A 53,714-nucleotide genomic window follows, 5' to 3' on the forward strand; every position below is an offset into this window, starting at 1 on the left:
GTCCTAGTATAGTTATTGAGGAGGGAAGGGTATTTAAGGACCTTCCCGCATTGAAGAGGTGGTTGCAGGAGTTTGCGGTGATACGGAAGAGACCTTACAAAGTGTTGCATTCATATGCGGAGCGCCATTACACAGTTGTGTGTGACAAGGAACGGTGCCCATGGAGGGTTTGTGCAAGGAAGCAAAATATCACCGGGAAGTGGAAGATCACAAAAGCTGTCGGTTCACACAATTGTGCTGACCATGAGCTTACAGTGAGACATCCGCAGTTAACATCTACCCTAATTGCCAAGAGGTTGATGGGAATATTGAAGGAACAACCCAACATGAAAGTTAGAACATTATCAGAACCGTTGAGGAGATTTATGGAGGTTATGTGATAACTTATGGTAAAGCTTGGAGTGCTAAGCAGCGAGCGTGGAAGACGATATATCGGGATTGGGAGTCTGGGTAGGAGCAGCTGCCAGTGCTTTTTAATGCAATAAAAGCGGTGAATCCAGACATGCATTATGAGTACATCCTAAAACCAAATGCTTGGAAGGATGGGAGGTAGATATTCGGGCGTGCATTCTGATGCTTCCCTCAGTGTGTGGAAGCCTTCATGCACTGTCATCCTATTTTCTCTATTGATAGTACATTTTTGATTGGCAAATACAGGGGGACACTTCTTATAGCCATATCTTGTGACGCGAACAACATGTTGGTTCCTTTGGCATTTGCATTGGTTGAGAGGGAGAACAATGACAGTTGGGGATGGTTCTTAAGACTAGTCCGGATACATGTGGTTAGGCCTGGCAGGGAGGTTGGCATCATATCCGATAGGCGGGTCAGTACAGTTGGGGGTCAGCTGTGCTGTGTTACCTGTACCGGCAGCTGTGCGAGGCATGCCATTGGACCTTGGGCTCCGTGTCAATTGGTGTGTGTGTACCTATTGCAGTTATGGATGTGGGCTTGTTGGGGATACATCCCCAGTACCCGTAAGGAAGGAAGAAGTCAGACTCCTACTAGGATTCCCCTATAATCCTATTAGGACTCATCCCGTGTAATCCTACTAGGACTCCTTGTAATCCGACTAGTACTCTGCCCCCTGGAGTATATAAAGGAGGGTAGGGGTACCTAACTCGGCAGGTCACACCTCAACACCCAAGCGCAGGGCGCAATATACAAACATCCCTAAACAGGATGTAGGGTATTATGCTACTCTAGCAGCCCGAACCTATCTAAATCCGTGTCTCGTGTCCTCGCTTTTACCTTCAAGTTCCAAGTCCGGCAATCCCCCGCTACACATTCTGCTACCTCAGGTACCCCTTGGTAGACGGCCGGTATAAAACACCGACATTAATGCCCACCGTGGGGCAGATCGTCGATATCATCGGGCGAGCTTGAAGGACCTCATCTTCAAGCCGGCGTTCGCTTTCAAAGCGGGCGCAACCTTCGTCTTCAAGCCGACATTCGCTTTCAAAGTGGGCGCAACCTTCGTCTTCGACTCCTGACTTTGCATTACTGACGGCACTGGGTCCTTCCAATGCTACATCATCGATAACCAGGAGAATAAGCACCTCGACGGGAACTCTCTTCCACAAGAAGTGTCGTTGTCAAGATTCGCGGATCAAGACTCTAGACTAGTAAATTTCTTTTATGCGCGTAAGGCTTCGGATGGTGGCGTGGGAGACACGGGGTTAGACTGGTTCGGGCAAAGGAGGCCCTACGTCCAGTATCGAGGCAGCTCGTGTTGCCCACGCGGGGTTCTGTAGTAGGGGTTACAGATGGGCGAGAGAGGGAACTGATCCCAGGTCTCTTGAGGGTGCTTGTGCTCTAAGGGAGTGTAAGAGTGTGCTGTTGGCTTGAGGAAAAAGTCTCCCTGTCTCAGGACCCCCGGTCCTCCTTTTATAGCGCAAGAAGGAGCTCGGGGTTACAGTTGAGACAGGCGTCAGGAGGAGAGGAAGAAAGGATAAGCTAAGTAGGAAAATAATACAAGGGGAGGGTCCCAAGGCCGCCGCTCTTGCTCCGACCTCCGGTCCCTATCAGCACATCCGGCGAGGGAGGGGGATTCCTTCCAGATCTTGTCGATGATCTCCCTGGTCGCCGTTGCCATCGAGCGTGATGATGATCCTCAGCCTCGGCATCCGCGCCCATCGGGGAGGAGGTCCGATTCTGTTGCCCCACCGATTACCGTAAGACCCGGACGTTGCATCCCTGAAACTGCCGTTGGGAGCACGGGGCGCGAGAGTGAGTGACGCGCCCTCCTGTGCCGTTCGGCGCAGCTCATGAGTAACCCGTGGAGAATCAGAAGGAGTCGCGGCCACTGCAGCCCGCGCTGCACGGCCGCGCACCGGTATTCGTGACCGGTTATGTTGGGGACGCCGCTACCTTTTGGCTTGACAGGGCCGCGACGCATTTATGGCGAGGTCGATAGGGGGACCCACAAGATCGTTATCTTGATCCTCCAGTCCGCGCCCGAGACGAATATCCGTCTTGTGGACCCGAGTGAGTCCGACCCCCGCGCCCAGGGTCGGGCGGGGCGGAGTTTCTGTGGTGGGGTCAGGCGCTCCGGACCCCGGTTCCCTGGGTCGGGCGAGGGGGAACCTTGCGGCGAGGGGTCAGGCGCTCCCGACCCTGGGACCGTGGTCGGGCGAGGCGGAACCTTGCGGCGAGGGGTCGGGCGCTCCCGACCCTAGGACCGCGATCGGGCGAGGCGGAGTCCCGCCATCGAGGGGTCGGGATTGTCCGACCCCGGGGCCCTAGGTCGAGCGAGACAGAGTGGGATGTTCTCTGCCTCTACTGGGTCGGCGGTACTCGTAATTACCGCAGGTGGGCCTGGGCCTTCATGATTGTCGCTTTAAGCGGTACTAGGAGGTCGTTAATATTTCCCCCCAACAAGAAGCAGAAAATCTCATCGAGAAAATTGACAAATTAAACCTCGGATCAAGGTTCGACTACAAACTCGTACTCCGACGGTGACTTCGGGTTCGACCGCGATTCGAACTCGAACTCCGACGGTGACTCCGGGTCCGACTACAACACGGAGTTCGACGGCGACTCCGGGTCTGGCTACAACTCCGAGTCCGACGACCACTCCAGGTTCGACCGCAACGCAGAGTCCAACGACGACTCCAGCTTCAACTCCGACTCGAAGTCTGACAGCAACTCTGAGTTCGACTACAACTTGAAAGTCCGACTACATTGCGAGCCCGCTGACGACTACGGGCAACTCGCCAATGATTTCTTCGACTATGTCGCGGGCACGCCGACGACCACGGTCGGCTTGCCGACGATTCTGTCGACTACGGGCAGCTCGTTGACGACTTCAACTACATTGCGAGATCGCCGACGACTACAAGCGGCTCGGCAACGACTTCGACTACTCTCCTTGACTACTTCACTCGACAACACACTAACGACTACTTCGTCATGACGCACGCCGACGACTTCTCCGAGTACGTTGTAGCGCTCGCCGACTACTACGGGCGGCTCGCCGACGACTACTCCGACCACATTGCGACGCTCACTGACGACTACTTCCACTACTCGTCTCGACTACAAGGCTAGTCGAGGGCGGACTACTCCAACTCCTCATTTCAACTAAAAAATTAGTCAGGGCAAACTTCGCATCGTCGACAACTAGTCCGAATCGCCTCCGACTAGTCGACTTCGTCAACAACCGTTACGGCTTCATCAACGACCGTCATGGCTTCGTCAACAATCATCCACGAATCAAGCTAAGTCACTTTTCCAAATTATTTTTCGGCTTACTTTCCGCTTGCGCGCAACACGCGCTCTACTCGTCGGAAACTCTCGCGCACAACACACGCTCTGTTCGCCGAAGGGCAGCAAACTCTTGTGTAAAATCACACTCTTTTTTTATCACAACGACAACTGCTCACTTTTGTCTTCTCTTAAGGTTACTACTGTAACAACCCTGGGCAAATCTTTCGAGTAAATCTTAATTCGGGTCCCCCAAATTCGTCTGTCTCAGCTCCTCCCGAGCAGGAGTGCTCCACCTCCGGTCCTAAGTCCCGACCCCTGAGACCCCGACCCACCCCGTTGGCTCCTTCTGAGTTCCCCAAGGCAGTGTCCCTTCAGTCTTAAGCAGAGGAGAAACCGAGAATGACCGGTGGATGGACGGGTGGACCCGCAAATCTTTTTCCCAGATCTCCCGAGGCAGACGCACTCGAGCGGCCTGCATCGCTTCAGAGCTCTCCCGCTGCGTGGCTCAGCTTCTCCGACGCCCGCCGCTTCGCCCAATCACCGGCCGTGACCGAATGTTTTCCCGCGCCCTTCTCCCCAATCGCCACAGAAGCCCCTCTGCACCCCTTTCTGCAGCGCCTCGTCTCGCTCGCGCCCTCGCCAACCGCGCCTTGGTGCTCCGACGCCGCTATGGAACAGCTTTGCCGCCTGCTGCGTCCAAACTGCCTCGCAGCTCGCGCCCATCATCACCACGCCGGATCCCCTGCTGCAAGGCCCGATGCCTTCCGGCTTTTCCGCCGCCTCTCCACAGTCGCGCCGCCCCGAAGGCGCTACGCGATGATTCCTCCATCGCCAACCCTGACTCCGGCCGCGACAGTTTTTTTCTGCCTTGCCAGAACTGTGCCCGGCAAACCGCTGCTTCGCGCTCGCCTGCGCAACCGCAGCCGCCTATCTTGTCACCTGTGCAACCTCGCTTGCCGCGTCATTCCCCCTGTCACACCCATCAGATCCGCCGCACGATGACGCCCATCTCCGCCAAATCTCACCACCGGCAAAACCGCGCCTGCGTCGCCTTGTCTCCAGTGCCCAATAGCCGAGGATGCTATCTCCGAAGTCCTTTTCCGCCGCCCAGTCGCCGCCATGACAGCGCACTCCATCCTTTTCTTCCGATCTGCGTGCTACTACAACTCTCTCTCTCTCTCTCTCCGTCCAGCTATAAAAGGGAATGCCAGAGTCCTACTGGAGTCCCCTTCGTCATTGTTGCCTCGCCGCCTTGTTTCCCCTATTTCGTGCTTGAGCGCCGCCACCTAAGTTCTTGAGAAAACTCTCTTTCCCGCTCAACACCCGCACCTCCCCAATCCACCCAGCCGCCTGCTCCTCCGCGCTGTGCTAGAGCTTCCTTGTTGTTCACGAGAAGCTCCGCCGCCGCCGGAGCACCGCCGGATATCGCCGCCACCAAAGCCTTAGTGCTTACGACCTTCCGCCCACGTCTACTCCTTCCCGACCCCAAAAGGTTTCACCTATAAACCGAAGGTAAGCTACCGACCCCTTACCGGTTCGCCCGACCCTAGCTGTTCGCCCGACCCCTCTTTCCGTCTCGCCCGACCCTGTCTGTTCGCCCAACCCCTATCTGCCTCGCCCGAGGACTCGAATGTATCTTTTTCCTTGACTTGAGGGTATCTGTGTAAGATTTTGGGGACTCCTCTGTAATAGATCTGAGGACCCCAAACACAGTTATTCCTTAAGGTTTAAGTTTCAGATCATAAGTTTCTTACAATCTGACCCTTGGTCTTGTTCTCTCTCCACTGAAGCTTGAAACCCCACACTCTTTCCGTAGCTTTGCTACAAGTTTTTGGGCTAAGACTTGCAAGTGTTGTTGTTAAAATAACCGTCTAAACACTAATCCCTACATTGCATGCGTGTAGAGTTTCGTCTTGCTGACGGCGTCTACGAACTACACCCGGTGCCAGAAGACGAAGCTGTAGCTAAGCTACAAGTTCCAGAAGCCGAAGTCGCACCAGCCGAAGACCCGCTTCCCTCCCCTCCGCTTGAAGGCAAGTCCCGGAGCATGAATCCCAAAGTTTTCCCCAAACTTGCGCATGCCTTCTTTCTTGTGGTTGTGCATTTACGTATAGGAGTTGTTTGCAACCTTAGATGCGTGACATAGTTCCCTGATCTGAACACTAGATGTTGGACCGAGTAGTCGCTATGCTTAAATAGGAAAGCGGTAAAAGTCGAGTGATTTCCTGTCACTCGCGAGTTATGGAATTGGTTGTTTCCCTTCTGTTACAACTATAAGGACGATGGACGGGGCAGGGTTTTGGTTAACTCTTTGGTGGTCGGCTGATCGTCCCGTCTGTCTATGGAACTTGTTAAGGCCCGACAGTTGTGATGTTCGTGATCAAGTGTTTGAAAGTACTAATCTCATACCTATTATGGGATGGGGAAGCCTAGTACCTGATTCAACTAGGGCGTGGCTTATACCCCTGCTGTCCCTGGAACGCGGTTCCCATGGTACATCATGTGGGTGCAAGTGCGGTCACAGTACGGTAGAGGCTGGGACACGTGCCTGGGGATTTGTGGCGGAACCGTCCAACTTAAATTGGTTTAAATGCGCCTAATTGCTGCCAATGCAGCAATTATCCGAAACGCACTTAAAACAATATAAGTCCGGTCGTCCGTCGAGTGTCCCTAGGACTCCTCGAAAGATCCACGTTGTGTCTCATAGCCATACATCAGGATAGTATCCGCGATGGGATAGCATCAACAAATATTACATTTTTACATACATACAAGAGGTACGAGTTAATACAAGACTTAGTTTGAAGCAAACTTAATAGTGCAGTGTTAGACAGAGTTCTAGGACTTAAAACATAAACGGTTCAGGTGGAGATGAGCATTATAAAACTTCTTCTAAGGGTATTGTGAGACTCATAACAATACCCTAGAGTTTCGGGGCTTCCTCCTCGGTGGACTCCTGCGGTGCTTCTGAAAAGATAGCCACAAGGGATAACCCTGAGTACGGTGTACTCAGCAAGTCTTACCCAACTAACCAATATAATAAATTTTCTTGGAAGTACATGATAGCTTTTTGGTGTACTTGGCTGATACATTTTTGCCGAAAAGCTTACTACAGGTGATGCCTTAGTTTTATCTTTTATTTGAGTTAAGTGGTTACCTAACCATTCTAGTTGTTGAGAAAAGATTACTTGCGAACGACAAGGTATTAAGTCATACATCAATCATTAACAGAAAGATACAACATTCATGACTTTATGCTACGCTGCTCAACAGTGATCAAGTGCATTCATAACCAAGAATTGCGGCGATCCGGATCATATTACATCCTGCAGGAGAGTACCCTGATCACCAGTTATATACGACTGTCCAGGTCGTACGTAACGACTTTTCGATTAGCAAAACCAATGATTGGGAATAAGACAACCCGGATCCAGGGACGCACCCCCACATGGGACCCCACGTCTGGCCCGATCACCATGTGAGTTTCAGGCTACGCCCCTGCCAATCTCCAGCACGTCAAGCGTGGGTACGAAGTATTCCCGATCAGAGAGTTTACTAACCTACTGGGCTTTGCTGGTCCCATACCCAGTAAGTGATCAGATGATTATCACTTGATCAAAGGTTAAGACAACGAATCGGGCCTTAACCAAATTAATCTAGCAGACAGAACTACATCCCTAGCTTCTGCCCGCTTCTCAATTTCCAAGTCATCTTTCCATAAATAACATATATGACTCAAAAGTTTTCCTTAAGGTTGGTAAACCAAGCATTTAAGCAACTAAGCAATTCTAGACTTGGGTTATCTACTAAAGGTTTGAACAAGTGGCAAAGATGTCCTTAAAATAAGGTATGATCATGCACAAGAGTGGGTTTCAAGCAACTCCTAGACTTAGTGCATACATATAGCAAATAGCTAAATAATGGACACATGAAATATTGACTTCAAAATAATAGGTGTAATGCACCGGGGCTTGCCTTGTTCGCTTAAAAAGTTAGCACTGTCCGAATTGGCCTCGCAGGGGACCAATTCAAAGATTTCTTCACACTTCGAAGATCCTTCTGAAAATTCCAGGTAATCTCCTTCTGGTGCTTTGGGGTCTATAGCACAACATATGCAGGGGTTAGGAATGCAAATTTTTGAATAAAAGACTATACAACTTTCCTTCATGATAAAGTTGCAAGCCAACAAGGACTATATAATTTATCATGATAAAGTTGCAAGCCAACACACAAAAACAAAAACCCGAAAAGATTGGCCCCATGATTTTTATTTCCTTAACTAACCTGACTTAAGGCCTTTCTTTTATTTTAGAAAAGGTTATAATTATTTTCTAACTTGAAAACCTAATTTCCTATGAGTTAAGAATAATTTGTGATTATGAAAATGTTATTCCATATTTTATGCATTTTATAAAGATTAAGTATTTATTTAATTACCTTAAAAGAAAGGCATTAAATAAATATCCAAATTTTTATTATTTTCTAGGGTATAAAAATTTTAATGCGTAAAGGAAAATAAAACAAGCCTAACAAAATTGGTTTCACTAATTTTGGACACTTCTAGAAATTTCTGTGATTTAAATGGTGAGATTCGGATTTAAACTAATTATTCTATAAAGGAAATCTAAATTTTCCCGAAAAACTCCCCCGGCAACTTTTCTCACGCGGCTCGACTCTACCCCCTCTCTCTTACGCTGGGCCCGCGGCGCGGGCCCACTCCTTCTCCTATTCAATCTACCCGCTGGCCTATTTCTCCCCCGGGCGGGCCTTACTGGGCCGATTCTTCTCCTCTCTTCTTTTCTTTCCACCGGCGACGGCCCAACGGCCCACTTTTCTTTTTCCTTTCCTTCGCGAGCGCGGCCTGTCTTTCTCTTGGGCCTCCGGCCCTTTTCTCTCTACGGCCAACCGCGCGCGCTACTAGGCCTTCAAGACCGCGGCCCAACTGGCCTCCGCTGCGGCCGGCCTACTTCCTCTCCTCCTCTTTTCCACTGTCGTGCGGGCCCGCAGCTCCAGCATCTTCTTCTTCCTCCCGCCAAAACTGGCGCGACAGGGGGCGGCGCGGTTCGCCGGCCGGCGCCCTACCGACGACGGGGCTAGGTCGGAAAAGCACCTCTGTGCCCTCACACACCCGCGCGTGGCAACGGCTCCTCGGGAGATGGCCGGAGCCACTCCCTCCACGGCGGCGGGCGGCGGCACCTACGGCCGGTCGTGGCTACGCACGACGACGGCGCAACCTACCTCAACGACTACTACTACATCATCCTAGAATCCCAAGGACCTACCCACGACTACCCAAGAGGGAAGAAAGCAAGCGCAAGGAGGTGCTCACCGTGAGCAGGAGGTGCGGCGACGGCGGACGGAAACGGCGGCGGCGCAGGGCCTACCGGCAAGGATGTTGGACAACGACTCGGCTGGGGTGTAGCTGGGGTGTCTGTGGAGGAGTGGGTGAGAGGAATCGACGGGAGGTGAGGTGTGGCGGGAGAATTTTGCTGGGCGGCGGCGGCTTGGACAGAGGAGCGACGGCGGTAAAAGAACAGCGGTAAAAGCGGGCAGCACGGGAGTGGTAGATATTCAAGCTTTCACCGCGCGCATGGTTGCCACCGTGGTCTACTCGTAGGCTTGCGTGGTGAAGAGGTGGCATAGCTGCCGCGCTGGCGGGCGACTGAGAACGGCGGCGGCGACACGTCCTGCCTGCTCTGTCATCCTCCCCCTCCTTATCTCTAGCGCCCGAAACTTCAGAACTCAACCACGGCCGATTTCAAATCCGACGGTCCCCAAGTGTCTTAAACAAAGTTGTAGATAAGTTCGAGCTCTACACTTCATATTTAAACTCTTACCGGAGATATTCATCCATTTATTTGGAATTTTGAATTCCTTCTCTCCTTTGTCTAAGCTTCTCTGAACTTCAATGTTCAGTTCGTCAGTCACTCGGCCGACTCATTTACCCGACTTTGCAGATGGTTTTGGTGATCCAAATCCTTCCCTCACGGTCCAACTTCTTCCCATTTGTGTTCTACGACATCCAAGGATTCCATTTTTCCCATAATCACTCATACCCTTTGCACTAGATCTCTCTGAAATTGGCTCCAAACTCAGCTAGTTTTGCTGTTTCAGACTAAAGCAATTTCAGCAGGACAGTCAACCCGTGACAATGTGCTGACTTTGAGCTTAAATTCGAAATTGTTCCCCTCACTGTTCCTGGCCAACAACACCTAAAGATGCTTGTCCAAAGTCCATACTTTAATATGGTATAGTTGTTTGGATCCACTTATTTGAAAAAATTCAACAGAATTCAATTTCCAAAAATGAACTCTGTGCTGTTTTTCTGAAACAGCTATTGTCGGATGAGGAACAGTAAACTTGTTTTTCATTTTCTTTCTTTGATTTTCTTGAGGTATTCAGGACCAATTCTTTTCCAAATTTTGATCTTTAAGTTCTAATCACCCTCATACCTTCATTCCATATTTTGTCGAATTTTTCTGAATTTTGAATTTAAAATTGGAATTTCGGTCAAATTTGACCCGAATTTGAATTTTGGCCAATATCTTCTTCTTTTTTTCATGAATTGCTTCCATTTCTTTGGAGTTACTTGGGTGACTAAAAATGGTAGGTATTACAGGATTGATGGGGACGGCCGACACAGGAAGCGACCCTTGTGGTGCGCGGATGTCGTGAGGTTAGGTTCACCATGCATGGTTAAGAAACCCGAATCGATTCGTCTGCCTCTCACAGTTTGAGACTGCTTGATCGCTATGCTACGCTGAGTAATGAAGGAGTCTGATGATGACATGGTCTTGATGATGAGTTATATACAAAAGGTTGGATCCATGTTTGCTTAGAATAAGATGCCAACGTAGACTGGTTAATGAACGAAGAATTTGAGCTAAAATTTGAAAGCAAGGACCTAACGTAGTCGCTTTTGGCAAATAAACCCCACAACCAAAGAGCCTTGCATGTCTAGGCGTGGTGGAGTAGTTTTACCACCGGTCGGTTAAGTCTTGTTGAGCTTAGCAGCTCAGCCTTGTTGTGGCTTTCTTTTCAGGTGAAGTCGCCGATCCTGAGTTTGCTCCCGTTAGCACTTGGCCGCCCCAGCTCCCTCCGGGTTGGACGGTTGAGTGGGACCCTTCCTCGGACGGCGAGGAGAGGGATCTCTGATGTCCCGATCGGCCTCATCAGGGACATCCGACCCCGGCGCTAGCTTCCGCTACTTTACCTTTCCGCTGCTTTTGAATCTTGTAAAACTCTGATTTTCGTTGTGTTGTCGAACTAAATGGTCAAACTTGTTTAACTCAGTGGATCTGTTGCATTCTCTGGAACCACTCACCTTCGTGTGAGTTTGCTAAACTCTGTCCTGTTAAGTGGTTTAATCGGATGAAATCCGACGGCACTTCAAATTATCTTGACTAAGGCATGAGCGTCGCGTGTCAGGCAACCGAACTGTGCTTTAATCAAGGTAATCCGAAGTGGATCCGCCACGGCTACTCTTCTCGAGCAGAACACGCCTTAACTCGTGAAAGCCTCAGGCGCATCTGTCACGCCTAAGTCCATACGCGTATACAAGACAACGATCTCACACACGCAGTGGCAACGACTACCCAGAGATTGAGAGCCTAATCGTAACAGGATAACTACTCGGGAAGAATATGACCGAAATAAGAGCATGACACAACTTTCATATTGATCGTCCAGCCACGCGATAGTATTCGAGTACTTTGGTCATCCCGAGATTATGGGTCATCGATCGTGGTTCCCAGGTGAGCCGCCGAGACGGCAGCCGACATGGGCATATCTTTGGGATCAGGTTAAGGTTGGCCATACGAGGATGGAGCGCGCGTACCTGGATTACATCAACGAGCTAGACGCTCTCACGGTTCATATTGTAAGTCAAATTTTTTTTCACATGCTTTGTAGTCCTTTAGTATAACAACTAACATCTTGTTTTGACATGTTGCAGGTAAATTGGTAGCCTTACGAAGGAGAGGAGGCACTTCCTTTTGCCGTTAGCGTCATGTGTGCGGCCGACGATGATCTTTACAGGATGAAGTGCCCTCTCATATGTTTCTATGCTCCTGATCGAGTACCACGTCAGTTTGGGATCAGGCAGATTTGGTCAACACCTGCGACCTCGACTAGTGTGGAGTTACACAAGTAAGTGTTTTCCTATTTGAATTATTTCCATTACCATTAACTAAAATTTGCCTAGCAGTAACATTTAACGTGACGTGCAGCGTGGATCGTAAGAAGAAACGGAAGGTCTCTAAGTGGCACGCGTTCCACCAGGCCTACATTGAGGAATGGTAGCAGTTCCACGACAACATGGACGAGAACGACGAGCCGCACACAAACAGTGAGTACAGGCAATACCAGACTTGGTACAAAGGTGCGACGCGTCACAGGCTGAGGGTACAATGGACGCAAGATGACTACGCCGATATCCACTCGTCCGATGATTAAGACACGGTGTATGACCAAAGTACTCGTGCTGGAAGGTAGGTGGAGACAGGACCAATCCTGGATAGGATGGTAAGACAATTGCTTTATTTTTCTATAGAATCTATGTTAAGTTATTTAGTGATTTAGTTAGTTAGATAAGAACTTAGTGACTTACTGACTTAATCATTTAGTCATTCAGTGACTTAGTGTGTAAGAAAGTTAATGACTTAATCATTTATTGCTTTAGTGACTACTGACTTCTGAAAATTTGTTGCAGGGCCGTACGCTCCAAAGCTCGGTTAGAGATATTGAGCATTTCCATCCTAGAGTTACGGACCCCGAGACGCGAAGTTTTCTAGACGTAAGACTCAAATTGTTACATTCTTTCGTTTAAGTAGTTTTTTCACAACAGCGATTGTCTAGACGGCTTCACCGTGCGGCTGCTCGTTGTGGCTGCAGGACTGCCACGACGCGAGACGTGCACGTTCCATCCCCACGCGAAGCAGGCGTTGGTACGTCTGGGCAAGGCCCCTCTGGGTCGAAAGCAATTGCATCCGAGGATGAGGACGATGACGACGACGACGATGACCAGAGGCCCGAGGAGCTTGGCCCATCTCAGCTCCACGAGGCTCCCTTGACTCAGCCTATAGAGGTTGTAGGCACTAGACTACGTCGCCCACGTTCTCCTTACACTCCAGGCACCGACGCCCTTGGTCACAAGGGTAAGCGTAAGACTAGGAGGCACTGAGGATACTTATTGCGAACTATGTGGTATATGGCCTTTGTGTTATATGGACTATTTGTGTATATGGACTTTCATTCTGAACTATTGTGGATTTTATTATGAATGTGTTATATGCTTGTATATTTGTATTTATGTTCACTACTCATCTCGTAATTTTGTATGGATTGCATCAAAAAGTAGGGGAAATTCTGCCGAAATTTCACTAACAAGTACCCTTTTTATTTTCTGCAGAAATTTCACTAGAGTATAACTTCGAAGTGCATTACATCGCAAAATAAATATAGGTCATCTACCACTTGCATGTCCATACTTAAAGTGCATCATTACATAACAATATAATAAAAGTCTTGTAGTAGAAAATAAACCATATAACTAGAAACTAATTATGACTACTGAGTGCAACGAGACCCCTTTCCCTTCCTCAAGGCATCGGGATTCTCCTCAATCGCTGCTTTCGCTCGGCGTGCACGCTCAAGCTTCTTTTCCCTCTCCTTACTGTTCGTAGCAACACGCCTCCTTCCCTCCTCTTCCTTGTGCTCCTTTTCCGCAGCCTCCTCTCTGAGCCTCTTCTCCATCATCTCCTTCCTCTCTGCATCCCAGCGCAACATATACTCCAAAAACTCCTTATCTTCAGGATTGCTCTCAGTGTCGATCCACTGCTCAAAATCACATAGCGGTGGAGGGGTCTACAACAAATGCAATTGTTATAAAAAAATATGGTTGATAATTATAAGACAATATCAATTCCTTACCAACATGTTAATGCGGCGCTGACGAAGTGTAGGTTTAAACGCAAAGTTGGAACACATCCAATACCTCTGCCTATACATGGCATGTTCATCGGACTTGGCTACCTTGCAAGGATCGTCGCAAAAGGACATAGGCACTGGAACACCACTAGGCAAAGGCAATGGATCGAAGGCATTTCCGGTCAGCTTGGCACCGTAACTACAATTTAGTTTATTTCGTTGTAAGAACCAAACGCACTTAACAATAAACCTACAATTAAGATTTTTCATTTGATCCACAACAATGAGCACATAATATAACTATGTGCGCTGGGGTTACCTTAGTTTCTTAGCTTTTCCACGCCTCGGCATCCTACATTTGCATGAAACCCTAAGTTAAAAAATGTAACTAATATATAGCGAATCGATGTGAAAAAAAGCTACGAGGGAGAGAGGATACCTTGCTCTTCAAGATCCACGGATCAAATGAAAGTTTCCTAAGCTAAAATGTCGATTCGTAGTATAAGGCGAAGTAGGGAGAGTAAAAACTCGAGGGAGAGAAGAAGGATGAGGAGGAAATTTCGGAAGGGGTGGTGCCTTATGTACCAAGGCTTGGCGCCAGGATCTATGGCGCCATAGATCCTGGCGCCAAGCCTTGGCGCTACGTTAGATGCCCGGTCAGCGGTGACGGTGGAGATCTTGACGTCATAGAGGCTGGCACCAAGACGTTGTAGCATGGTTTCGCCAAGCTAAGGGTTTATTTTTGAAATTGGTTCCGGCGTGAACCTATTTGCGAAAAATTTTCGCGGGTCAAAAATAAAAAAATGTCGGATGCGCTGGTGTGCTCCTACAGGCGTGCTGTACAGTAATCGTCTGCTCGTTCTTCTGCATTGATGTCTCAAAATTACCCGCTCCGTTCTAACTCCTACGTTCTAGTCGTCGATTCGAGAGGCTGGGAAGGCGTGACGGGCAGCCAGCGCGAGTCATCAGTGCACGCGTGACACGACGCGCGTGGGGCGTGCTGGACGCCTGGCCGGAAGAATCGCTCGCTTTGTTGGCTCGCCCGGCGAAGCCGGACGCTGGCTCCCGACTCCCGAGCGAACCCTTTCGCTGTTGCTGCGTGCCACGTCCCGTGGCGCCTTTCAGCGACGAGACGGCCGAGGCAGGACGGGGTGGTCCCCCACCGCCACGTACATGCCCGGGCGCCCACGCATCTCCCCTGTCTCTGCCCCCTCTCTCGCCCGCGGCCGGCACAGGATGCTGTGCAGTGGGTCCTGTGTGCGCCTCGCGCCGTCGTTGTCGAGGCGGAAAAGATCAGGAAAGAAAGGCACGCGAGATTCACAGAAATGCGATATCGCATCTCCCGGTCCCGGCGTCGATCTGCTCCATCTCCATGGCTCCAAAGTCTCCAGCAACCGGCCTCAGGCGCCGCCGCGCCTGCCGTTCTTTGCTGGTAGTCTGTGTGCGCCATACTCGACGATCCTTTTCGGATTTATTTTTCAAAGTATTTTATTAGTTTATGTGCACAGTTGCACACGTCACTAGCTTAGCTCAAGGAGCGAAAAGGTTCGGTAAACAGTGTTCTCTGCGTGGCCTGTGGGCGACACATTCCGCAGCATCTCCATCTCATCTCAGTATGCCGACGTAACGTACGTGGGCCAAAACTTGCCTTTTTCTCGGCAACCACATATCACAAATCGGCTGGACATCGATTCGTTCGCTTGCAGTATGCGGCCAATACGCGTTTTGGCAGGCAGGCAGGGATTTTTAGATAAATGTATGTTATCCTTGTGCGGTGTGTCGTAACGGAGCCAGGTACACTGTGCCGCAATGCATCGCAAGTACGAGTAGCCAGAACAACCACCACCAGTTATGCCTTGGGCCACTAGGCCGTGCAGTGGGTGCACGACACAGCACACCTTTTACATTACCAGCAGCTGCATGCGCCGTTCAGATACCAGCGGCTACGATCCATGGACCATGGCTTGCCTTTTTCCGGCGGCGTGCCGTGAGAACCAGGGCGCGCTCGATGGCGTGCGTGACAGCTGACGGGACGCTGAACCTATCCTCGCCGCTCTGCTCGGCGCCCGATCGCACGGATCAGCTAAAGGCAACGCATACGTCCGCGCACTGAAAGCGACCAGCGGAGGCAGCGATACGGGAAAATTAGAAGAAAGAGACAGTGGAGAGGAAGTAACGCTGGCTGGCTCCTGATGCATGAATGTTACCTATGTACTTACGCGTGTACAGTGTCATCGATCGCCATCGCTGACGCTAATTACGCAACTTTCTGGGGGTTGAGGCTGCTGTCTGGTTACAGGTCAAATGCTACGTACACGTACGTGCGCCACCACTAGTCCACTACGTACACAACACAAGGGCAACTTTGCAATTTAGCTGTCCAGATGAGTATAGTCCTTGACATGCCCCATACCGTGCAGTACGCGCCACAGCATACCCCATTTGCACGTAGCGCAGCATATTATACCAATGCATTATTTGGTATTTTGTGGTTCATGACTACTTTACAATTATTTAATGTGTAACAGTCCATGGTTAAGTTGGACCAACAATTTAAATACCATGCATGAGATTATCTCTAGTATTAGTCCTAAATAGTAAGTGTCGAGTTGGATGAGCTAGCTCTAGGAGGCACTGCAAAATCGGGTAACCCTTTTATGCGAAACGATGACAAAATCGTAAACAGGTTGCAGTGTAGATGTTGTCCACGCAGCGTGTAGAATGGACATGCATCGGTTGTTTTCCTAAGGGTGCGTTTGGCAGAGCTCCCAGAGCTGATTTTTTGCTGATTCCAGCAGGAGCTCTACCAAATAGTTTTTCAGAGAGAAATGATTTTCTGCTTATTCTATGAAGTGATTCTCTAAAATGAATAAGAGACTGGGAGCTGGGAGCTGGAAAAAAGTAGCTTATCCTGATTTTGTGAAGTGATTCTCCATCCTAATTTTAAGAGTTTATGCTAGAGAATCACTTTCAGCCACAAAATCACTTTTCTCATAGAATCAGCTCACAAGCTGGGTCATTACATAATGCACACTATTACTACACCGTACCGCTCGCACGTTAATTGTGATGTAGCGTTGTTTTGTAAATTGGTATGCGTACATGTTCATCACAACGTACGCGTTCGTCTAGCTGCACAAGGCACTTGCGCACAGCGCGATGAACATAGGTAATTGCACAAAGCAACTTGGTTCCGTTAGCGACTTTTAAATTACGGAAGCATCATATCTCTGCACGTATATATGCTATTCTATTGCCCCTCGAGACCTTGCATGCCGACACGTCGGTACTTCCATCACGCACTGCTTATCGCCCCCGTATAGCTTGATACACGAAATGCGTACGTGGAGGAGCGAGCTAGCGGGAGACGGAATTATCAAATGGCTGGCATGCACCTTAACGACGAAGAAAGTAGTAGTGCTTCAGGCTAACTTGGCATGCATGGCGACATGAGTTGAGTTGAACTCGGAAAATGCAGCAGCAGTCCGTAGAACTGTGTGAGGAAAGGACGACGAACGCAGCATTGTCCTTCCATGTGACCCCCATGCGTGAGCATGAGCTTTTGAAGCGCAGGCAGGCATGCTGGCGCGCGGCGGCAGCATTTCAAAAAAACCGGCACCGACATGATCTCTGTGCACAGCGAGACCTCGCAAGAAAGTTCATGGTACCAGCCAGCCGTGGCAGCGGCTGGGCGCCTCGAGGCTCGTGCGAGCACAGAGTGCCCTGAGCACGACCGGACGCGTGGGGAGGGAGAGGGGACTAGGGGAGGCATCCGAGCATGGCGACAGACCGAGCGTAGGCCGAAGAGAGAGACGACGAGGACCGAGGAGGAGGAGGGAAGGTGAGCGAAGCAGGGGAAGGGGACACCATCCATCGCCTCCGCTATCTCGGCGTAGGCCCTCCACGTCGCCGCGTAGGCCGTGCACGGCCGGAACCGGCGCCCGAGGCTGCCGCGCCACGCCCCCCCGCGCGCGCGCCAGCGGCGCTCCCACTCAAACAGGAGTCGCGCGCGGGACTGCCGCCCTCGCCGAGGAAAGAAAGCCTGCGGCGGGGACCCGGCAGGCCCCGGGCACGCGGGCCGGCGGCCACGCGTCCTCCCGCGACGCTCCAAATATCCCGCCACCATCCGGCCGCTGAACCCTCGTTGTCGTCGCCAGCCGCCACGCACGCATCCACACCGTTCTCCGAGTGCGAGTGCAGCAGCGTTCAAACATACCTCCATGATGTGTCAGTGTGTCATTGCTGCTACTAGCTCAGTAGCTCCGTTAAGCTGGCAACGACCTCCAACTGCTTGACGACGAAATGCCACGATTGTCTTCGAGCCCGATCAAATGCTATTGCTTCATTGCTAGAGTGAAACGTTACGGCCCGTTCTTCGTCCGTTCGGTTTCATCAGAGGAGGACGCGACGGACGACGTAGGAACGTCCGAACGGAACGTTTCCTTGGGCCGTAGAATCTGCTTTCTTGCACGGAAAAGCCTGTGGCCTCTGGCCCCAACATTTGTCCCGGGGACGCACAGTCAAATCGCGCGACGTGCCCCACACCCTCTCCGACGGCCCCTGTGTCCTCCACGTAACCCCTCGCCGCCCCCACCACCGGGACCCACGCGTGACCCGGTGGTCCAACCGCTCTGGACCTCCCGTGCACCCGCCCCACCAACACCCCGGGTCGCTGCGGCCTCGGCCCCGCCCGTTCCCCTTCGCACCCGGGGGCCGTGGTCCATGGACCGGGCGCAGGATATTTTCTCCCCCCGCGCCGCAGTGCATCGGGCGCGCACACGCCACGCGCCCACCGGCGATCTCGCCCGTCCACGTCCTCGCGGGCCGCCCGCGGCGCTGGTGGGCATCCGGCCGCCCGTGCGGGATCCGACGGCGGTGGACGCTTCTCCTTCCTCGGCTCGGTGGCCGTATTAAACCCCACCTCTCGCCGGCCTACCGTTTCTTCTTTCTCCATTGCTTTTAGCGAGGCGGGACGGGGACGGACTCATGAGAGAGACCAGCGCCACCAGGGGTGAGGGCCCCGTGTGCAAGGCCGTGGCGGGCGGGGATGGGGACGGGGACGGGAAGGGCGCCGGCGCCGTGGCGGCCTCCGCGCGCCGCCGCCGCCGCCGCCTCGAGCTCCGGAGGCTCGGGCGGACCGCGGAGGCGGCGGAGGAGGGCGTGTCGGCGAAGAGGGTCCGTTCTGGGTCGGACAGGTCGTCGTCCGACTCGTCGGTGGAGGCGCACCACGGGGCGAGGTGGCCGGCGTGCCTGTCGCACGGCGCCGTGTCGGTGATCGGCCGCCGGAGGGAGATGGAGGACGCCTTCTCCGTCGCGCTCTCGTTCCTGGCCTCGGCGGGCGCGGGCGCCAAGGGCGGCGGCGGAGGCTCGGACGGGGAGGAGGACTTCTTCGCGGTGTACGACGGCCACGGCGGGGCACGGGTGGCGGAGGCGTGCCGGGAGCGGCTCCACGTGGTGCTCGCCGAGGAGGTTGGCCTGCGCCGCGGCGTCGGCAGCTACGCGCGCTGGAAGGAGGCGCTGGTGGCCAGCTTCGCCCGGGTGGACGGCGAGGTCACCGGCGGCCTCGCGCCCCCGCCCAAGCAGGCCGCCGCGGGCGCTGACCCCGACCTGCCCTACCACACCGTGGGGTCCACCGCCGTGGTGGCCGTCGTGGGGCAGCGCCGCATCGTCGTCGCCAACTGCGGCGACTCCCGCGCCGTGCTCTCCCGCGGGGGCGTCGCGGTGCCACTATCCACTGATCACAAGGTACGTTGTAGTACGGGTGCACACCTCACAAATGCTTAGATTAACACGGCTAATGACACTCCCTGATGGGCTGATGGTACTTAACGTCTCTAATACCTCGGATTTTTGTTTAATCGATAAGCTGATCTGCGCCCGGGAAGGATCAGATCTAATTTTCTAATCACTGGCGGTACTGGTACAGGTTTAGTTTAGCGAACTAATCTAGTCTCGAGAATGTTCCTGCACCGCACAAGCATCAGAAGACGACGATCTCGTGTCGTCTGCTCCTGGCTGAGTTGCGTGGTGCCAAAGCTGGCCGGCCGGTGTCGGTCAGTGTTACTAGCTTTGTGCAGAAACGGAATGGGCCGTGGCGAATTTTCCGGCCCGAGGTGGTTGCGGTTGGTGGGGCAAAGCGCGCAGCGGCATTCTGGTTGAGTGGTATCATTCCTTGCTCATGAGACGGGAGGCCACGTAGGTGATCTCCCTTGGGGAAGAAAGCGAGCTGGGGTAGCCTAGTGCTGCACTGCTGTTCCTCAATGAGCCGAGTGTTAGGTCCAAGCACCTTGCCCCCACACAAAAACGTTTTCTCTGTTTACGAAATGCTCTGTCTCCAAGGCCCGGTAGGATCTAACCCCGTGGTCGGTGCTGTTCTGGCAATCTGGCATATGCTTCATTTGAGCAGTGGGTGCCAACCAGTGGCTATTCCACCTGGTACCCCACGTATGCCGAAGGATGCAGCCTACATCACAGTAGGAGCGATACACTTTTGCAGTGTGAAGATACTTAAAATGTATGTTCTGCTAGCAATGGACGTGGCTAGATGGTTAGATGGAATGGGAGAAGAAAGTGCTCGATGTGTTGCCGAAAACAAAAATCATTTTTGTAGACAAGTTTTGGTTGCCGAACAGATGAGAGAGCTTATCGTGGAAGTTACTGGAAGTTACTCTTTTTAGTACGAGAATGACTTATCTGATTTGGATGTTTAAATTGCATCGTATCAAGGTTCAGTTCAAGGATTACTTTGTGTTGAGATCTGTAATAAACGGTTTCTCAGAAGAAGAAACTGCAAAATCTGCCCCGAAATTAGCATTAGGCATGGCTAAGCCATGAGCAGTGCTCAGCAGTCAGCATGAGTGATCTAATTAATGATGCTTTGTTCTGACTATGCAGCCAGATCGGCCAGACGAGTTGCAGAGGGTGGAAGCGGCTGGGGGCAGAGTCATCAACTGGAACGGGTACCGTGTCCTGGGAGTGCTTGCAACTTCTAGGTCGATTGGTAAGAACCTCCATCTCCTTCCATCTTTCTTAATACTAAGGAGGATAACTGTGCAGATGCTCCATGTAATCAGCAATCACCCTGAACGCATTTGTGCCTCGATACACATTTCAGGTGACTACTACCTGAAACCGTACGTGAGCGCCGAGCCGGAGGTGACGGTGGTGGACCGCACGGACCAGGACGAGTTCCTCATCCTGGCCAGCGACGGGCTGTGGGACGTGGTGTCCAACGAGGTGGCGTGCAAGATCGCCAGGAACTGCCTCAGCGGCCGGGCGGCCTCCAAGTTCCCCGAGTCCGTCGCCGGGCGCACCGCCGCCGATGCCGCGGCACTGCTGACGGAGCTGGCCATGTCCCGCGGCAGCAAGGACAACATCAGCGTCGTCGTGGTCGAGCTGCAGCGACTGAAGAGGAGCGGCGGCGGCGGCGGCGCCGGCGCGGCCTGATGATTTTAGTTTACTGAGGCTTTGAGCATGTAGCTGTAGCGGGTAGATGATGACAATTAAAAGCATTTGAGCATGCTGAGAAGCTGGGGATTAAAAAGGGTTCGAATTTGAACGGCATGGTGATGCAGGGTGTACATAGGGGAGCGGTGTTGGATGTTTGAGGCTCTCGGTGTCCTAATCATAGCTATATGCCAATTTATTATATTCTCTTGGTTCTTTCGCATCATATGTGGTGGTAATGTTTCTTTCTCCCTATTTTTCTTTTAAAAACATTCTTTCTCCCGGTTGGCTACCGAGCAGTTGATACAAGTCGGTTCGGCAGCACTCGATTTTCAGGCAGCTTGGGACCTTGACTCCACGAGTACAATTGTTCCAGGTTAACAAGTTTTCTTCAGGGTTAAGAAGACTGCTCGAAAGGGAGCGAGAGCCTTGTTTGAGCCAGGTGTTAAAAGAGTGGTTTCTTGCTTTATGTTGCTGTAGAGTATTGGTTCTTTTCTGATTCTGCAATCGTTTCTGTTTTGCTTCTTGACTGTTTGGCACTCGGTAGTCCACCTAACGTTGATTGGGACTGCTTTTGAAAAGGTTGTGTTGTGGTTCCACTGTTTGGCAGGTAATTGCCTTCCCTATATGGTTTCTGCTTGTACCTTGAAGAGGAAAAGTCACATTTTTATTGATAGCCGTGATCGCCTCTGATTTTGTCCGCAACGGCAGCTCTTGCATAGAAGCAATAACAAGTGGGACAATGGCAAGAGTGGGCCTTGGATTGGGCCGTGTTTGGTTATTTCTTACCTGGGTACCCTATTCCGGGGGTTCCTCCGGCGACCATTGGCGTGGGCCACGTCGCCCAGAATTTGCGGCCGTTCGATCGCGGAAATCCGGACGTCTATTACCAGCCAGGCAGGCACCTCGAAATTTTCAAAAAAGCCCTCCACTTTTCCTTCAATTGACTTCAGGTCCATGGAGATCCTCCGTCTTCACTGACTCTCGTTTATTTTGCTTTCGGACCCCTGGGGTCTGAAATATTTCAACAGAAAGAAGAGAAAATTCGGAAATCGCCGTCGTTTTTCTAAAAACACCCCCGCTGCCCACACCCGGCGACGCGCGTCCAGCCCTGACCCGCGCTCACCCCTCCCATTCATCTCCCTCTTCCTCTCTCTCCTCTCCTCCCCATCGCCCGTTTTCTGCGTCGCGCCGCCGTCGTCTCCCTCCTTCCCTCCTTTCCTCCCACCCGGCGATTGCTCGGACGCCGTCGTCACCGCCCAAATCACCCTCTGCCGCGAGTCACACCGCGAGCCTGGACGGGGAAGGCGGGGATTTGGAGGATGGGAGGCGGAGGCGACGCCAGAGGCTAAGGAGGCGGTAGACCGAGGGAAGGTATGTGCGGCAGCGGGAAGGAGGGGAGGGGAGGAGCGGGCGCCAGCGCCGCTGGGATGTCGCCACCCTGGCCGCCACCGCCTGCGTGCGGCGCCCTTGCAACTGCCAGCAGTGCCCCTACCATGTGCTTGCCAACGCTTGCGCGAGCTCGCCCTGTTCGCGGCCCCTCCCTGTGCCACAGGGACCCCACCGGAGCTCGTCGCCGTCGGACCGCGCTACCTGAAGCTCCTCCATGACGGATCTGGCGTAGAAGAGGGGGAAGAGGAGGGGCCGCGGCCACGCCCTCGAGCCCGTCGCAGCTGCCGCCACGCCATTCGACGCCCCAAGCCGCAGCCTCCCTCGTCCCCGCCCGCGCGTGGACGCCTGCTCGCGTCCTAGCCCTGCGTCGTGTGCCGCTGGCTGCACGGCACGCGGCCTTCCACCACGCGCTGCTCTCCACCCCCACCGCGGGCCTCGCCCGCCTGCGAGCGGCCCCGGCACCTGCGCGCTCGGCAGCACGGAGCTCCGCACGCGCGACCGCTGGCGCAGCGGCACCCGGACCTCGCCGTCGCGGTCGCTACTCTGTCCCTCAACTCCTCAGCCAGGACGAACCGCCGGCGATTCGACGTGGTGGGTTGCTCTAATCCCGTCTTCCATCTCCCCATTGGCCTTGGTTAGCGGCAAAATTCGTCATTTTGTTGGTTCTTCCCGGATTTCTTCTGTCCTCGCGCTCACTGGCTAGAGCGGCGTTGCTCTCCAGCGACGTAATCACTGGCGAGGACAGTGCTGAACTGCGCAGCGCGGCCAAGCGGGCAGCAGCGCCATCCAGCGCGCCAATTGCTTCCACGGAGCGTAGGCGTGCAACATGCGTCCAGGCCTGCAGGCTGCAAGCGGGAAGCAAGCTTTGGGTCACACGGCCAGGCCTGCAGAGACAAAGGAATTTTTTACGCTTCTTGCATCTGATTCTTTACTTGCCATCAATGTCCTTTTATTTTTCCTTTGGTGCGAAGTGCGCCTTACAACCACTAGCACGAGCATATGGTAAATTTTCCAGTTTAATCTCTTGTGAACTGATCCTTTGCTTGTTATACATGTTCTTTTATATTGCCTTGAGGTGAACTGTTCTGTACACTTACTAGCAAAACCATATGGCAAATCTCCCGTTTTCAGCTCTTGTAATTTTCTGCTCCTCTCTTATTACTGTTGCACTGAATCAGGTAGCAAGAGGGAAAAGAAACAGCGACTAAATGGACAGGTAAAGAGCTTTGCTCTGAAATGCTTCTTCATTTTCATGAGAAGATCTATAAGGAAAGATTACCCTGGAGCCGAGCGCCTGTTCAATACTGCCTTTTCTGCTTGCCATATCTATTTGGTAGTGGGCTTGATGGAGATTGGCCCCTCTGAGGGGTAATAAGCATTTTGCTCTCAAGAAGCTAGATTCTGTTATGTCATCTTGGTGGCCTCTGGGATGGATGCATCCAGAAATAGCACTACATTTGGATGGTGATGGCAAGTCGGAAACCTAACAAGGCTACATACTGAGTTGGACCCTACTCTGACATATCCCTATATGTTCCGAGCTGCATCTTTTAAGAAAAGGCAAGGCGTTGAAGCTGCATTGATGGAGATCAACCAGATCCTGGGATTCAAGCTCGTACTAAGGTTCTGTTGCTACCTTGCTCTTAAGGATTATAGAGCTGCCTCATGTTATGTACAGGCAATTATTGAGAAACCATTTGGTTTTACTGGTTTGTCCTCAGACCAGTAACACAATCTCTAATGTCAAGATTTGAGGAGAACAAAATTTACTGGTGGTATGCTATTCATCTTTTGTCCTTCCAATCTTAGATATTTTCCCTTTTTATGAATTATGAATGAATGGATTGTCAAATTATAATCTCTTTCTGATTGTTTTTCTTAACTGACGTTCGAAGAATTTAACAATTTAATAGAGAGAATTCCTTATATGACATCGAAAAAATTCTGGTTCCCTATACGACACTAGAAAATTTTCTACCGCCCTTATTTGACACCAAGAGTGTATTTTTATGCCTTTTGTGACAATTCCATCCATATGGCTGTTAAGTCCAACTTAAAAAGACCCTTTTACCCCTCTCATTACAAGAGTGACGTCTTCTTTTTTTCCAAGAGGCAGACTTAGGCACTCAGCATGTGCACATGTAGAAATTGGCAAAGGGTTGGAAGGGCCACAGACCACAGCGAGAGCAATGAGCATTGTCCATGGGCCCCGCATGACAGGATTGGAAAAATAAAAATGGGAGCACCTTCGTCTTCCTGTGTGCAGGAATCAGGATGTCTCTCTCTCTCTTCTCATCTTCTTAGTACTTGCCTCGTCTGGCAGCCCCTGAGCCCCCACCTGCGTGCCCTCCTCGGGTTCACCTTGCCAACTTCTGCAGCTGTCCAGCTTTCCTTGCTCACAGCCTCAACTACCCGCGGGCGAGTCGATTAGCTGCCGCTGCTCCCCATGTCAAGCGCCGCTGCCGAGCTGAGCCCATTGCAGCTCCACCAAGCTAAGGCGACGCTCCACCGGGTTCAAGGATGGGAGAGAGAAGACCAAGCGTGATGGGGAGGGAGCGAGAAGATCGAGTGGATGAATTTCAGATGGCCTGGTTCTCAAGGGTACTTTGGGGCATAGTGGAAACAACTGACATGCTCGTTGGAAATTTTAACGGAAGTGAGTAACAGAGCTAACGGAAGTGCCACAAAAGGCATAAAAGATGAATCTAGTGTCGAATAAGGGAGGTAAAATTTTTTGATGTCATATAGGGAATAAGAATTTGTTTCAGTGTCATATAAGGAATTCTCTCAATTTAATATTGCTATACATGTCTATGTAACCCATAGAAGTGATCACTTTTTTGGGACGGATCTGATTAAAAATCTGACTATCGAGATTTTCTAATTTGGTGTCCAAACTTTTTCAGGTACACTTCAAGGTTCATTTTAGCATGTGCTTTATTATTTTGCATATACATTGCGAGTAGGAAAAAACACAGATGCATATATAAAAAATCATATGAATGGGTCATGCAGGCGCAGGTAACTGCAAGCAACAAAATGAATCTGCCATTTTGCAGTTCTGCTGGTTAAAAACTGGCCAATTAACCAGGGCATTATAAATATATTTTAAAATTAGATATTTAATAAAGCTAGGTATACATAAGATCCTGACATCATGTCCATAACAGTGTTGCTTGAAACTAAACACTTATGCTATCCTAAGTGTTTACTTCAGATTTAAAGATGAAAACGATGCTTTGATGCTTGAATCCAATTCTGAAATGCTGTTGTAAGGTATTTCAAATACTAGATTGCCCGCATTTCCATCAAGCTCCTTTACTAGACTATAATATACATAGGAAATCTGTAATTTTTAGTGCCATTGAAAGATTTATTCCTGAAAATTTGTAGCACCAGACATCCTTTTTCTCATATGCTTGCTAAATCAAGTGATTGAATTACCATATCCTCCTCCTCCAAAACTTGATTGGTAACCGGACCTCTTTGTTTCACATCAGGATTTCTCAGGGATACTCCAGTTTGGCAAATTCTGGCTTCAGGTGGAGGTGGATTTCTCGTCGCACCATGGGGCTGCTAGTGAGGCGCCGGTGCAAAATCCAAGCCCGTAGTAAGAATCACACAAAATCCAAGCCCGTAGTAACAAGGCTTGTTTGCTATATATGTTTTCCACGTATAAAAAAACTCCCTTCCCCTTGTCGAATGCCGAAAGAAAGTCCCTTGGATTTGTATAAGCCAAGCTAGCCAATGTTTCTTTGAACTTATATTTTGGGTGGAATATCGAGAATTAATTTGTTGCTGACAAAACTTCAAGGGATACAGAAGTTGTTGCTTTTCAGTGATCAAACAAATGTTACCAGTCTATTATGAACTTATGGTTCTAGACTCTAGAGGAGCTAGCGGTATCCACTCAAATTGATGTGAATGTGGCATGTGATTCGAGTTTTAGGCGAAGGAACTCGATTTTGGAAGGGATATCAATCTCACTGTGTGGTAAGCTCCACCATCTTAGTTCCATTGGTTGGGGAGATTGATGAGAGATTGCACTGTTTTGCAAAAAATATTTGTGTTGTAACCTTAGTTTTTCTTTTCTTTTCCTAAGTCAAAGTAAGTCCTTATTTGAAGTTGTTTGTGTTCTTGCATGAAAGTTGGATGTTAAACAAATTGGATTCATCATTCATCTGTGTATTTTTCCTGTTATTGTCTGTGTCCTTATTTGTAACCTTTCATGATGTGTTGCAGATGGATCAATTACTTCACGGGATAATCTTAGTGGCTCACCCTGCCAACAAGATGATACAACTCAGATTGGTGAAACAAATGGGTATTCATGGCCATACTTTCCAAAGGTATGTTTATAAAGTGTTGTTGATTATGGACACTAATATTGCAAGAGCACTCATATTGCAAGTATCACTGAGTGCTTGAACTGCAGAAATTTGTGGACCTATGCTAGATTGCTAGTTAAATAAAATAATATATGAACAGATCTCTTAACCATGCCGTCTCATACTACATATGTGGAATTGCTTCGTTCCAACTGTTGCAGATTTCACTCCTCCCACGAAAGACTGTCTGTCATTGTCATGAGTTTCTGCAATACAATGTGCTTTGTTCCTTCAAAAAAATACAATGTGCTTTGTACAATCACGAACAGAACACCTAGGATAGAATGTTATTCCATATGTTTCTATTGAATCTTGAATTAAGTAACCATTTACCTTTGCAGTTCTCATGTTGAACTTATCTTTCATGCTTGTGCATGCAGGATATCTGGCGTCTTATACATTCGTTAATGCCATTGCGAGATGCTGCCCGCACAGCTTGGGTGTGTCGTGGCTTTCTATATTCCTGGAGGAGCTTCCCCAACATCACTTTCAGTAATCAAACATTGGGATTGACTGAAAATGCTCGTGGAAAGGATGAAATAGCAAGAGATTTTACCAGAAAAGTTGACCGCATTATGAAGAATCACTTAGGCACTGGTGTGAAGACACTCAAGCTTTTGGGTGCACCAAATTACAATAGGAGGTACCATCGTTTTCTTGACAGTTGGCTCGAGAAGGCTATAACACCAGGCATTGAGGAACTCAACCTTGCTCTGGCTGAACATTTCGTTGCAAAGAAGTACAAGTTCCCATGCTCAATTTTGTCGAGTGGGAATGGAGACTCCATTCGCCATCTTTCTCTTGACGATTGTGCCTTTCGTCCAACAGTTGGGTTTTGGTTGTTTGAGAAGCCTGGCGAGACTAGACATGTTCTATGTGTATATTAAAGGGGATGAGTTAAAGTGCCTTCTTTCCAATTCTTTGGCTTTGGAATCCTTGGATCTCGCCTTTTGTTGTGAGATAGTTTATGTGAATATACCTTGCCTTTAGCGGCTAAGTAGCTAACCCACCTGTCAGTGACAGGTTGCGACAAGCTGCGACTGATAGAAAGCAAAGCTCCAAATCTCTCCAATTTTCGCTTTGACAGTGATCGCCACGTACAAGTATCACTTGAAAAAGCATTGCAGGTGAAGAAGCTATACATCAACTGTTATGTCCCTGTTTGTTAGAGTCGCGCTGAGCTTGCATCCAGCACGCAAAATCTTGGAGCTGGTTTACATCCAAGCAATAAGGTATTGCTCTGAAGGCTATATGGGTATAATAATATTGAGCTCTTTTACGGTACACAATACTACTACTTAGTGGTATATAGTATATATAAGATAGAACCGCTTATTATTATGCATAATTTAGTAATTATTATATTGTAAAAAGTGATAATTCAAATGGAATGATCTTTTAAACTTCATTCTAGTGTCAAAAATAAAATTATAGTGATGCTATTTGTGTGCTTTTACCATTATACCCTTATACTACATGTATATACTACTCGTAACATAGGTGAATGTTTTCATACTCATACCATGGTCAGATGTTTTTATACTAATCCTTTTTGAACACTAGTATAGCTTATCATTGTGCACCGTAAAAGAGCTCATGATATTTTAGAAGTCATGCTTGGAACATAATTAATTTGACCTCATGCAGATGGTCAACACACCGTTGGTACCTAGCAAATTTCTGTACCTCGAGTGCTTGAGTATAACTCTTGGAGGATCGACCATTGCTCAGAGCTTTGATTATTTTTCTATGGCTTCTTCTCCTTCCTTGGAGACTTTCATCTTGGATGCAAGTTTGTTTTCCTTCTGAGATTTGAGCAACCATGATGGAACCCTTAACTGAAGGTTGTCTTTAATTTCCATCTCTAGGTATCACAGCGACTCATGGAGCATCCCATATATGACAAGATTCGTTTTTTCTCCCGAGCGAGGAGTTGGGTCTACCTAACATGTGAAATGCTCAGAGCCTGGCTGCGCTAACATGTCACATGTCACACTCACATCCTCGGCTATGCATGAGGAGGAAGTAGAAGAAAGCTTTCGCTCTGTTTTGGCTACAGCACATGCTTTTATTGGTTTGGAGCCTTGCAGTTGATTCCCACCTGTTGCTTCCTCTACAGTGTGGCAATTGAACATTACGGTCAAATCTCCATAGCTAAATTGATACTCCTTCCGTCCTAAATTACAATTCGTTTTGATTTTTCTAGATACATAACTTTTACTATATATCTAAACATAGTATATATCTAGATGCATATATGTATCTATAAAAATCAAAATGAATAGTAATTTAGTACACAGGGAGTACGTGCAAAACAAGCTGTAGCATGATCCAAGTGCATGGAAGTATGCTAGAGTAGCATTCGCTGCATGTACAAACAAAAGATGTGCATATGGGCCATGCGAAGTAACGAGTGGCATTTCTTAGCCCAGTTCATTTTGGTCCGTGGACCGAATCGTTATTTTTTCTTTTTGCGGAAAATGGTGGACCAGATTCCTGACTCCAAGTTTACAGCCGGCTTACCATCGTCATGGCATCATCCCATCCCCACCCCACGAAAATTGAACATCTTGCGGCCCACTTTCTGCGGTCTTCCTCTAGAGGAGAGATCAGCATATTTGATTGAGTTGCTGACACACACACGCCAAGCACATGCCCATCACCATCAGTTTTTTAAGAGGAGAGCGCGAAAGAGAAGCCCGCCACGTCCATGCCCGTCGGTGGGTCGACGATTGGTGGAACAGGGCCGTTCGTACGTGCTCAACAATGATCATGATTTTTCTTGGCTATGCATGATTGGGCCTACTGGAGTCCGTTCCGTACTTCCGTGTCGCCCACCTTACAAGTGTATCCTCCTCCACGTTCGTGGACACCCCAGCTTCCCCCTTTCCATCACGAAACCGAAGCTCAGCTCCGACCGTTGCTGCGAGCAAGCGACCTCTGCCAACTGCATGCCTTTACACAGCACAGTTCCTGCCTTCCTCTATCTGGATGATCATCTATCGACTTGGCACCCTAATTGTGACGTCTAGCACAGCACTACAGCATGCTTTCTGTGCATGGGTCTCGGACAAGCAACAGCAAGAGGTGGCGATCTCCTGGCACTGTTCACCTCTGCCAAAGCTAAGCCCTCCTCCAATGATACAAGAAGTATCTAACTTTAAGCACTCTAGGAGATAACCCTTCCAATAATCTAGCTCTTAGCACATAGCCTATAATATGAATGGTCTCGTATGTCATCCTCACGTAATCTTGAAGCGTGTGTATGAGACTATCTTTTGATCAATAGACAGTTCTTCTCTCTCCTATTAAAATATGAAAAAATATTTTATGAGCTATGAGGGCTAATCCGTGCGCTCCATCGGAGTTAACCAACCAGGTTTTGGTTCGGGACCCAGCAGTTGAGCCGTGCCCATCACCGCGCCTGCCGGTGCCAAGTGCCCACCTCTCGCGCGACGCCGAGATCGGCAGATGAGATGAGATAGGCCGCTTAATTCCCCTGCCAGCAGGGCGCGCCTGCCACCGGGTCAATTAATACCAGCCACGACTTTGGTCCGAAAGGGACGCCACTGTCCTATCGCTTCCATCTATCTATGCAGTATCTGCACTGTGCTACCGCTACGTGTGCAAAGTCAAACCCCCTCGGATAAACACCCGGTTCAGCGCAATCATTGAGCTCGAGCAGTCAGTCACCCGAGCCCGTGCCCCTCGCGCCGGGACGCCACGCCACGGCTCCTCTGCCGCTGCCGCTGGTTGTTAACACACATCACGGGCGTGGCGGGGCGGTGCTGGATCAATCAATCAGTTCCCAGCCAGTCAGCCATTCAGCTATCGATCCGCTCTCAACGAACTTCCTGTAGTAATGGAGCTCGGAGCACCGGTCGATCGAGCTGCCCGCAGGCCGCAGCAAAAGGAACGCCCGGCCCAGGGAGAGTGCGCAGTGCCCAGCGGCGGCTGCGGCGGCGGCCAGGTTTTTCTCCCTGTTTGACCAGCGCGCGCAGCTGAGATGGACAGACAGACAGACAGGCAGCCGCAGCTCTCGCCGTCGCGTCGAGCGCTCCCCCATCTGCTTTTGTTTTTTACTCGCCCGGACGCCGCCCGCGCGGCCGCGCGCCGGACACCTGTGCAGCTCCGTCGCGATCCGCCCCCATCGCGGGCAGCCGGGGCGCGGCGCGGCCTTGACAACGGAGAAAAGGCGGTGTTAATTGCGGCCCGAGAGCGAGACGTCACGCGAAGCCAGAGCCCAGAGCGCTACGCGTCCGGATGGACTGATCGGGTTGCTCGTACGGGTGCGGGGGAAGCGAGAGGGAGGCGCGCCGGTGCCGGGGAGCCCTCCCGGAAAAGCGTCCGTTTGGCCGCATCCGGCGCCCGAGCGCGACGCGACGGCGACCGGCTTGTGCGACCGCTTCATCCTTCCCGGCGCCGGAACGGCCCCCGCGTTCGCTTGTGATGGCAATGGCACGCCGCGCGGGCGGCCGTGGGCGGCCGCAGAGGCCCAACCGGCCGCGGACACGTACGCGCGCGGCGCGCCTGGGGCCGCCGCGTCGCTCTCGCTCGGGCTCGCCTCTGACCGCTCCGGTTTGACGTGAGTTTTGAGAGTGATAATGCTACTCCCCGGAGGCCCTGCACAGGGGGGGACCGGGGGTCAGTGTCCATGTTCCAGAATTGGCGGTGGGCATCGTAGACTGTTGATGCACTGTCTGCCAGGGTGTTTGTGTGCATGGAATGGCGTATCAAAGTCGTCGAAGCTGATCCGAACCAGAACCGTGGCGCTTTATAAGAGGGAGTTTCAAGTCTTATCGGCCTATGCAACCTGCAGGCTGGCACGACCGCAAGTCCAGAAAAGGAATATGGCTTTTCAAAAGTTGGAAGAAATTTTGCTCACGGAGAGGATTTCTCGTCCCAAGCAGAGCAAGTCATCAGACATATGGCGAATCTGTGGTCGCGCTACTGTTACGTGTGGCGTCCAGCCTAGGACACAGGGCGAACGCACAGCCCTGTAATCCACGTGTGCCGAACGTATCATCATCGTATGCACGAAGCTCAGTAGGAACAAGAACAAACAGGGCGCATAAAAACCATAGCAAGCACGCGATCGTCCAATCTAATCCATGCCCGTACAATACAAGTTTCAGTACGGAGGCTAAAATTGTGCAATAACAGATCAACCTCCTCCTGTACGAACACAGAGCAATCAGGCCGGTAAAAACACCGCAATGAAGCCGGCAAAACCAATGAATCAGCTCGGCTGGTTCGCATCTCAGACTACCTAGCTGCTACACGAGCTAGACTAGGAAGTCAAAGAATTCTAGACAAGGGTTGCTGTAGCCACAGCGACGTGTGAGCGGCGAGCGTCGCTGAGCGCCTGAGCCCCCAACACGGCCATTGACTTCCACGCTTTGCTTCCTTCTCCGTCCTCCCAATCGGCAATCTCCCTCATCCTCACGCGGGTTGCTCTCGGCCTCGCCTTTTGCGCTTCAATGCCCGCCAGGTTCCCATCTGAACGCGACGCCACCACCCCCGCCACGGGTGGGTTCGCTTCGCAACAGCTCATCGCATTCACTCCGCGCCTTTTGGCTCGGCATCAACAAGAAACCGTGCTCCTACGGCGAGTGGCTTGCATTGCTCTCTCGTTCTCGTTGGCTTGCTGGCTTTTCTTGCATGCGTTTCGTTTGGATCGGATCGGATCGGAAGGAGTTGTCCTGCGTTCTGCCGTTCAACGAGGGTACCGATCCGAATCTCTTTATCCGAGAGGGACGCGCCAGGATTGACCACACTTTTGTTGCCTCTGTACTTGTCACTGGTACTGGCTGTACCACATTCGGCACCAGGACGCCAGTACTCCTGTAGCATTTCTTTCTTCAGAGCTAGGAGCAGTACTAGCTGCTCGTATGTGGAATTGCATCTTACAAGTTACAGTACGGGCCAAACAAAGGAGAAATCGAGAGCAATGCGTCCTGAAAAACTCTCAGAAACCTGATGATACTGCAAGCCGATGTTGATCTGCTGATGGACCCTAACAGGGACATCAATTCAGGAAAAAAAAAACAAGGGCAGAGGCAGAAAGAATTAGATCAGATCGATCGTGTGAACAACTAGAATTTGGCTTGGCAATCAATCAGGCAATCGTGAACCATGCATGTCCGGTCATCTGCGGGCCTCAAGACTGGACAAGACGGCCGGCCTCTGGGACGTTCTTCAGTCAGATGAGCCATCGGGGGTAGGTCGAGGTCGGTCGGGAACCATGCTGTTATGCTGCATCATCGAGTCATTTCATGGCCCCTGTGGGGGCACGGCACATACACACACACACGCCTCACGAGTCACGCCTGGTCCCTGCCATGGCGCCTCCCCTTTGACTTGGCACGTATCTATTCAATTTCATTCCTGGCGACTGACGAGTGATGAGATCTGAGCTGGCTGGCAAGCACTGCATGATGCTAGCATTTCCCTTGCCACAGCGACGTGTACAAAACCGTATGGATGATTGATTGGTTGCCAATCATGCTTAAGTTTTTTTTTCTCATTTCTTTAGATTTATGGCAAGGATATTTCCTCAGCGTGGTGCTCTTCACAACTTCAAATTTTTTTTATCGCATACGCAAGAGAATTGCGCATCTTACAACAACGCGCATAGGGAAGCGTTTGAACACTTGCTAAGATTCTATTACAGAATGCGATCAACCAAGCCTGAAAGAAAGGCCGATTAAGGCTAGAGGGGATTACTCGCTCACTAGACAACGCAGGTCTTTTGCTCGATCAACCAGGTCTTGCTAAGGTATTCCCTCATCCTTCTGTTTTGATATTTAGGAGTAGGTGATCCATCTGCAGTGGAGCATCTGTGAACACTCGTGCATTCCTCTCTTTCCAAGAGGGCCTTTTAAATGAGCAAATACTGAATTATGCTAAAGGCAAAAAGAAGAAGACGACGACGACGACGACATTCAATCATGCCCTGGAAACCCGCTTTCTAGAATTCAAAATACGTGTCTTGCTAGTACCATGCTGCTCAAAACTGTCACTTTTGGTTCAAGTCTCGGGACATAAAAATGGCGTTCGACCATGAAAGGGACGTGAGCGGCGAGTTACGTGTGTGAACAACACCGTCCCCTAGATGACAAAAGAGCTCTTTCGAGTTGCCTTGCTTCATCATCAACCTTCCTTCAATGAGTTCAATCCTTCTTCGTCTTCCACCGGGACCATGCCACGGGACACCAAATCAGCAGCATCGCTTGCACTCAACACCTTCTCCCATAGTTGCTCAACAGGATTCTTACTGCAATTACGTCCCTGTGTGAGTAAACATTGAGGTTACGCAAGCAAAAAATACTCGATAAAGCAGCACCATTTCGGGATTTTCACCAGTTCACCTGCTGTAGTGCTGTTGTTTCGTTTCTGCAGTGGAAGTACGGCGCCTGGACTCGTCACCAGATTTTTCTCCCACGGGTCCGTCGCGTCGCGTCCATCAGGTCGCCGGTTCCCAGGCCAGTGAGCATTCTGCAGCGGCGACCGGCGAGGGGTGCCGACCGCCGGCGTGTCCGCGGCTCACGGTGGACGGGTTCCAACGACGCCGACGGGGGACAGGCACAGCACCGCCGCGACGAGGACCGGAAACGTGGCGCCCGAAAGGCCGATGTCTGTCACCGCAACCAATCCTCATAAATGCCAAAAGTTTGCTTTTGGGGGCCTTCACGGCTCCCCTCTCTCCTCATCTTCTGTTCCGACCTTTTGACGCGCCACAGCCCCTTCCGCTGACCAGCCGCCACGTGTCCCTGCTGCACCCAGCGGGCAAGGCCCACTCCCGAAACTGCCCTTCATCACGAGTCACCATGACGCATAAAATGCACAAAATTTCTTTTGATGTTCAGTATTTAGTGTTCCTTTAGTCCCTTCAGTCCCTACGTCGTTTAGAGGTCATTAAAGTAGATAAATAAAGATTAAAATATTTCTAATCAAGGTACAAAATAAATGAGGAATGGGTGGGGAACGAGGCAATAATAAGGGGTAGGAGGTGTCCTCTTGGGTCTTTAGTCCCCTTTAGTCACTTCCCAAGGAACTAGAGAACTTTAGTCCTCCATTTAATCCCTCTATTTGAAAGTTTAGGGATTAAAAAAAGGTCAAAAGGGTGGGACTAAATTTTAGTCCTATGGAACCAAATATGACCTTAGAAAAAAAAGGAGAAACATACAATTGTTTGTTGATTATAATGTGTGTATTATGTGCTACTTCTTTGGGACTGTGAGATCGATGTAGATGCTTACATATATTGATCTTGATGTGTAACCAACTGTGTTCCTTTCTCTACCCCGCTTCCTTTTTAAAAAAGGACAAGAACTCGTCATTTATATTTTTTAAAAATAATTCTCTATCTTGATTAATCTTAATACTATCTCCTTTCTCAAATATATGACACTTAGATAGCTTATTTTTTAAAATTTATTGATTTTATCCTAAATGTCATATATCCAATAACAGAGGAAGTACATCACAACTATGCAAATAGAAATGAGAAAAAAACCCACTTTAGTACTTGTGCCGACTCGTAACTAGCACGGATGAAGCGCTGCTCCGGTAGTAAAATTTGGTGTTTAATTTGCACCGTTGCTCGGATCTAAATGCATAGTAAAAGGTACGAATCCAGATAAACCTAAATTGACTTATAATTTGGAACGAATGGAGTATATGATGTTTATAACAAGTTGGATATCTCAATTTTTTTTTAAAATTACTTATTTTATCCTAAATATCATATATTCAATAGCAGAGGAAGTACACCACAACTTTGCAAAAAGTAGTGGAGAGAAAAATACCCACTTTAGTACTTTACCACTTTCTAATTCTGTAGCAAATGATCTTGTTAATCATGTCACCATTCATACAGTTTCGTACTTTCGTTGAGAATTGTCAATATTTTATATTATTTTTGACTTAACTAAAGGTCACGATAGTTTTCCGGCGGAATATTATTGTTGCGCATTGACAATTTGACATTGACCCCTGGATGAACCGAGTCAAATTTGTAGCACCAGGATGGATGATGGTCGATCGGCTAGGCCGTGTAGAAGCTTGAGCCTCATCTACCTATGACGATGGGTGTAAACATGATGAGGAGTTGACTTGTGCTGCAATTTGCAAAGCGAAACACCTGGATTTGGCATCCGCTACTGTTGCGATGACAAGTCTCTAGTTCACATACTTTTAGCTCCAGGGGTGTAATGGTAAAATCGCAGCAGGATTCCTCGCTTATATAAGCCACTTGGCGCGCACCTTGTCCTTCAACAGCCCGTGCAAGACGAACATTAATCACCAGTCGTGCCTCCCCAGAATGCCCTTCCCGCCTCGGCCGTAACAACCTCCAGCAATTACTCGTCTTCCGCCTCGCCCCCACAAGGCCGGAGAGCCCATGGACGCCAGCCTCCGCACGCTTTCCCCGGCCAGCTTCCCCGGGGAGGTCCGCTCGGCCGTGTCCTCGCTGCTGCTCTCCTCCCCAGGCACGAGCGCCCTCGACACGGTCTTCTCCCACCTCCCGCCGCCGGTCACCATCCCACCGCTCGGCTCCAGCGTCTACTACCGCCAGTGCGAGCTCCTCCGCCACTTCGCCGCGTCGCAGCCGCAGGCCGCCGCCTGCTCTTACTCCTCCTCCTCGTCCGCCGCGAGCCTCCAGGCGCCGCCCGACGACGCGGCGGCGGCGGCCGCCATGCTGCGGCAGAAGCTGTACCGCGGCGTGCGGCAGCGGCAGTGGGGCAAGTGGGTGGCCGAAATCCGGCTGCCGCAGAACCGGGTGCGCGTGTGGCTCGGCACCTACGACTCCCCCGAGACCGCGGCGCACGCCTACGACCGCGCCGCCTTCAAGCTCCGCGGCGAGTACGCGCGGCTCAACTTCCCCGGCGTCATGGACGGGCAAGACTGCCCCGAACACCTGCGCCAGCTCCGCGCCGCCATCGACGCCAAGATCCAGGCCATCCGCACCCGCCTTGCGCGCAAGCGGGCGCGCGCCCGCAAGCAACGCGAGGAGAGCGCCCGCTCCGAGGGCGCCAAGGCGGCCACAGCGACGGCCTCCGCGCGCCCGGTCGTCTCGGAGGGCGCCACAACGACGTCTGAGACAACGACGACATCGACGACGCCGTACGGGTCGCCGGACGGGGTGCTGTCCATGAGCGCGGCCTCGGCTGACGGCGACTGCCCGCTGGAGCGGATGCCGTCGTTCGACCCGGAGCTGATCTGGGAGATGCTTAACTTCTAGCTGGCTAACTGCGTGGAGATGAGGAATCGAACCGTGACCGCCAGGACCAAGACAACATCAAGGTCCTTGCTTTGGGCATGGGCGCATGGCTGATGATTGCAGCGTGTGAGCTCGTAGACCTTGCATTTAGGTGCTGTTCTTTTCAATTTATGAGCGTATAACCAACTACTAGCAGAAGAAGGAAGGATACTGTGAGCAAATAAAATGCCCCAGGAAATCGGGCGTCCTAGCAATGATTAGTGACTGAATACCCGACTTGTCGTGTGTTTTCGCATCCATCGACGAGTTGTAAAACTAATTGATGAATTTTCTAGCTCTGCATAAGCATTCCATTCCAGTGTTCTTCAAATCGTCGCATCTGTTTCTTGTTCAACTTGTTCTGTTTGTCTGTGTGATCACTGTTCACCCTTTGCTGCAGCACACCATATACTAATAAACAGGTGGACAAATGGTTGCGCGAGAACTAAAACCTTCTCCCCGCATGGCGCCATGGTCCTCCAGACTTTAGAAGCGTGTCTGCAGTCCGGACTGCACAGTGCGCGCTCTGTCGAGCTGAAGGTTCAGACGCGTGACGAGCACTCAGCAGAGGAACCGAGGGCCAGAGCGGAGCATGGGTCGGAAAGCAGAGAAAGATTTTCCGCACGCATCCACGACCCATCAAACAGCTCGATATCCTGGTCGAGTACGCTCGCTTCGTTTGATATCCTGAAAGATACCTCGCGGCGGTGGTCCATGGAGATTGCTGGTAGCATCATGCGCAACGTTCTGCCCCCGTGGTAGGCATGTGGCCTCAACAGTGGTTGGTTGAGCTGGGCTCCACCTCCACGGCCGAAATCGAAACTCCGCGCCCCATAAATCTGGGGCCGGTACAACCGGCGTCGGAATGTCTGGACAGTAGCGGCAGCAACGTAATCCTAACTGAAAGCTTCGTTTCACGCTCGCACTCCTGCCGCCGGTGAAGAAATCGCTGCGGTCAAAGGGTTTGCAGGCTTAAGCCTTAAGCCAATAGCGTCGCGACCTCAAGCGTTTCAGAAGCGCAGTGCTCTGGCCTCTCTGGCCTCTCAGCGCATGAACCATCAGCTAAAGCGCCTGTGAACCTGTGGGGATAACAAACTCAGACCTTGTGGTAACCTCTGATATGAACGCGCTAGATCTCTGCGTAATCATGTCAAGTCAATTATCACCGGCGGAGATTCAAAAAAGGCAAAAAAAAAAGAAAGAAAGAAAGAAAGTGATTTAAGCTCACGGACCGGCTCTACCATTTTCCTGTAGTACAATTAAGGCCTGCTAATTGGATTGTAATCCAACTCTAACCCACACCAATCCACGTCAAATTAATTTATTTTTTCAACCCAACTCACCCATATCTATATTATCTAAACACAAGCTAATCCACCCAACTAATTGATAGAATCCATGAGTTTGCTATAAAAAACATGGTTTGCTAAATAGTATGACTAAACGTACATTTGGACCCCGCATTAAGAGCCGGATTCTAGAATCAAAACCTTATGTTCACACATTAAAATTTTAGCGAAATCATCAAAATTTGTTGGAGATGACTCAATTTGACTGCCCACTACTTTATGTAAAATAATATGGCTAAACATACATGTGGTCCCGCGTCAAGAGCCGGACCCTAGAATTAAAACCTCACGTTCACACTTTAAAATTTTAGCGAAATTGATCTAAATTTGTTGGAGATGACTCAGTTTAAGTATCTGCTACTTTGTGCAAAATAGTATAGCTAGACATATATATGGGCCCCAGTCAAAAGTCGGACCCCCGAACTAAAACCTTCCCTTTCACGCTTTAAAATTTATTGATTAAAATTTGTTGGAGATGACTTAGTTTAATAATTAGCTACTTAATGCGAAAAAGTATAGTTGGACTTCTATATGTGTCCATATTAAGAATCGGATCCTTAAATAATTTTATGAATCAAACTCTCTAAACCACTCCCAAACTATTTCCTATTAGGAGGAATCCAAACCAAACCAAACCATTTGATCATCAGCCTATTAATAACCAATCTAAACAGCTCCTAAAAGAAATCTAATCCATTGAAACCATTAAACCCAATCCAATTAGCATGGTTAAGTACAAATATCCAGAAAACAACTCGGGGCAAGAGAGTGGAGATTCACGGCGTTTTACATAATGGAGGAATACAAACCAGCCAATTCTAAGTTTGTTTCTGCAGAGGAAGAACTGCTGCACCTGCACGTTCAGCATCGTCCATCGGTACGCACTGATGGTATGGTGCAGCTCATCGTCTGAACTCTGAAGCCTGAACTAGTCCGCTGAACGGATGGCAGAAAGGAACAGAAATTAACTTGATCGACGGATGGATGGATGGGTGGCCTGTTCATGGGCACTGTTGAAATCGACGTAGTCTGCGGACCCGTTTGGATCTTTAGTTCAAAGGAAAGTTCGTGTCACATCATGTTTAGATATTAATTAATAGTATTAAATATATATTAATTATAGAACCAATTGCATGGATGGAGGCTAATTCGCGAGATGAATCTATTAAACCTAATTAGTCCATAATTTGATAATATGATGCTACAATAAATGTGTACTAATTATGAATTAATTAGGCTTAATAGATTCATCTCGCGAATTAACCTCCATATGCGCAGTTAGTTTTGTAATTAGTCTATATTTAATACTTCTAATTAGTATATAAAGATTCGATGGGATATGGATTACACTTTAACCGTAGAACCAAACATCCCATCTGTTCCCTGAGACTGAAACGGCACCTGACATTTCTCGCTCTGTCAGTCGTCAGTCAAACCGCGCTGCCCTGGCTGGTTAGAAGGTGGTCGGTGTTTTAAACGCCGACCACCCCCGGGACTCCCGTTTGCCTGTGGCAGAGACGCGAGAAGGTGGCGAAAGAAACGATCGAAATGGGAAATGGGACGCGGCATCAACACCAGCAAGTTCTGAAAACACCCTTTCCTGACAGAGCGACAGACTAGAACCGAAGCATCAGGTGCTTGCTGAGATCAGATAGTTTATCACTACAGGCGAAGAACTGGTGCATGTTATTGTTAGCTACATAATGGCCTGTCAAACTATGAGACGAGAGCACGCGAGGAGCGACGCCGCTTCTATCGTCGAAGTTCACATCCATCCACACATCTGACAAGTCCATCTGAGAGCAGTACAATCATGTTAGTTTTGTTTCAGACCGGCAACTCATTTTCTGAACTACTGCTGAGCTTTTCTGAAGGTCCAAAGAAACTACTGAATGGAAGGCAACAGCGAACAAACGGCTTGAATTTTTTGAAGAAACAGGAGGGGCAAGCCCCTACTGACAAACGGCTTGAATTGAGTAATCACAGGATCGACGGATGCTATCATGTTCAATCAAGCGATGTTGAGATTGTTGTCGACCCGGGATTCAACCCCCTAGATCGTTTGCGCGACTAGCCGGGCTCGCTTCATGGGGTTTCGGTTTCAAGAGCGTTTCATATCATCGAGACTGATCTACTACCGGCACTGCACGGCCCAACTGTGTTTGAGAAACGGACCTGCACCGGCTGTACTAGCAGAGGGCCCCCTGTCTTTTCTCGCCAATAATCGCAACGAGCTGTCCGGAGAGCGAGAAGAAAACGAAAGGGTTCTGAAAATAGGATCAGGAAAGGGAATCGATGGCAATGCAAATATAACATCAAGACTGACAGTGCTAGCCCATTAAAAAAAATTCTGAGCGTTTCCTGCAACCATCTCGATCCAAATCAATCCATTTCGCGCAGTTCGTCCCGTCCAGTCGGCCAACGCCATCTGCTCCCGGGAGCGCGACACGAGTGTCCTGTCCTAGCTGCGCGCTGTGGCAGGCAGCGCGCGCGAACACGACGCGCCATCGCGGCGTTTCCTTGTCACGCCCTCCTGCCGCCGCAGCCGACGACGGACCTGAAGATGGAGTACAGCACGGTCTATATACATAATAAAAGTTATGAAATTTTACTTACCAATAATCTATTCAAACATGCACTCATTCTCACTAGGACCGAATAAGAAATCTCTGAAAAACGAAACCTAGGTTATTCGCAGGCATTTTATTAAACCACGCTGCCTCCAAAACCTCAATCGTCAGATCTTGCATGTAGGATCGAGATGGTGGAAGGGCCCGCCGCCTCTGCCCACGGCCGCGTGCCCACTCCCGACCTTTGCCCGCTCCCATTCTTCTCTCTCCCTCCTTTTTTCTCTCTTCTCTCCTCCTGGCGACATCGCAGTCGCCTCCGCTTGTGCCGGCCCTCCATCAGTACTAGGGATGTCAATGGTACCCGCCACCCATTTACTCGTGGGTAAAAACCCTATTAAGGTGTGTGTATGAGACTTTTCTCCCCCCAACAAGTGACTTAGTGGGTGATTCCTTCACCCATCGGGTGGAGTGGGTGTGGGTACATTCTTGCGTCCCCATACCTACTACCTGTTGGGACCCATTTACCTATAACATGTGGACTATTTTTAGTATAAATCACATAAGTTGAAGATGTGAGGGACTCTATTTGCATATGATATGGTTAAAACTAATATTAGTATCTTATGTTGTTATTACATGATTAAATTTATCAATAAAATGGTAGTTTAATGATACTTTTGTAATTAGTTAGATGCTATGTTGCCTTGTCTACAATTATAGAAGCGGGTATGGGTCACCCGTTGGGGTACTCACTACCTGGTGGGTGGTGGGTATGGGTGGTGGGGTGTTTTACCTTTCATGGGTATGGGTACAGGGGCCCGATTACCGGTGGGTACGTACCTGTTGCCATCCATAGTCAGTACCCCAAGCTCTGTGGTGCGCTGCACTCCGGCCGCCGGCACGCTCGTAGGCACCCGTACAGTCGCCCTACTACTAAGGTTGACTTATGCCTTTGATCTTGTATTGGTGAATGAATTCATTGTCAAGTTGATCAATCTACCCTTCCAGCAACTATCTTCAATTTTGGTGTAGGTGTTGTGGTGTTGAGAGGTTGATCTTGTTGAATTCTATGATTCCATCTACACTTCCATTTCACCAAATCTATCATCTTATCCGTGCCTTCATCAAATCCTTCAGCACTTGCAGATCAGTTCCCATGAGCTACCACCCTTACTGCAAATGAAGAAGATACCCACGAAGATTCTTCGCGCCCAACCTCTCCGATATCCTCATCGCCAATGTACTAATGTGGGTACCCTATCATTTTGTCACTTCAAGTGTCTCCTAGTTGTGGCTCGTGTTGTGCTTCGACCCCTGCATCCACCGTAAATGGTTGTATGTTATGGACTATGGTCTTTTTTTCTCTAGATTGTATAATCAAGCTTATATAATCCCAAGTGGTCACAATAGTCAAAATTATAATCTAGACTATATAATCTAAGATTATGATAATCCTATAAGCTATCCATATGAACTTATTTCATATTATAATACAATCTTTTACCAAACTGTCCATTAAAATTTTATGATAATTAACCACCACTGCCATAACTCACTCTTGAACTGGTACCTTTATTTTCCCTCTCCATTCAGCTTCCTCCTCCCCTCTCCTTTCCCTAACCCGGTGAGATTCGATCGGATTCGAGTTGTAATTTAGAAAAGATAATTGTAATATATTTCTTAGTGATACCTTAGTATAATTTTAAATGTATAGTCAAATAATTTTTCCCCTCTCTCCAATATAGTTATTTTCGCCCATTAACCTAGACCCAAAGATTTATCCATCATTTTCTCTCTTTTTTCTCTCCTCAGATTTTTCTTCCTTCTTCGGTAACTAAGCCGCCCTGCATCTTGGAGTTCCCATGGAGAGTCTAGGAGGTCTGGTTTGAGTTTCTTATCTACTTTCTCTCTTCTCTGATAACACTTTCAACATCATCATCTTCTCTGACAGGGTATTTGGTGCAATATACAGGGTCCGTCTTGTTGCCGAGGTTTAGTCTGTCGTCACTTTGTTAGCAGCATCATGCTTCCCACCTAGCTAGAGATTGGCCCATCCACCTTTTGTGGTATTCTATAGATGTGAATGGAATTACCTTGCATGCCTTCAAGCTAGATGGTAAATGCACCATTTCATATTTGCACAAAGTTTCCGTATAATCATTGTGTGTATTGTCAACCTGTTTTCACATGAATGTCTTTGTAAAGACAATTAATAATAATCGTAAGTAGGATAATAATTTAATTGTTGGAACGATTGTGTTATTTATGAAGGGAGGAATCTATTGTAAAATACAGTAGCAAAATTTGATATTGAATCATTGCCAAATCTACAGTGGCGCTGCTTGCCATGGTCAATTGGAAGCAAAATTGCAAGCGGCTTAAGGCACATTCTAATGTTGTTTGTCTTGAAATCTCTTTTAGACTCTGTTCGCATTGCTTTGCCTTTGTACAATCCTGCTTGTTGCAGCTGCACATACAAATGCTACCACGACTGCCATAACTGGCTACCCAGGCAAACTGCACCGCGCTCCTGACCAAGCCGCCAATCGAGCCACAATATAATTGAACGGGCTGCTGGTCGGAGTAACATTCTACCATGTCAAGAGACTACTCAAGGTCTTCATCTCGCTTGATCCGCCTTTTGAACTTCTAGTTCCAGAACTCGCACAATCGTCCATCGAAACACAATGCGTCATTTTGAGATTGCTGTTTTATTTGTGGCGGCATGCATACATTATCACTTCGCAGTTAATTCGGCTTGGCATCGTGGAGTCATGCAGAGATAGGCTTTCAAGTTACTCCACGTCCTCGATGAAATTTTGCACCAGCATAACGTCTAGGGTGACAGCTTGCTCACCACCTTGCCCATGCCGGGGACATCCTCGGTCATCCACTTGGTCGTCATCACCAGCACGGGCACAGCCAATAATGTTGTCAAGCTTAAGGCTGGTGGAGTACATTCAGAAGCTGAATAACTCCGCGAACTCCTCGCGGACCAGTAGTCTGTCAACTCGGGCAAAGATCATGTTCCCTATACCTGCTGTTTCTCGTTTCTCGTGCGTTTTTCCTTGCCTTGCGCCGTTTGTCGATGAGAGCATCGCCTTGCATCCGTCTGTTGTCGTTCAGCTGGCCGGAAGTCCACCGATTACCGGACCCCCACAACGTCTACACGATCAGGAGCTAGGGCGGCGGAGAATTTGGATGCACGGTGTGCTTGATCAAGGCCTGAAGGCAGTGATCGAGTAGAAAATGAGAGATGACCTGCCATCAAAAGGAAAAAATTCTAATAGGATACGGCGTTCGTTATTCTTCCCCGTGAAAAAAAAAATCATGATCTTTGCCCACCTCTTGATGATGTGGCACTATTTTTTTTGGAAGTATTTTTTCACCCATCTGTTTGGTTTGTTTGGTTTATCTAGATCGTTAGATCTAATGGTGTATATTCTTCTCTTTTTTCAATTAATTTGGTAATTTCTTAACCGTTTTGATGAATGTGGTGACTTCTTTTAACACTGTTGTACTAGGATAATAGATGGCATGAACATTCACATCATCTCCTCCTGGGCTTAAGCAAAATTTGGGCCCGATCAGCAATGATGCGGTTCGTGTTTTTCTTCCAGCCTACAGCCCACTTTGCTTGAGTTGAGGAGGAGCTATTCTTTGCTGGGCCAAAGGCCTATTCTGACTTCCCACGCCCGGCCCATTTAGGCGCATCATCCATCCCGCGGAGAGCAAGCAATGGGGAGCCACCCAAACCCGGCAAGCCATCCTTCCCTCCCTCCCCCACGCCCAAATGCTGGCGACCGCCTGCGGCGCGCCGCCGTGCCCGTGCGCGCGGTCGCGGCTGCTCCCCTCGGCGAGCTTAGGAATCGGCTATGGCGGTGCACGCGTCCGCAGCACGAGGCAGATGGCGCCGAGGAGGGCCGCGGTGGTGCGGTGCGGGCTGCTGCCCGTGGACCCTTGGGCGCCGACCATGGACTCCCAGAGCGTGGCGTCGCAGCTCTTCGCCGTGTCGCTCTTCCCCTACCTGGGCTTCCTCTACTTCATGACCAGGTCCAAGACCGCGCCCGGGCTCACGCTCTTCGGATTCTACTTCCTCCTCGCCTTCGTCGGCGCCACCAGTACGCGCTACTTTTCCCCCACTCTTTCCCTACCCTCTTTCCGCATGCCGATCCTTCCTTCTGTAGTTCTGTTCTTCACCAAGGAGCAGATCTTGTTTCAGAGTAACATTAGGGCAATTGTAGTTAGGGTTGTCTAGTTCCGTAGCACCCTGACCACGCCCGCCAGGCAATGGTGATGCACCAGTTGTGCTTTTTGCCATTGGTAGATCACTAGTAAGTAGTAATCTTGTGCTAATAAACAACACATGATTTGTTTTCTTGGATAAACGCACTCTTATTTTGTTGGATTTTATTATGCCAGTACTAGCTTGTCACTGAGATCAATTATGGGTCTGTCTGGTACATTTGAGCAAAAGCTCCAAGGTCAGATCATTGTGCAGACATGGCAAGAGAATTTATAGATATCAGTGGTTAAACACAGCATTCTGCGTAATGGATAAATTAGCTTAACAGGGAGTGAAAATTTGTGCGGCCTGCTCGTATATGATAACAATTAACAAAGGTGTTTGCTATGGAATACACCTCGTTTAGAACAACTTGTGGATCTTAAAGCGAAATAGTTGATATCAGGTGAGGGCCGGCATATCTGCATCATTCTCATTTATCCTTTTGGGATGGTGAAGATCTGTTACCAGATATTAATTGCTTTGCTTTAAGATTGATACATTTTGTTGTGAAAGACATGTATTGATGGCTGATGCAAACCTCGGTAACCAAATAGAAATACCAGTAGTCTTACATATGGACCCACTGAATAAAAACAACAGCAACCAGTATTAAGACAAGTAGGACAGCAATCTCCAATTTTATTGTTTTGGGATACACTGTTTACTTTCTAAACCATCAGGCCAATACCAATAGATGGCTATGTTGGGTTGTGCGAAGAGACTCTTTAATGCATACATAGAGATGTAAAGTTTAGCTCTATATGTTCTGCGATTGCAGAAGCGACATGGATCTGAATTAGTTGAATGATTGGTGCACATGGACAAGTTTATTTCAAGATCACAATGACGGTTGCAATTTGGTATAGTGTACCTGAAATTCCTATGCATAGCCCTTTTGACTTTAGTAATGTTTCGTTTCTGACTATTTAGCTGTCTAGCAGAAAATTATGTCAGTGCCACTGCCATTAATTGATTTCATGTTGTTTCATGCATCGGTTTTTATCCCTGGAGCAGTACCTGCTGGGATTTATGGTAATTGCACCATAAAATTTTCACCATCCTTATATTCTTGCTTACATTCATGTCATGTGTACTTACTGATGCAATGATATCCATTGCAGCAAAAGTTCATTATGGAACCTCTCTGTCTAATGTCGACTGGCTGCACGGGAGTGCAGAATCGCTGCTTACTCTTACCAATCTATTCATTGTTTTGGGGCTGAGAGGAGCATTGAGGAAGCTGGAGGAAGAGGATACAAAGGAGAGCATTTCTGAAGCTTCTCAAGACAGTAAAGAAAAAAGTTCTGTCTAGACAGTTCTATCTATATGTACCCTGATTGTGCATCTAGAGATGTAGGAGTACATATATTTCTTCTGCTCAACTAGCCAGTAAGGATTATGTATAGAAACCCTCGCAGATTTTCTTTCTGCATATGGTGATCCAGAACATGGGAGTTACCGCAGTTCTTGCAGCACTGTGTAACGATCTATGGTACTACACTTTCCACTGGGATAACTATTCAGTATTCACAATCTAAGTGCTCGAACGTGATTATTGACAAAGGCTGAATCTTTGCCCCGATCTAGATTCAGATGACCTGGGTGCAGTGGTTTTTAGCTTCCTCCCGTTGCCCATTTTTAAGCTGTGAAGTCATGGTTTGCCTTGGACAAGGCTATAGCACCCAGCTGCAGATAGTAGCAGAGAAGTTCACTAGAATCTGGAGCTAACACTGATGGCAAAGTTCAGTTCAGTACAACTACCGTACGTGCTACACATATTGACTGGGCAGATATGGCAGATCTCCATCTAATTGGTCGCGTACAGGTCCTGGTAGTCCCATTGGGAGGGATCAGCAGCATTCGTGTAGAACTCTTCGAACTGGGTCTCGTGGTCCATGCTCCTGAGCTGCCACTCCAAGCCCGTCGGCGAGAGGAGCGGGAAGTCGGCGCCGTCACCCGGCGCGGGGGCACCGAACCAGTAGGGCGTCATGGGCTCCGGCCCGGCCTGAAGGCCCTCGGTTTCCTGCAGCGCCAGCGGCGGCGAGCTCTGCTCCTGACCGGCGTCGGCGTGCCCGGGTTCAGGCTGCAGCTGTAGCTGCTGCCGCAGCTGCTCCGCGCCGGGGTGCGCGGCCTGGGCGCAGGTGTGCGCGCCGTGGTACACGACGTCGTAGAGCAGCGGGTCGCCGGCGGCGCGCTGCACGTGCTTGGTGGCGGCGCAGCCCTGCGTGTGCCGGTGCGTGCACCTGAAGTAGGCCCTGCGAGACCACACGTGTCAGTGTCGCTCGCTCTGCGCCGTTGATTTGGTACATGGTGCTAGGAGCCTAGGAGCTAGCTCGGGGGTGGTGCGAGGGAGTGACGTGTGTGGCTGACCTGGGATACTTGGCGCCGAGGATGTCCTTCTGGCCGTACTTCCTCCAGCTGATCCCGTCGTCCAGGGGCGCCATGTCCACCGAGGCCACCCGCACCTGCCTCCTGACACACGGGGTCCCCTTCCTGCTGCAACGGAACGAGGAAGAGCCAGAAAGAAGCATGTCAGAACTGCCAGGCGTGCACATCCTCGCGCATCAGGGCATGCTCTGCTGCTCGATGAAACCGTGAAACAAAGGGTAGATCGTTCGATCGACTTGCCTCCTCTTGGACTGGGCATTGCCGCCGGCGGCGGCGGCCGGGTGCTGGGTGCCGTCGCTAGCGCTGCGCGGGCTCCCGTCGCGGGACCCCGGCGAGTCCGCCCCCGCCAAGCCACAGGACCTGGCGATGCGGATGGACCGGTCGACGGACGACGCCAGCTCCCCGCAGAGCTCGCCGCAGAGCTCCCTCACGGCCGCCGGCAGGTCCTGCTGGTCCATGTGCGCGCCCAGCTCCCTCACCATGGCCTGCATCTGCGCCAGCTCGGAGGCCAGCGCGCTCTTCTCGCCGCCGCCGACGCCGCACACCTCCATAACCTCTCACCTCTGGTATTACCTTAGCTGCTGAGCTACTTCTCCACGAAGGCAGAGCTGCCAGTGTGCGAGCTTGGCGAGTGTGGCAGTGACAGGGAGGAGGCTACTTATAGAGTTGGAAAACGGGGGCATGCTACTGTTCCAAGCTGGGAAAATACGGGATCATTTGAAGTTGGACCGGACCGGAGAAAAGCTCGAGACTAACGGCAGAATATTGACTGTGTGGTTCAAACCCTTGGACCGGTCGGTCTTCTGGCGTTGGGCCCCGGCAGCGCCTGTCGTCGTCTCAGGTCCCAGACAAGTGGGCCTAGCTAGATAGGTAGTAGCGCCTAGTGCTGTCTGACTGGTCGGTCTTTCTTTCTTTTTTCAGAGAGAATCGCTTGCTCAGCTGCTTTCGGTACTCGAGTTCCCATTTGCGTTCGTGTGATGTACGTGCAGTGTGCAGTGTGCTGGTAATAATAACCACGGTCAGTAGCTTCTCGCTGCGCTCCGATCATTGCTTGCTTGCCACAGCGCGCGTGTTTTTCCCTGAAGGCTTCTGCTACAGCGCTTGTGTTTTTCCCTGAAGATTCGTCTGCGCGGCGGGCGAGCTCTGCTTGTGCTTGGCATGGACTGAGCGAGAGCGAGCAAGTCGATCCCCGGCCGATACGTGGCCGCCGTACGTGGTGGCGCCCCGCCGCAGCGGGGAGGAAGGTTCCGGGAAGGCGGCCGGGGCCGGCGGGTTCCGCTCGGCTTCCGGTAGGATTCAGCGAAGATTGCACGCGCGCAGGCCTTCCCCCCCCCCCCCCCCCCCCCCCCCCCCCCCCCCCTGTCTGTCAGTGACGCACGTACGCACGGCGAGTTTATCCCCGATCGGGCGAGCGTGACAGGACAGCAACAGGATTGGCTTGGTCTGGAGGCAATGTGGTGTGTAGTGTCGTGTCATCGCGACGTGCTGTAGCCTGTAGGCCATGTAGCCATGGCGATTCTCTGCTCGATCACGTCTCGTTTGGGTGGGTGGGCGGCTGGGTGCTTTGGATTGTGATTTTCCCCCCTCGAGAAATTTGGATTGTGATATCATAGATAGTAGCTACCACAGCTATAAACTTCGCTAGCGCTTTGGGATAATGTGGGATTGGGATCCCAGCTGCTGGGCTCGTTTTTCCGGATCCTGGCAAAACCCGAGCAGTACTGCCGCTGGCGGCTGGCGCTCTGCAGCGGCGGAGCAAGCCGACGAATACAGCTTAGGGGTGGGCCGGTCGGGGCGTTGTGATTGCTCCGCCTCGAAGCGGTAACGTTTGGGCACGGAGCCGGGGGCGAGCTATCGGTGGCAATGGCACGCACCACACCAATGATCGGCTCGGCTTGCAGCGAGTTGGGAGCGACCGCGTCATCAACTCGTCACGCTCCACAGTTGGAACGTACGAGAGCTATCAATGCATATGGCAATGGCGCACCGCCAATGACTCGGCCTGTAGCGTGTAGGGAGCGAAGCAGCTCTGGCCGCGTTATCATGCTTCGCCGGGCGAGCTATCGATAAGGCAATAGCACCACCAAATGATCGGCTCGGCGTGTCATGTAGCGATCGAGTACGGGAGCGAAAGCAGCACTGCTCTGCTGCGACCGTACGTTTCAGTACAATTCACATGTCCAGGGTACGTGTCGTCGGTGTCGATTCCCCAGCGAGCTGTAGCCGGCCGGCCTCCACAGTCCACCAACAACTGAAGAAGCCATGATACTCAAGCCTTCGAGAAGGGAGCCACAACTACCCCTAGTAGTCGGGACGATCTGTCGCGCCGCCGCCGTGCTTCAGTGACTCAGAAGCTCGGTTTGGTGGGTGCTGTGGGTGCTACTTGCTGACGACCAAATTTTCTCTCTCTCTTTCTTTTCTTTTACCAAATCTGATGTATTAAGCAAGACAAGACACTTTGTCAAGAAATAAAGTTATAGAGACGTCATTTGAGCTCATCTTGTTCTATCAAAAACAGGTTGCACGTAGGAGATTGGAAAACATACGTAAAGATAACATATAAAGATTTTTCTTGCAATTGATGATTGCATGGCGTTTGCTAATAAGAGCGCGCCCATCGGGAGGGTTCCTAGCGACCGATTTGAGACATGCCCCAAAGCTTTTCTTTATGATAAAATTGCATAAACTTCTCCATAAGACACTTCAAGTTTGACATTACCCCTCACAAGTCATTTTGTTATAAATACCTAGCTATTGTGCGCAAATTTAACCGAATCAAGTCGTTTTTGTCGAGATAGAGCCCCTACATGCTAAGGTAGAATAGTCAAACTTGCACAATGCTTGTATCAGGTTCATTATTTACCATTTTGCATTGAACTTTTTGTACAGGTAATGAAACTTGGTGTGATAGTTTAGTTTATCTCGCAGTTATTTTTGTGGAATCTCAAAAACAATGTTGAGATTATACTTTAGAAGTATCTAATTCCAATAGACCATATTGGCGGCTCGCTATTTTTTAAAACATGTTGGATCGATTAAGTTTGTGCACATTGGGTAGGTATTTGCAGCAAAATTAAGTAGATGGGAGGGTATTTGCAACACAATAACTTATGGGCAACGTCAAACTTTAAGTGACTTATAGGTGTGGTTATACAATTTTACCTTTCTTTTTTGGAAAAATGGTCCCCATATTTCTCTTTGGGAAGGCCTCCAAATTCTTCACTCCACCGTCCATTCCTGAGGTCTCTAGGGAGCCCTCTATCTATGGGGGCTATTGCTGGAGTTGGAGATATTTTTGTAGCCCATAAAAAATAGAGAGAACCATATTTCACCTGTGGGGGTTTTGATTTAAGGGTTATTACTGGAGTTGCTCTTAGCGGATGGTATGCTGAAGTGCTTTTTTTAATTTAGCTCTCTAAATTTGGGATAGGGGTTGTTTAGAGGGTGCTAAAGTTACTCTAAACACCATAGTACCAGATGATAGAACTAAATTAGCTTAGCACTAACTCAAAAAACTTAACCGGTGATCAATTGGGGTTCATCTAGTAGGTATAACACTTGATCTTAGGATAAACAACAATATCTTAAGTCTAGTCGAGTACTAACCGAGAGAGTCAGAGAGAGAGAGAGTAGAGAGGTCTACCATCGCTCTTGGATGAAGAGCTCGCCATGGGAATGCTAGTGAGGGCAATGGCGGCGGTGTCGACGGCGAGTGTGGGCGGCGGTGGCACGACGCAGGTGGCGGCGGTGCTTCCCGCCGCTACAGCGCCTAGTAGATTGGTTCTAGGGTTTGTCAGGTGGGCGAGTGGGGCACGGCAATGAACTTTGGCATACGTGCCCCCGGCCCCCACCTCTCTCTTTATAGCGTTGCGCAACGAGGGCCCACAACCATGAGTTCGTTGTGTGCCCCCGATCAGGGCGCGAGATAGGGTCCGACTCGATCGTTGGACGATGCAGTGATGGTTTGCTTGGAGCTTTTCCACGATATGGCTCCACCTGCGAGAGTGAATACATAACCTGACGTGTACTTTCTATCGTCTACATCTCCCGCAAAATCTGAATCTGAGTACCCTTCTATTTCTAAGGAATCAACTCTTCTGTATGTTAACATTAGGCCTTTCATGCCTTGCGTATAACCCAATGCCTTCTTTACCATTCTCCAGTGATCTATTCCTAGATTATCCTGATATCTGCCAAGTATCCCGATCACGAAAGCTAAGTCAAGGCGCGTATATACTTGAGCATACATTAAGCTTCTGACAACTGAAGCATATGGAACCACTTTCATTTGATCGATCTCGTATTGGTTCTTGGGACACTAAAAGTTCCCAAATCTATCGCCTGGAAGCAGGTGTAGGTTTACTCGCATGCATACTATATTTCTTTAGAAAATCTTTTCCAAGTATGCCTTTTGCGATAATCCTAAAACCCATTTTCTTCTATCACGTTGAATTTCAATTCCTAAAACGAAATGAAGCTTCACCGAGATCTTTCATATCAAAATTCGAGGACAAAAACTTCTTCATCTCCAATATCAGATTAACATCACTACTAGTGAGTAATATGTCATCTACATACAGGATGAGAAAAATGAATTTCCCATTCTTGAACTTTGCATAAACGCAATTGTCCTTCTTATTCTTATTAAACCCAAATTTTTTTATTGTTTCATCAAACTTCAAATACCACTGTCTGGAGGCTTGTTTTAATCCGTAAATGGATTTCTTCAGGTGGCATGCCATATGTTCTTTTCCTTCCATGACAAAACCTTTGGGTTGTGCCATGTAAACATCTTAATATAAATCTCCATTGAGAAATATTGTCTTTACATCCATCTGATGTAGTTCCAAGTCATAGTGTGCCACTAGAGCCATTATGATTCTAAAGGAATTCTTACATGAGTCTGGAGAAAATGTCTCATTATAATCTATTCCTTCTCTCTATGTGAAGCCTTCTGCCATAAGTCATGCTTTATATCTTTCTACATTTCCTTTGGAGTCACATTTTGTTTTGTAGACCCATTTACAACCTATTGTCTTGGCTCCTTTGGGAATTTCTTCTAAATTCTAGACTTTATTGCTACTCATAGATCTCATCTCTTCTTCCATAGCTTCAAGCCATTTTGATGAGTGGGCGCTTCTCATGGCTTCTTTAAACGAGGTGGTATCTCCCTCCATTTTAACTTCTTCGCTAACATAGACTTCGTAGTCATCAGGAACAGCTGGTTTTCTAACTCTTTAAGACCTTCTGGGGGCCTCAACATTTGGTGCATCTTCCATATGGGGCTGTTGCAGCTCTCCCTCATGAGTGACAACAGGTTCTATAGGATCATAAAGGACAAGATCGTCATCTTCATTTGTTGTTGCCACAAGAGAACTAACAACAGGTGCTGTTACCATAGTGTTCTGCACTGTCGGTGCAGCAGCAATAGGTATCGAGAAAAATGATTCTTGAATCATCGGAGTGGGTACGTATATAGATGTCCATTCGGGCCGCCCGACCCGGTCCGACCGGGCCTGGCAAGACCCGTTGATTTTCGTGCCGGGCCTGGCCCGGCACTATGATGTCACCATGCCATGCCGTGCCCGCCCGCAGGCTGCGTCGGCAGCCCAAGCATGGGCCCGGAAGGCTACAGGCTGGCTCGAGGCACGGCAGTTGATGGGCCGGCCCGAGGCATGGTGGGCCCTCGCGCCCGACAGCGGCGGCTCCAGAGGAGGCCGCGAGGGATCGCCGGAGGAGGCCGTGAGGGAGGGCAGGGGCAGGCGGCAGCGGCGGCTCCGGAGGAGGCCGCACGGGTGGGCGGCGGCGCTGGAGCAAGCCGCGAGGGAGGGCTGGCATTGGAGGAGGCCGCAAGGGAGGGAGGCGGTGGAGGCCACGAGGGAGGGCGGTGGTGTCGTAGGAGGCCGCGAGGGAGGGAGGCGGTGCCGGCGGCGGTGGAGGCCACGAGGGAGGGCGGAGGCGCTGCCGGTGGAGGCCGTGAGCCCGCGAGGGAGGAAG

The 53,714-nt window shown here is 49.9% G+C and overlaps 5 protein-coding genes across 15 annotated transcripts; 4 read left to right on the top strand and 1 right to left on the bottom strand.

Moving 5' to 3' along the window:
* The first annotated feature begins 18,437 nt into the window (after positions 1-18,437).
* Positions 18,438-21,307, top strand: LOC117848121 (protein phosphatase 2C 51). Its single transcript, XM_034729442.2, has 3 exons — positions 18,438-19,380; positions 20,530-20,635; positions 20,750-21,307. The coding sequence occupies exons 1-3, from the start codon at positions 18,622-18,624 to the stop codon at positions 21,079-21,081; spliced, it is 1,197 nt and encodes a 398-aa protein (XP_034585333.1). The 5' UTR covers positions 18,438-18,621; the 3' UTR covers positions 21,082-21,307.
* An 868-nt stretch (positions 21,308-22,175) lies between these two features.
* Positions 22,176-29,301, top strand: LOC117848122 (uncharacterized). 9 transcript variants are annotated; one of them, XR_004638805.2, is made up of 6 exons: positions 22,176-23,064; positions 23,195-23,689; positions 25,974-26,466; positions 26,716-26,822; positions 27,242-28,093; positions 28,509-29,301. XR_004638805.2 is itself a non-coding variant. In XM_034729446.2 (6 exons), the coding sequence occupies exons 3-6, from the start codon at positions 24,005-24,007 to the stop codon at positions 27,746-27,748; spliced, it is 816 nt and encodes a 271-aa protein (XP_034585337.1). In that variant the 5' UTR covers positions 22,178-23,064; positions 23,195-23,689; positions 23,811-24,004; the 3' UTR covers positions 27,749-27,866. The 9 variants fall into 9 exon arrangements, 6 of the variants coding, with proteins under 6 accessions (XP_034585337.1, XP_034585338.1, XP_034585334.1 ...); XR_004638804.2 differs by having other exon boundaries at positions 22,178-23,064; positions 23,652-24,096; XM_034729446.2 differs by lacking the exon at positions 28,509-29,301 and adding an exon at positions 23,811-24,096 and having other exon boundaries at positions 22,178-23,064; positions 25,974-26,083; positions 27,242-27,866.
* A 6,816-nt stretch (positions 29,302-36,117) lies between these two features.
* On the top strand, positions 36,118-37,441 carry LOC117847781 (ethylene-responsive transcription factor ERF061). The gene has a single exon (XM_034729070.2). It carries the CDS (start codon positions 36,265-36,267, stop codon positions 37,102-37,104), a length of 840 nt encoding a protein of 279 aa, XP_034584961.1. The 5' UTR covers positions 36,118-36,264; the 3' UTR covers positions 37,105-37,441.
* Positions 37,442-44,774: 7,333 nt separating this feature from the next.
* On the top strand, positions 44,775-46,892 carry LOC117850492 (uncharacterized). 2 transcript variants are annotated; one of them, XM_034732318.2, is made up of 3 exons: positions 44,775-45,162; positions 46,344-46,361; positions 46,451-46,892. In XM_034732318.2, the coding sequence occupies exons 1-3, from the start codon at positions 44,835-44,837 to the stop codon at positions 46,639-46,641; spliced, it is 537 nt and encodes a 178-aa protein (XP_034588209.1). In that variant the 5' UTR covers positions 44,775-44,834; the 3' UTR covers positions 46,642-46,892. The 2 variants fall into 2 exon arrangements, with proteins under 2 accessions (XP_034588209.1, XP_034588210.1); XM_034732319.2 differs by lacking the exon at positions 46,344-46,361 and having other exon boundaries at positions 44,776-45,162.
* A 130-nt stretch (positions 46,893-47,022) lies between these two features.
* On the bottom strand, positions 47,023-48,359 carry LOC117850491 (transcription factor WRKY19). 2 transcript variants are annotated; one of them, XM_034732317.2, is made up of 3 exons: positions 47,958-48,359; positions 47,700-47,822; positions 47,023-47,584 (listed from the first exon to the last, which is right to left on the bottom strand). In XM_034732317.2, the coding sequence occupies exons 1-3, from the start codon at positions 48,266-48,268 to the stop codon at positions 47,137-47,139; spliced, it is 882 nt and encodes a 293-aa protein (XP_034588208.1). In that variant the 5' UTR covers positions 48,269-48,359; the 3' UTR covers positions 47,023-47,136. The 2 variants fall into 2 exon arrangements, with proteins under 2 accessions (XP_034588208.1, XP_072148771.1); XM_072292670.1 differs by having other exon boundaries at positions 47,700-47,818; positions 47,954-48,359.
* Positions 48,360-53,714: the final 5,355 nt, after the last annotated feature.

Source organism: Setaria viridis, chromosome 3 (assembly GCF_005286985.2).
Source record: "Setaria viridis chromosome 3, Setaria_viridis_v4.0, whole genome shotgun sequence".
Lineage (NCBI taxonomy): Eukaryota > Viridiplantae > Streptophyta > Magnoliopsida > Poales > Poaceae > Setaria > Setaria viridis.

What these genes read in the sequence shown, in the direction of transcription:
- LOC117848121 (XM_034729442.2), top strand. Translation starts at nt 18,622, where the DNA reads ATGAGAGAGACCAGCGCCACCAGGGGTGAGGGCCCCGTGTGCAAGGCC. An exon ending in CACTATCCACTGATCACAAG is followed by an intron (nt 19,381 to 20,529) that starts GTACGTTGTAGT and finishes CTGACTATGCAG; the next exon opens with CCAGATCGGCCAGACGAGTT. An exon ending in TGCAACTTCTAGGTCGATTG is followed by an intron (nt 20,636 to 20,749) that starts GTAAGAACCTCC and finishes TACACATTTCAG; the next exon opens with GTGACTACTACCTGAAACCG.
- LOC117847781 (XM_034729070.2), top strand. Translation starts at nt 36,265, where the DNA reads ATGGACGCCAGCCTCCGCACGCTTTCCCCGGCCAGCTTCCCCGGGGAG.
- LOC117850491 (XM_034732317.2), bottom strand. Translation starts at nt 48,268, where the DNA reads ATGGAGGTGTGCGGCGTCGGCGGCGGCGAGAAGAGCGCGCTGGCCTCC. An exon ending in AATGCCCAGTCCAAGAGGAG is followed by an intron (nt 47,823 to 47,957) that starts GCAAGTCGATCG and finishes CCGTTGCAGCAG; the next exon opens with GAAGGGGACCCCGTGTGTCA. An exon ending in CTCGGCGCCAAGTATCCCAG is followed by an intron (nt 47,585 to 47,699) that starts GTCAGCCACACA and finishes GTGGTCTCGCAG; the next exon opens with GGCCTACTTCAGGTGCACGC.
- LOC117848122 (XM_034729443.2), top strand. Translation starts at nt 24,005, where the DNA reads ATGTTCCGAGCTGCATCTTTTAAGAAAAGGCAAGGCGTTGAAGCTGCA. An exon ending in GGATTCAAGCTCGTACTAAG is followed by an intron (nt 24,097 to 25,973) that starts GTTCTGTTGCTA and finishes GTTTCACATCAG; the next exon opens with GATTTCTCAGGGATACTCCA. An exon ending in GTGCAAAATCCAAGCCCGTA is followed by an intron (nt 26,084 to 26,715) that starts GTAAGAATCACA and finishes GATGTGTTGCAG; the next exon opens with ATGGATCAATTACTTCACGG.
- LOC117850492 (XM_034732318.2), top strand. Translation starts at nt 44,835, where the DNA reads ATGCTGGCGACCGCCTGCGGCGCGCCGCCGTGCCCGTGCGCGCGGTCG.